The 72089-nt window shown below is 37.3% G+C and overlaps 2 protein-coding genes, 1 long non-coding RNA gene and 1 pseudogene across 3 annotated transcripts in view; 2 read left to right on the forward strand and 2 right to left on the reverse strand.

Annotated features, from left to right (window-relative positions):
• Nucleotides 1–32057: 32057 nt before the first annotated feature.
• Nucleotides 32058–36293, reverse strand: LOC141575105 (uncharacterized). The gene is made up of 3 exons (XR_012502450.1): nt 36164–36293; nt 34699–34745; nt 32058–33216 (listed from the first exon to the last, which is right to left on the reverse strand). It is a non-coding gene; the product is annotated as an uncharacterized LOC141575105 (long non-coding RNA).
• Nucleotides 36294–49547: 13254 nt separating this feature from the next.
• Nucleotides 49548–58592, reverse strand: TRIML2 (tripartite motif family like 2). Its single transcript, XM_010953353.3, has 7 exons — nt 57857–58592; nt 57485–57580; nt 55328–55522; nt 54018–54158; nt 52926–52948; nt 52657–52757; nt 49548–50542 (listed from the first exon to the last, which is right to left on the reverse strand). The coding sequence occupies exons 1-7, from the start codon at nt 58043–58045 to the stop codon at nt 49971–49973; spliced, it is 1317 nt and encodes a 438-aa protein (XP_010951655.1). The 5' UTR covers nt 58046–58592; the 3' UTR covers nt 49548–49970.
• Nucleotides 58593–64428: 5836 nt separating this feature from the next.
• Nucleotides 64429–65724, forward strand: LOC105067734 (protein FAM50A pseudogene; annotated as a pseudogene).
• Nucleotides 65725–69398: 3674 nt separating this feature from the next.
• The window catches only part of TRIML1 (tripartite motif family like 1), a 5317-nt gene continuing 2626 nt past the window's right edge, over nt 69399–72089 (forward strand). Inside the window, exons 1-3 of the mRNA XM_010953270.2 lie at nt 69399–69824; nt 70069–70164; nt 71180–71410. Of these exons, the coding sequence (XP_010951572.2) occupies nt 69399–69824; nt 70069–70164; nt 71180–71410 (753 nt within the window). The remainder of the gene's footprint in view (nt 69825–70068; nt 70165–71179; nt 71411–72089) is intronic.

Consider the following 72089-nt stretch of genomic DNA (forward strand, 5'->3'; position numbering starts at 1 on the left):
AGAGGAAGCACTAGATTTAATTGGACACATGCTTCTCACATTTAAAGATAAGGGAGTAGATAATGACGTCCCTTTTGTGTCCTTCGGAAAGAAATAGGAGGAATTGATCATGTCTCACATAAGTCTCGAGGGAAGAAAGTGTAGAGCATGCATTTTTGTAAATCACTCATTAAGGAAAAAGGCTCCGAAGAAATGTGGTCTCAATAAAATGGTATTCTTTCGTGGTACTTAAGTATGGTCAGATTTAAATATCTTATCTTGGAAACTAGTAAATTTGACATTCTTAACCTGTAGAGAATAGGAGAAAAAAATACATATATGTGTGTGTGTGTATATATATATAATATTTAAAGTTATACTACTGCTACAGAGACTCTTCCTGGTCAAGGAAATAGGTGAAAGAAATAAAAAGGAGTTGGGTCATAGAGCATTCTATCAATGAATTCTGGTCCAGGATTCTATGAAAATGGTGATTAATAATCTTTTATGTTTTGGGGTTTTTTGTTTATTTTGGGGGGGTAGGTAATTACATTTGTTTGTTTGTTTGTTTATTTAATGGAGGTGCTGGGGATTGAACCCAGGGCCTCATGCATGCTAAGCATATGCTCTACCACTGAGCTATACCTCCCCACCACCAACAGTAATATTCTTTTGCTCAAAGCAAATAAACTGCATTGTAAACAGCATGAAGAGAGAGAAACTAAATCTTTTTGTTTACTTCTGTCCTCCCCTGTGCCAGTGCAGCATCTAGTACATAGGAGGTAGGTATGTTGAAAGAATGAACTCTGGAAAGGTCAATTCTAGGCCATGTATTGATAAGAAGTGACAGGCATTCTTAGAGTAAGCATTCATTCATTCATTCATTCATTCATTCACTCATTCATCAAGCTCTTTTTTTTAATGCAAATCCTTTATTAAAGTATTAGATACAAAAAAATTTGCATACATCATAAAGCCACCCACATCCCGTTTCCCCCTTCTGGACACAATCCACCCTCCCCCAAAAAAGTAACCACCCTGCTGACCTCTAACACTGTTTTTATTGTTAATGGCATTTGGAAAGTTTCCAGGCTGGGGCTATTATGAATAGAGTTGCCTGGAATATTCTTATGTCTTTTGGAGAAAAATACGTGCATTTTTAGTAGTACAAAGAAACATGTAAAAAATTGAGAAGCCTAGCCAATTGTTTATTACAGAAGTGACATGTTTTCTCACAAATCTTTAGAGCTATCATCTGCTAGGAGTCAGGTTATACAGCTGAAGGACTAGTTGAAAGTAAGATAGTGCAGGTGGATATGCGGAAATGTGGAGATGGTAGAATTAATAATAAAAATATCACAAGAAAAACTCTTAAGATTTCACTTTAACCATTAAACTTTTTGAAGTCTGAGGCCCTGAACGGAATGTAGTAGATGTTAACAAGGTTTTTTTGACTGGTTTAGTCATCCTAGATTATCATTTCACTTATTGTCCTAAAAAACAATTACACATGGCCTTCCAATTTGCTCCTCTGGTACCCTTATCACCACTACACAGTCCCTATATAGGCAGTGATTCCCAAATTTTTCAGTCTGATTGATAACCCCCAAAGTCCTTTCTCAAAAAACACTTGGGTCCAGAGGGATATATTAAAGGACACCAGGACATTACAAGGGACAGTCAGTCAAATCATGGTGGGGTGGGGTGGGGGGGGTGGGAGAGGATTGGGAGGGAGAGGGGAGAGAATTGAAACAAACTCCAAAAAACTGTATTTCTGAAATTTTCAGAGAAATTTGAACACTGACTAGATACAAGCATAGGGCAAGTCTGTAAGCCTATTGGGGCCATTTTCCCAACAGCGTTTGCTCACTTAGTGTCTCTATCACATTTTGGTAATTCTCACAATATTTCAAATTTTTTCCTTATTATTACATTTGTTACAGTGATCTGTTAACATCTTTGATGTTACTGCTATGACTAGTTGAAGTCTCAGGTGATGGTTAGCATTTTTTAACAATAAAATATTTTTAAATTGAGGTACGTACATTGTATTTCTAGACATAATGCTACTGCACACTTAATAGATTACAGTATAGCGAGACATAACTTTTACATGCACTAGGAAACCAAAAACTTCGTGGGACTTGATTTATTGCAACATTCCCTTTATTGTGGTGATCTGGAGCTGAACCTGTAATATCTCCAAGGTATGCCTGTATTAGGTGATATAAAGAAATTTTTCAAGGTCCTGGGTTCAATCTCCAGTATCTCCGCTAAAAATAAATAAGTAAACGTAATTACCTAACCCCCAAAAAAATTTTAAGAAAAGAAAAGAAATTACTATCAATTGTTCTAGGTACAAAAATAATATTGTAATTATGATGTTTAAAAGCCCTTGCCTCTTAATAATACTTACTGATGTTTTTTATAGGAAAAAAAAAAAACTGATGTCTGGAATTTGCTTCTGAAAAAACCCAACAGGTGTCTGGGTACAAATGGACTGCAGGAGTAGAGATAAAATTTGATTTGTCACATGTTGATAATTGTTGATGCTGAATGACAGGTTCAAAGGAAATGTTATACTATCTTTTTCAGTTTCTGTGTATGTTTTAAGTTTTCCATAATAAACATTAAAACAAAAAAGAAACTAAGACTCTCAGGAGGAAAAAAGAAACGCCAGTCACTTCTTTGGCTTTATGTGCATTCTGTAATATTAATTGTTGAACAGAAAATATAAATGACATAAAACTGCAATCATCTCATTGCATAGAACTTAAAGATCTCTGAAATGTGCTCTCAGCCAACTTGTCTGAGTTGAGAGAGCAGAATGTAAAAAAAATTACAGGTTTCCACAGGTCTTGTGACAGGTGATTAAGATTTAGCAGGATGTTCTTCATCAGTTGCAGCAGTGACTAGGACGGAAGGAATGACAGGCATACATTCTGGATAATTTTGTTTTTTAGATAATTCTAATAGTTTGAGGGAAAATTGAATGAATGAATGAGAACTGAATGAATTCTTCAGTGCAAGTCTATGGGGTCGGGACAATGGGCCAACATCTAAAGCAGAGACCATTCTTCCCATGTGAGCCCAGAGAAACCCTTCTTTTTTCTCCTTCACTCAAAAGTTCATTATACAAATGGTCTCCTAGTGGCTGGCAAGAATCAAACTAGTTTAAATCCTAAGAGAGAGTTCAAGCTGGAACATCCTGACACTTTTATAATAAAAAAAAATAATTTACAATAGGCTGCATCTAATCAGCATTTATAAATGATGGCTCTGGATTCACGCACACACGCAACAAATTATGTTAACTTTCATTCAAAATGAAACGCTTCTTGCATTTATTTTAAATGCTAATATTCTTAAATTAACTGAGAGATAAGTACTCAAAGTTATCTAAGTGAGTTTTTGTTGGCTCTGTGGTAGACAGCCTTTCAGTACGGCTGCCAATAATTCTTCCCATCCCTTTAAAGCATAAGTCACTCAAAACCAGATTCTATTTCCTCTCGCTTAAACATGGGCTGCACTGTGGCTTGCTCCTAACAACAGAAAATTGTGGAAGAGGTGGTCTAGGACTTCTGAGCCCAAGCTTTGAAACTGGCAGATTTTCTTTTCCCCTCTTGGAGCCAGTCTCTTATCAATCAGGAAGCTCAAGCTAAACTACTGAATGAAGAGAAACCCTGGGAAATGAGCCGCCAGCTGAATGCAGCAGAACAAATGCCTTCAGACTGTGCATTGTGCAGCAGAAAACTGCCCAGCTGAACTCTGTCCACCCTCAGGATCATTAAAAAAAAAAAACTAAAAACATAAATTGTTGTTGTTTCAGGTCACGAAGTTGGAATTTTTAAATTACTCAGCAATGGATAAAGACTAACTTTTTCCTGGTAATCAATGAATAATTGGCTTGGACATCTAATACAAAGCTGAATGAAGTCATGACCCTTCTGGTCTCCTTTAATATAGAAAAGTTTCTTAGCCTTTCTTTTTCTGTCTTTTCTTTTTTTTCCCCTTGGCTTTGACATTTTTGAAGAGTATAGGCCAGTTACTCTGTAGAATGTCTTTCAGATTGGGTTTGTTTGGGTTTCCCTATGATTATTTCATATTGTGCATTTTGAGCAGATCTGTAGCCATCATGACATTGTGGCTTCACCAAGCATTGTACCAAAAGGCACATTTTTGTTGTTTTTTCCCCAGGGAGAGGTTGTCTTTGAGCACTTGGTTAAAAGATGATGTCTGCTACATTTCCTAACCAGGAAGTCACTGTTCTTCCTTTGTCATTCATAAGTAATTTGCGGGCAAATACCTTGAGATTATGTATAATCCTATTCATCAAACTTTCACCCAATAGACTTAGCAAACACTCATGAGAAAAGGAATATTTTGTACATACATGTAGTAATAATTAACTATTAAGATACTTCTTGAAGCAGGGTATTAATTGCAATCAAACTGTAAGCAAATCAGAAATGTATGGCTTTAATTTTCTGTAAAATATTTTTACTTAGAATATAGACGAAAATGTGCTTCACAAAATCAGAGCTGCCCAACCGTACTAAAAAAGGCATTTACTTTTTCAGCATATCTTCCAATCCATTTAACAACCAAAAACAAACAAAAAAAAAAAAAAAAAAAAAAAAAAACCTGACTGACCATGTGAAATGCAAAAGGCGAGGAATGTTGGTACACATAATACACATCGTTTGAATTGACTCTACAACAAAATTTAAAAGCTGTTATATGGTGATTCAGAGAAAATGCAGATTTCATAATCAACTAACATTTATTGAATGTCTATTACCTGCTAAGCATTGTAACATATAAGCATATTCATCCACAACATCTTATTTTACCATCATAATCCTATAGGGTAGTTGCATTATGCCTTTTTCATGTAAGAGAACTTTTAAGAGGTTTAATTACTTAAAAATAATTGTTACCATGTGCCAGGTACTGTATTAAGCACTATGAATACAATACGGCATAAGATAGACATGGTTTCCCTTACAATCTAGGCAAGACAGACAAGTAAACAACCAAATATAAGATGCTGTGCCCAATGTTCAATAAATGGTATGATTGAGGTCTGTGCAGTATGTGAACAGAGGGATATAAACTATCTATGAGGTGTTGGGGAGGCTGGGGATGAAACTTATGATTAGGCTGAGAAATGAAAGATGTAGGAGTGGGGGTTGGTGGTGGTGGTGGGTGGACCCAAATATTCCAGAGAACATTTTCAAAGTCCTGAGGTTATGTGGGTATTTTCATTAAACATTAAAATCTGAACGTTGAAAGCCAGAGGAGATGACAAGTAATGGGGCCAGCAGAGGCAAACAGGGTAAATGAAGTAAGAGCACCTTGAAGACCACACTCTTTCTACCCACAGCATGGTTAACTTCACTCAAAAGTTGTTCCTATCACTTGGAGAAGGTTTGGGCATAGCTTACATTGATTTTTAGTTTGTTCATTTTGGGATCAAAGGATGCAAAGTTTCTTCTGCTTCCAGGATGGTATGAATCATTAAAACGCTGAAACCACTTTTATCAGTTTTTTTCTGGCCCTGGCCAGAAGTCACTAATCTAGCTGAAACATCGAATAAGATGGTGATTTGGTCCGAGAATAAATAATAACTTATGTTAATACAGATAGGGATTAGGTAATGAGAAGCCGCCTTCCTAGTCCTGCAGCATGTTAAGGGGTTCATTTGTGAATCAAAATGAAGCAAGAAAAACAGGGGAAAAAGGAAAGGAAGGAAGGAAGGAAGGAAGGAAGGAAGAAAAACAGATCCTAAAGTCACTCTCTTAGCTGTTCTTAATATTCCATAAATTATAAATTAAGATAAACAAGACAAGAGCTCTATATTACAAAGAGTTAAATTATTTTGCAATTCTGACAGAGAATTATACTATAACTTTAAGAAAAGGAAAGGGGCTGGGGGTTGGGGAGGAATAGAGTGAGTGGGCAGAGAGGGGAGGGTGGCAGAGGGTCACAGAAGACCATGTCAGTTATTACAGCGCTCAGACAGTCTCTCTGAATTTCATGGGCTTTGTGCTTCCAATTAAAACATTCTGGCCCAGGGGTCAGCAAACTTTTTCTGTAAAGAGCCAGATTATAAATATTTAAACTTTATTTTAAATTTTATGATCTCTGTTGCAACTACTCAACTCAGGCCCTGCAGCATGAAAGCCACAGGCTATATGTAAATGAAGGAGCTTGACTGTTTTCCAATAAACTTTATTTACCAAAAAAAAAAAAAAAAAAAAAAAGGGCAGTGGGCCACATTTTGCCTACTGGCCTAGTTTGTCAGCCCCCTGCTTTGGCCTAACTTATGAACACAAAGGTTTTTTTTTTCCCTTGTGTTTTCTTCTGGAAGTTTAATATTTTTATTTTTATATTTGGATCAGAAACCTATTTTGAGGTCACTTCTGTGTGATTAGCTATTTTTTCAACCTAAGGATATATAATTGTTCAGCACTATTTGTTGAAAAGACTATCTTTTCCCTTTACTTCGGCACTTCCGTCAAAAATCAATTGAATGTATGTGTGCATGTGTGTAAGTGTCTGTTTCTGGAGTCTACTCTGTTCCATTGATTTCTGTGTCTGTTCTTACACAAATACAACACTGTCTTGATTACTCTAGCTTTATAGTAAATCTTGATTTCCGGTAATTTAAGACCTTTAATTTTGCTCTTACTCAGAGTTTTGTAAGAGCAAAATTTTGGCTATTCTATATAGTCTGTATTTTCATATACATTTCAGCACCTCAGTTTCTATCAAAGAGCTTATTAGGATATTGATTCAGATCTCATTGAATCTATGGATCAATTTGGGGAGTATTTCCCTCTTAACAAACCACTAAAAAACAGACCATTAAAAAAAAAACTGAAAATTGCACTTCACCAAAGTCAAAAGTCATAAAATCCAAAGAGACAAGCCATAGTCTGGGAGAAAATATACGCAAAACATATTTTTGATAAAAGAATTTATCCAGAATACATGAAGAACTTTGACAACAATAATGAAGTAAGAATCAACCTAATTAAAAGCTGGTCAAAATATCTCAATAGATAATTTATCAATGCATATATATGAAAGGCAAAGAAATACATGAAGACATATGCAACATCTTTAGTTAGGGAAAATGCAAATTAAAATTAAGAGATAATGCTACACATCCATTACAATGACTGAATTTAAGTGGAAAGAGCAAGCATTTTTCAAAGGTGTGAAGCAACTAGAACTCTCAAAAATTGCTAATGGAAATGCAAAATGATGCAACCACTTTGAAAATTAGGCAGTTTCTTAGAAATTTTACCATACCCTTATATAAGACCTAGCAAACTTACTCCTAGGTATTTAACCAACTGAAATAAAAACACATATGTTCACACAAAGACTTGCACTGGAATCTTCATAGCAGTTTTATTCAAAACTGCCAAAAACTGGAAGCAACCCAAATGTCCATCAACTGGCAAATGGATAAACAAACTTTGGTATATTTACACAATGGAATATTTCTGAGCCACCAAAAGGAATGAGTTACTGATACATATAACAACAGAAACAAATCTCAAAAGCATTTGCTGGGTGAAAGAAGCTGTACACAAAAGCCATACATATATATATGATGGAAGATTCCATTTAAATATAATGGATTCTAGAAAAGGTAAATCTACAGTGATGGAAAGCAGATCAGTGGTTGACAGACATGTATCAGTAGGTAGCAATGGTAGTAATAGGAAAGTTAACTGAAAGGGATATAAGGAAATTCAGGGGGATTGATGAAACTGTTTTATTTTGTGATTCTTTACACGACTGTTACATTTGTCAAAATTCACTGAATCATAGTAGTCAGGCAAGCTTTGATGGAGGCTAGACCAGCATGATAGTGGAGTCGGTGGTGAGAAGCAATCAGATTCTTTATTTACTTTGAAGATAGAGCAACAGAGTTAATAGCTTGGATATAAAATACAAAAATGAAGAAGAGGAAATGAACCTCCAATGACGTAAGACACTCTCAACTCAAGTTGAAGATGACATTCTCTCTAGGAAAACCTACTTGGCAACAATACAGTATAGGAGCCGAAAGGCCAGACCTGGTAACAGTTACTGCTCTGTCTTGTACAGGGCCCTACAAATCACTAACCTCTCTCAGCCTTCTTTTTCTCATTTGTAAAATGGGGTTAATCCAAAGTCTACCTCATGGGTCTACTGGGAGTATGAAATAAGTTAACACGTATGAAATGTTTAGAACAGGGCTTGGTACACAGACCTCAACCAATGTCAGTGCTGCTTTCTCAGTCCTGTTCAAGAAACACTGACTTAAGCTCTCATTTTGCACCCCCTAAAAGGAACAATCCATCTATATAAAGCTCTTTGTCTCAGGGAGAGAGCGCTCTGTGCTTGACCAATGACTGGATCTTCCCATCTTGAACATTAGTCTCCAAGCACTGATTGCTCCTGATGCAGGTCTAGCCTACCTTCAACAACTGCACAGCCATGGCACAAAGTGGTGCCAAGTGAACCTTACTCTTTATCTACCATTTACTGTAATTGTCCTCAATTACCATTAGCAGACCAGAGCATTCTTTAAAAATAGATAATTTTTTAGAACAGTTTTAGATTTGCAGAAAAATTGAAAGATAATAAAGCACTTTCATATACTTCACACTGTTACCCCCATTATTAACATCGTACATTCATATGGTACATTTGCTACAATTAATGAACCAATATAGCGACATTAATATATTCAGTTTTCCTTAGATTTTAACCTAATGCCCTTTCTCTGTTCTAAGAACCCATCCAAGACACCACATTACATTTAGTTCCTGGGTTCTTCTTAGGTGTCTCCTTAGGTTCCTCTTGGTTGTGACAGGTTTCTCAGACTTCATTTTTGATGACTTTGGACTTTGACATTTTTTCAGAGTACTGATCTTATATTTTGTAGGATGCCCCTCTGTTGGAATTTGGCTGCTGTTTTTCTCATAATTAGGTTGAGACAATATATTTTGGGGAGGAAGACCACTGAGCAGATTGCCATTCTCATCACTTCAGATCAAGAGTACATACTATGACTTCCCACAGTTGATGTTGGCCTGGGTCACTTGGCTGAAGTGGTGCTTGTCATGTTTATTCATTATAAAGTTATAACTCTTTCTTCACTCCATACTTTTTGGAGGGAAGCCACTATGTGCTACCCATATTTCAGAAATGGGGAGTTGTGCTCTGTCTCCATCCAGAGTATTTTTAAACCTGGAAATTTTTGGTATTTGAAAACAACTAAATATTCTGCTGTCTCACCTACTTTTATTCATTGGTTCCCCTTGAAGTTAGGGTGTGTCATAAATTCATAGTCCCAGCCCAGAGATTCTGATTCAGTAGATTGTGGGTAGAGCCCGGAGGTTTAAAAAATGCCCCTAGATGATTCAGATGCAAATAATCCAGCAGGCCCACTTCAAAAAGCTCTGCCCTAATCATTTACTAATGATAATTACTCTGAACTAAAGACCGCTTTACTAACTCTGGAGCTATTTTTCCCTTGGTTAAAGGTTTTTGCCATTAGTTTCCTGTCAGAGTTGGGGGTACACCTCTCTGCCCTTGTCTACTTAACATTCAAATTGGCTGGACTAATTTGGCAACCGCATAATTATTATTCATCGCCCATGAGGAAATTCAAATGCAGCACACAGCTCTCTTACTCTTCCCCACCTGAAAAAAACCCCTATACATACAAATAAATATATAAACTATAAAGAACACGGTTTAAATTAGTTCCACAACTTTAAAAACCAGCCACATCAAGGCCTCTGTCAAGGATTCCTCTAAAAATGTTAGGATTTGTTAAGGATTCCTTAAAAAAAAAAAAAAGAAAAAGGAAACATCAGAAGATGTTCAGTAGATGCACAGTAGTTTCTTAGGAGAAGAATAAAGACCCTAAGGCGGGGAGTCCAGAGAACTGAGTTCCTGACCGACCTTCCCTTCTAACTGGCTGTGTGATCCTGGACAATACACCTAATTTTTGTACTTCAGTTTCCGCATGTGTAAAATACAAACAGTAACATCTGTCTTATTTTATTGTGTTTGGGTTTAGGATAAAATGGGATGCTGTGTGAGGATCTGAGAATTAAAAGTTGCTACGCAAATGTGAAGTTTTTTCCTAAAACAGACAATTTATTTACAAACATACTTAGCAAATCAAAGAATTCAACCTCTAATTTTGAATGTCATCATTATTGTATGCCCATGCCTAGGTTAAGAAACAAGATTGAAGAAACAAAGTGTATTTGATCTCTCAGCACATAATGAAACAGGCTAAGATACAGAATTTGCAATATGCAAAGCTATATACACATAAAATCTAAAGTAATTTGCACAGATTCTAGAGTATTCATATTAAATTACATTTAAGTTGCTTAAAATAATCATTTGCATTTAAAAAAAATCCCTAAAGAATATGGCATTTTCTTAACATTTTGGGTTTTTTTCAAAATGGGTACCCAATAGCTATTTCATCAAGAAGCTGTAAGGCTATAAATAAGCTTTGGTCCTAGACTATGGCTTTAAATCCTGGCTTTGCCACTTACTGGCTGTGTTATCTTGGGCACCTTTCTCAATTGTTTGGTCTTCTTATCAGCAAAATTAGGATAATAATAGTACATACATTGCAAATTATTTGTGAGTGATTACAGTCAGCATGTGTAAAATTATTTAAAACAGATCTACATCTATTCTTATTATTATCAGTTATAGAGGATTAAGAATCTATGGAAACCAAAGAGATTACTCTTTAAACCAGATCAGGAAAAAAAAAAAAAAACCCCGTGAAAATGTTTGCAAATAGTTTGTCTCTACTTTATGTAACAGCTGAAAAGAATTCAAATTTAATCAAAATGGCAAATTTAAAGTAAAAACACCAGTATCTATTTCTTCAAGCCTCTTAGGTTCAGTACGAGATAGAAAATGGATATTTGATAGAAAGAGAATTGGATTACCAAAGGACAGCAGATGACTCCAATTACCTTTGTTTATTAATTATAGTAAAGTCTGAACCATGAAATTAGAAAGACTTTCCTTTAATGAAAAATTTCGAAAACTAGCGACACCATTCTACATTTTCATCTCAACTGACACAAAAGGCTTTGCTCTCAAATAATCACAATATACTATCTTATTGATGAACATTTAAAACTGAAAATCAAATTCCACATTTTTAAAGATTAAGTTCAAATTCTGACCCCTTCATAAAGATTCCTTGTCTACCCTGTGGAGGAGTGAATTCTTCCTTTTCATGTTCAGATGTATCTGGGGCTTTGGAATTCCAGTGATGGTAAGCTCTATTACAATCATTAGCACAGTGTCATATGGCACCTACAACAAAGGATCTTGTCTGTCTGTTTTTACACATCCTCACTGAGACAGGATGGAAGAGGGCAGGGCACAGCCATTCAAGGAATGCTACAGCAATTAACATCAAAATGGTGAAACATTAAAAAAAAAAATGGTGAAAGATTCAACCCCCAGTAGGCCTTGAGGCTCAAGATGATGAGAGATTTAACTTCTAGTAGATCTCGAGCTTCATTATACGCTCATTGTAATATATTAACATGGTGAATAACACGCCCACAGGCACCATTGCAGTCCTAAGGCTAGCCACAAAAGGTCAAAGAGTAGAAAATGGCCAACTTCCTGGGAATCCCAGCCCCTTCCCCAGGCTACTTAGACTGGTCCTTCCACTTATTAGCATATGAAGCCACCAAGCCCATAAAAACTGGCAACACAGCGCCTCACAAGCAGTCCCCATATTCTGTCTATGGAATGTGTACCTACTTACGTTTAATCTGAGCACCCAACCCCCACACCTCATGGCCTTTCTCTTGCCTTTCAATGTATCTCTCTGAATAAATCTACCTTCACTCAACTGTGGCTCGCTCTTGAATTCTTTCCTGTGCCAATACAAGGACACACACTTGGCAGGGCACGTCCCAGGGGCTCAGCTGAAGCCTGGGACATGGCCGTCCTCATGCCCCACATCTGTTTTCCTGCATCAACTCCACCAAGCAGAGAAGGATAAAATAATCTGTCTATGGACATACAGATGGATGTTGACATGCAACGAAAACCCAGATCTTCTGACGTTATTTCAGATATGCTTTTCTCCACCTGGTTTGGTTGGAAATGCAATGAGAAACAAATTATTTTCATAATAATAATAAAGAGCAAAAGACATTTTTCCATTTGATCAGATTTTTTTGTACATGACTACATAGTTAGTCTTGATACAAATGAGGCACTAATATCCTCCAACTTCAATAATGGAATACATTTCACAATATGGGTAAGTTTTAACCTTGGAGTCATTAAAAAAAATTTAAGTATTTTGTTCTAATATGGTTAATATTTCACTTTTATATGTTAATACAAGTTTGTCATTAAATATATGCAGGTAAATATGTAATTATAGCGAGGTTACAGGATATTAATATGTAAGGGTCAATCATTTTATATTCCAGCTAGGAAGAAGTAAACTGAAATTAAAAACACATTGTCTTTTACATTAGCACTCAAAAAATAAAATGCTTTGGTATAAATCTAACAAAATGTGTGCAAGATTTATATGAAAATAACATAAAACTCTGATGAATGAAATCAGAGAAGAACAAAATAATGTACAAATATTCCATGTTCATGGATAGGAAGATTCAATATTATCAAACTGTCAGTTCTTTCCAACTTAACCAACAGATTCAGTGGAATCCCAATCAAAATCCTAGCAAGTTGTTTTGTGGATAGTGACAAATATATTCTAAAGTTCGTATGTAGAAGCAAAAGACCCAAAATTGCCAACACATTGTTGAAGAAGAACAAAGCTGGAGAGCTGACATTACCCAAGTTCAGTATTTAGTATAAAGCTACAGTAATCAAGACAGCATGGTCTTTGGGAAAGAATAGACAATGGAACAGAATAGAGAGCCCAGAAATAGACCCTCATCAGTACAGTCAACTGATATTGGACAAAGGAGCAAAGGTAATGCAATGGAGCAATGATACTCTTTTCAACAAATAGTATGGGAACAACCAAACATTCACATGTAAAAAAAATGAATCTAGACACAGACCATACACTCCTCACAAAATTAACTCAAAATGGATCACAGACCTAAATGTACACCCCAAACTATAAAACACCTAGAAGATAACACAGAAGAAAGCCTAGATGACCTTGAATATAGCAATGAGTTTACAGATACAACACCAAACTCATGATCCATGAAAGAAATCACTGCTAATCTAGATTTCATTAAAATTTAAAAATCTCTGCTTTGAGAAAAACAATGTGAAACGAATGAAAAGGACAAGCCACAGACTGGGAGAAAATATTTGCAAAAGACACATCTGATAAAGGAGTGTTATCCAAAATATACAAAGATCTCCTAAAACTCAACCACAATTTAAAAATGGGTCAAAGAGCTATTAACAGACACTTTACCAAAGAAGATTTACAGATGGCAAATAAGCATATGAAAAGATGTTCCACATGATACACGATAAGGGAAATGAAAATTAAAACAACAATGAGATGCCACTACACATTTATTAGAATGACCAAAATCTGGAACAACTGACAACACCACATTTTGACAAAGATGTCGAGCAAAAAGAACTGTTGCTTATTGCTGGTGCCATACAAAATGGTACAGTCACTCTGAAATATAATTTGGTGACTTCTTACAAAATTAAACATTCTCTTTCCACACAATCCAGAAATCGTTCTCCTTGATATTTATCCAAAGGAGATGAAAACTTATGTCCACACAAAAACCTGCACAGAGATGTTTATAATAGCTTTGTGTGTCAGTAGGTGAATTAATAAATAAAATGTGGTGCATCCAGACAATGAAATATCATTCAGTGGTAAAAAGAAACGAGCTGCCAAGCCATGAAAAGACATGGAGGAACCTTAAATGCATATTGTTAAGTGAAAGAAGGCAATCTGTAAAGGCTACATACTGTATGATTACAACCATTCTGGAAAAGATAAAACTCCATGGAGACAGGCAAAAAGACCAGTGGTTGCCAGAGATTTGGGGTCAGGGGAGGAATGAACAGGCACAGCAGAGGTTTTTCATCATCAGCTGAAACGATGTCTTTAAACATTTATCCAGACCTACAGAATACACAACACCAAGAGTGAACCCTATTGTAAATAATGTACTTTGGGTAATTAAGATGTGTTAATGTAGGTTTTCAGCTGTAACAAATGTACCACTCCAATGGCAGATGTTAATAATAGGGGAGGCTATGCATGTGTGGAGCCAGGGAGTATATGGGAAATTTCTTACGATCCCTTCAACTTTGCTGTGATCCTAAAACTGCTCTAAAAAATAAAATCATAATTTTTTTTAAAAGGCTAGGGAAAGAATAACAATTTTAGCCCTTCTTAAAAATATGTATACGTCTGTGTGTGTTTGATTTTTATGAGAATATTTTTGAATGCAGAGATTCTGCTGAGCTCCTGATTTTGAGATCCATTCAGGGTAAGTCAGTTTTCAGGACTTGAAGGATATCCTTTCTTTTATCTTTCATATCTCATTTATGCACGGAGTTATCCATGCTCTAACATTCAAATCTACCTAATATTTGGTGCATGCTGCTAACTCCCATGGCTGTCTTTATTTAATTGAAAAATATGCATTAGATTTGTTTTTGGTATACTTATTTTTAAGTGTTTATTATTTCAATGCTTTATTTTAATTTTAAATGTCTTGTGATATAACAAAATGCTTTGGTGAGTCTTTTTGTTAAAGGAGGTAGTATTTCTGAAAAGTAACATAATTCTTTTATATAGTATAAATTATTTTTTTGAGTAAATCTTTTTTGATTTTCCATTCATTTTGCTTTTATTTACCAAACTTTTACAAATTAGAAGAAATGAATGGATCATTTAGATTTTCATTTTATGCATTATATTTTCAAGTCATATACATACTTTAGGTTAAGCTCATTGGTGTATACCAACATGGAATGAACAAAAAAAGATTAAAAATATTAGAGTAAGATTGGTAGGGTAGATTTTTGTAAAACCTGATTAACATCTTATAGAGCAATAAACCATAATCTTTGGGTTATCTTTCTTGGTAGACAGAAATCATTTGCATCTCTACCAAAATAAAATATGTATGTTAATATTAAACTCTGTAGAGATTAAACCCTTAATAATAACTAGAAAAGGTAAAATATGACATATCCTCCTAAAAAACTAGCATCATGACATGATACTAATTTTATGAATGCATATATTGGCCAACTGAGCTCCAAAAAGGCTGTCAGTCTGTGCTTCTACTAGCAATGGAGATGCCTGTCTTTAAAACGTCTAATACTATGTATTTTTTTTCCTTTGGCAAGTTTATCAACCAACAAACAGAAAATTGAAAGTTATGAAGCTTTCCAAAGATATATTTCAAAGCCAAGATTAGAATTTGCTCTAGTGTTGTGTTCCATTCTATGAGTCTGGATGCCAAATTGGTTGTTGGTCTTTGATATCTTCCATTCATCAGCTTTTTTCCAACTCCTGTCATCCCTAAAGTCCCAAGAATAATCCTGCTGCCCTTTAACTACCCAATGTCATTCCTTGCCAAGGTTTACCCTCTCCTGGTGATATTTTGCTCTTTAATTAAATTTTAACTTAGCTCATTACCCGTTAAACGTCAACTCATTTTGTGGAAATTTTGTAGCTCCTCCCTGACTTAAAACATTGAAACTTTTAAGTCTATAATCATAAATCAAACTAAAAATAAAACATCAATAAAAGTAGGAGGTTTTACAGAAGTTGGAGTGTGTTAGAGGGAGTGTGAAATTGAAGACTGAAAGATATTCTCCAAACCTTTTAAATCGCATTATATAAGCCAGAAGATTATTCATTCTACATTCATGTGTACTAACTGGAACTCATTTCTCATTCAAGAAACTCAGGACAATAAGGTACTAAAAAGATAACTGCCCTAATTTATGTATAACATAACTTATAGTTTTGGTACTTTTATCGTTTGTCTCACAGTTGCTCGACAAATCCCTGTATTGCTACACTGAAACTGAGAACTGCTGATAAAATTGTTGGCTCCTAAAATGGCTTTGCTACTTGTTCTTACACTGTCTAGAATTTTCACCTTTGTTCCAGCTCCATTTGTTAGTTATAATTTTGAATAGCACCATTTCAACATCTCTGGCAGCCTTTGTGAATGAACAATACACAGAGGTACTGACACTAGAGCTTACCAGCCTGTGGGTAATATGAGGGTCGTTAGCATGTACAGCCCATTTTATGAGCTCATTTTACTTAGCCTCCTCACCTTGCTCACCAGGATCTAAGCCTAAGCAGATTCTCCTCTAAGTGTTTTTGAAAGTTCCCAATCAAGTAATAAGAAGGTTTCAAAAATTTTTGTAAAATTCTGACATATTTGAATACTACAGTTTTTAAAGACAATATGAAATATGTATCAATAACATTGTGCTATAATACACAGTAGGTTGAACAGTATATATAATGTTTCATCATAACATAATGAGGATTACTTAATTGGGGAGGAAAAAGTATACGCCTACTCTTTTTTAACTGAACAGGAAGTCCCCATGAATTTCCTTGGTGTTCAAGAATAACTCACACATCCATGTTCTCTGGGCATTGTCAGATTTCCTCGCCGCCTCTCTGGGCATCCACCATTTCCCCAGTAGCAGTTCCTCGGGGAGAATACTTTTCTACTCAGGCTGGAGCTCCCTAAAAGGGTAAAACCTTTGTGATACCAAAACTGTTCTCGAGCCTCTTTGATTCTCAGTGTTAGAACCACACTGATGTCTTAAAGAAATGGGAGAATGTATTACTTTGTCCAGGGATCTCTAATCCATTCCATTCTTCACTTCTCTTGGGAGATCAAAACACTTCCCTGTATCTTAAGGGGAAGGGGAAACATTCACACTAAGAAACTCAAGCAAACATGGTGGGTGCCATGTCATAAGACACATATAAACAAGTTTGAAACTTTTTAATACACAGCAAAGTCTCTGTTTCTCTGTCCCCAATAAATTTGAATACTGACGCCATTACTTGCTATCTGCAAGTCTCTGAGTTATTAAACTCCTAGCTAACACTACACTTCAGTTCCATTATCTGGAGAATGAGAATGGAAATAGCATTTACCGTAAAAGTAAAGAGAGAGAGAGAGAGAGAGAGAGAGAGAGAGAGAGAGAGAGAGAGAGATAGATAGAAAGAAAAAAAAAGTATTTACCTTATAAGGTTTTTAGGATAATTAAATGAATTAATACTTGTAAAGCACTTAGCATGCTACCTAGCACCCAGCACCCAGTAAGCACTTTATACGTGCTTGATAAATACTATATAAGTAATGCGTCCCATTGTAAGTTTAAAATCTTTCTTTTGAAGAAATGGCTATGGAAAAACGAAATCATATTTTATTCTTCTAGGGAGATCATTCCAATTCCTCTTCTTTCTTTTTTAAAAAGCGAAAATAAACATAAAAATATTTTTGTCTTTTATGCATGTGCATTAGTGTTTAATCAGAAAATATCAGTGAACATTTTAAAATGGTACTCCAAAGGTAAAATAGGTGTAGTAAATTAGGACTAAATGCAAAAATTAACAAAACGTATTATTGGTAGTGGTTTAAGGAATGGGAGCCTTGTTGTAAGTGGGTTGAAAATACATGATAAAATGTAAAATGCATGTAGGTTTTGCTCCGTAAGCCTTGTTGTGGTGGTTTTCTCTAAATTAGTGGTTTCTCAAGTGTGCTCTTTTGTCCAACACAAACTAAAACATTTTTGAACTAGCTTAATTTTAAACTAGCTTAAAATTCTTCAGTGCAGATCATTCAGCATAACTGAGTCAGGTGTAGATTGCCAAAGAAAAATTTGACTTTTATTTACTGCCACTGGCTAGAAATAAGGTGTTTTTTTTTTAATTTTGGAAAATTAGAAAAATGCTGATTAGCTAGAAACAAAGCCCAAGTAACAATATTTGACAAATATCAAGTGAGTACTCATCTGGATAATCAAATTCCTTTGTAAAAAAAAATTATGAAAACTTCTTGGCAGAAAATCTACGGCCACACTATTAAAATATTACATTAGTCTTAAAATATGTGCTATTTCCTTGCACAAGCTGGGGTGAGTGAAATGGATAGGATATATTTAAAGATAAAAGTGACTCTCTTCTCACATGTCTTTGATTCTAAATTGAATATGGCCACGTCTAATAATCTAAGAAGGTGGGAGGACACTCCAAGTGAAAAATACATTTCTCTAGGAAGAGCTGACAAAATGACTGGAAGATTGTGCAGTTTAAATGTCCTGCTTAGTCTCTTCAGGAAGGACAGGAAAGAGAATTGCTTTGACTTGAAAAACAAATATCCTAGTATTGTGCCATGGTGTCATAAAGAAATCTGAAACTTCACTTTTAAACCCTGCTGGATAATAAGCAAATAGAGAAGAAGGTAAAAACTGAACCTGGGAAAGGTTAATGAAGTGATGAAAGGCAAATTCATCTGTGATAAACAACAGTGCAAAAACCTATAAGTGGACACATGTGACATTGATACAATAGCATCAAAAGTGAGCGCTCTAAAAATTAGGCAGTTTCTGAAGATTCATTTTAAAATTATTTACTAGGATACTCTGCAATTAGGTTTCTTTTTGTCTCCCTTCATCATTCAGTCCTTTAAAGGTTCAGTAATAAGTGTTTTTTATTTAAAAGATCACCTGCTGATAAACTGAATTTGAGTAATTATTTCTGAAATGTGTCCTATTTTTTAATAGTTCTCCTTACAGATGTTTTAGCACAATTTCTTGTTTTTTAATTTGTTCACAAAACTGTATAATAGCTTATTCATGTAGTTTAAAAACTAGAAAAATTATCCTCCTTATTTTTTATGCAAATGCTGCTTATTATATACTCTGTTCTGCATCTTGCTTTTCTCACTTAATGATGTGTCTTAGAGTCTTTCTCTTTTAGTACCTTGAGAGCATCTTCATTTTTTTGTGCATCTATCTTCTGTATATTTTTATGGACTCATCATAATTTCTGAACACATCCCTAACAATGGACATTTGGATTTAGGCATTATTTCTCCTAATAACCACAAAATATTTACTTCTGACTTCTCATATTATTTTATTCATAGATCACAAGGAAAATAAAATCAAGCTTTCAAATATTTTTAGACAAATAAACCAAAAAGTTTGCTCAGTAAAACTATCTTCTCAATTTAAAATTTTATCATCCATTCATGACAGATTTATCACTTAAACCCAGTGTGGTACAATTAACTTTTTCATACTGAGATCAAGATAGAAATCAAATAAAAATACCCTTCTGTATTTGGACATTTAAAAGGGTTTTCAAAATTATTGTTGAAAGCCTAATTAGTTAGTATCTCTAATTGAAATTCTGTATTTTAATTGAAGTTCTTTTTTTCCTTCCTTCTAAAATCAATCATTGTATTTATGTGACTACTCATCTAGCAAAAAACATGTCAAACATTTGTCAGTTAAGTTTGATTACCTGCTAAGAATAAACTTTGTATATATTTCTCTAGGTTTCACAAAATTAATGTTTTTACTCAAAAAGCTACATCTTTCTTTAGAACTTCAAATGAGATTTATTAACACATAAAGTGTGTGTAACTGGATTCCTAAGCTCAGTTGGCTGAAAGATTGAAAGTTCATTATACTCAATGAACATCAAAATAATATCACAAAATACTATAGAGAAAAAAAGTTTAATTGCTATACATTAAAATGTATGGAAGCACGTATGAAAATGGAGGCATACATATTACCTATAAAATTTATAGACTTTAAATATTAATATTTAATTTCTCTATGTGACTATTCAAATATGTAGATATTTATACATAAAAATAAGTTTAGCTTCCTGTGCATTAAGGATTGTAGTAATTTTTTTTGTAGAAATGTGTTTGTATACACATGTTCTTATATAAGGATAGATAATTTTTTAAATGCCTCTCATTAGTTTACATAAAATGTTGTTAAAACTGCATTTCTTTTTTCTATGGTCTCAGTGTGAGCAGTCCAGATTACTGTTGCAGCTCTGCTCCCTGTGGTCATTCAGGGATGCAAGATTCTTCCGTTCTTTAGTTCTTCCATCTCCTCCCTTATCATTTACAGGACTAAGACTGGGTGGTCACCACCTCTCTGTTATAGCCCATGGGCAGGGGGGAAATGGGCTTGAAAACTCAGTCCCACAAAGGCCACAGATTAGTTTCTCTCATTCCATTGATAAGTACTTAATCACATGGCCATACCTAACAACAACGGAGTATCTCTGGCTATAGAAGAAAGGAAAAATAGATTCTGGTTGTCAGAGACCACCCTCCACAATCCCACAGTTTTTATATTTTATGTTGTTACTATAGTCATATGTATACACAGACAGTATGTAGGAAAATAGAGAATTGGCACAGGTCCCTGGTTTCCTTCCACAGCTAAACTCAAGAGATGACAAAGAAGTAAGAACAGAGGACATTCTATTTTTGTTGCTAACTTTAATCCTGCATTTCAGCATAACATTTGCTTTAAGTTTTGTATTTATTTTCATTTTTGTTTTCTACTATGGAGAGTATAAAACAGATAGAAAAGTGGAAAGAACAGTAATCTTTCTGAACCTATTACTCAATTTCATTAATGATCAGCATTCTGCTCTTTTATTTCATTTATTGCACCAAAAATCTATTTTTTAAGTATTTTAAAATAAATTTTAGACCTACATCATCTGATAAACATTTTAATATGCATCTCTAACAGATAAGGAAACTTTAAAAATGCAATCATAATACCATCATAACATTCAATAAAATTATAATTGATCCCAAGTGATCTTTCCTATACAATTTTTTTTATCATTAAAGATTTGTTTTTTCATTGCAGCACTCTCCTGTATTCTTGGTGAGAGAACTTAGTAATTTTCCTAGAGAGATAAACCTATGAATTAGGCAAGTGGGGAGAGGAAGTCATGAAAGACACTTCATCAGGAAGCATTTTTTTCTGCTCCAGCCCTCAATGTTTTGAACTGGTAGCATTCTTAGTCCCTGCAACACAACTTAGTTCGTAATTATGAACTGTCTTTTAATACTTCTTGTGCGTGTATGTGTCTTCCAGCTGTGCAGTAAACTCGCTGAAGCTAGGGTTATTTATAATGCCTTATTTTACATTGTGCTAGTCTGAAGCTCTCAACCGTTGTTACCTCTTTTCAAAAATTCTTTGAAAGCTTTCATCTTCTTTATTCATAACTGTGTTTTTAGTAGCATTTCAGGACACATAAAATTTTAAAAGATAAAATCAAGTCTCCATTTTTAACAGCAAGATTTCTGTTTATTTTTATCAGCAGCAAAAAATATCAAGCTTTTTCATTTGAAGGAAAAGTTCAATGTTTGTGATTCAGACTGAGCCAAAATGAGTATAAAAACCGCAACATCAAAGCCCCTACATCAAAATGTCAAGTACCCACTGCAGGATATTAGAGTAGGGAATTACTGAGAGACTTGGTTGAATTTCTCTTACTCTTGTTGAAGAGCAAAGGCAACAAGAAAATCTAGAGTTCTTTTTCCTAAAAACAACAAAACAATTTGCAAATAAATATACCAGAGGTCCTTTGTAAGCATCTTTTTATTTAGAAACCACTATTCATGTGTGTCTAATTAGGGTAATTAGCAGAATGCATAATTTGCATTTTTTAATACAAAGTCCAAGAATAATTCTGCATAATGGATCAAAATAGAAGACATATAATTAAGGATGACTGTGGCAAGACTGCACTGGAGAGAAGTGGCTTACAAATATTTTTCATAATTACAGATAGTGTTTTAGCTAATGCTAATAAATAAAAACATGATTCCAGGTATGGTAGTGCACCAGGGAAATTGGATGTGGTGAACAGATGTTTCTGAAGAATTATTCAAATGCTGAGTACATTATTTGGTAATGCCTGGGTTCTTTTAATTACAGCTTTCCTGATTGCCTGTCATCTTATTGCCTATCATCCCTAGAACTGGCTACTGATGCTCTCAGCTCCAGCATCATGACCCTTTCTCTGATTTCCAAACTTGACTTCCCCATCCAGTGTTGATCCAAATAGGAGGTATGGCTAAAATTAGCTTGTATCAAAAATGTCCTTAGAAACAATATAGTCCATGATGAATGTGCAGATACGGATACTTCATTGGGAACAGAGATTGATATGCAGAATGCACTAGTGGGAGAAAATCTGTCATGGAATTAAGGAGTAGAAGCCTCTTTTGTGAGATGTTAGACTGGTATCTTCTCCCTCTCTTGCTTAGTTCCTTTCCCTTTCCTTTAGGACTCAAATGTTCTCCCATGAGGCTTCATTTGTAGTGAATTGGTTTGCCTCCTGTATAACTCTTCTCTACCCCAGTATTTTTATAGAAAGGCCTGTTCTGGGAATATCTGTAAGTGACAATTGTGCACTTAAAAATAGGTATTATATACATTCCTCACAAGGCTACCTGGGAAGAAACTTGAATTTTAGTTCTGTTCACAAAGTATTTGCTGAGTGACCGTAAACTGATTATCTAACTTTTATGACCCCTGAATTTTTCATCTGTGAAATAAAGGGATTTGATGAAATTGATCCCTAAAATATAGTCCCATGCTAAGATCCTCTGAATCCTTGGAAACTTTTAACTTTTGGGGGGTGGGGGTGGCGGGTCAGATTCTTAGTTTTCTCAAAGGCCAACAATCATGAGAGATTAAAAGTTTTTTCTAATCATCATCTAAAGAACTTGATAAACAGTGGAGATCCAGACCACATCATTAGCAACGGCTCAAAAATAGAACTGAAACTCTGTACACTTAGATTTTCTTCAATCTCTTAGAACACCTTTGTGTAAATAAGATCACACCTAGAGTAACTGGCAAAATCTTTCAATTCATAACTTTCCTTGTTAACTTAAAAGCTAATGAAAATTGCCAAACTCTATGATTATAAAAAACACGAAGCTTGAATATATATTAATCTTCTGTTCAAAGACCACCACCATTAGGGTGATATTTTTGGAAAGGTTCTGTTCTGCCAATATAAAACTACATTTTAAGAGTTTTACTTAATTAAAGGACTACGCTAATACCATCAAACTGCCTTTTTATTCTGCTAATATTTCATTTTATTTTGTTTGTTTGTTTTTTGTTTATGCAAACCCTGGCTATATTATTTGGCATGAGTCAAATGTTTAGGTAGTGTCAGTTCTAAAATTTTGCCAGGCACAAAAAGGCAGTTTAAAAAGCAAGTAACAGTTTAAAAAAAAAAAAAAAGTTTCCAGTACAGAACCAGCAGTACATAAAAATACTATATGGGAACCTGGATTTCACTCATTTTTGTAATAGTGCAACTTGTAAGCCCCTATTGTTGACTGTCCATAGTCCACACAGAGCCACAACTCCAAACTTCAATAACAAATTTTTTTTTTTAAGGCAGAGGCTAGACTGCAGGATCTACTTACATTTAAAATGAAAACAGTATTCCCAAACAGCCACTAACCTGTCCCTGAAAGCCTCTTCTCTGGCCACCCTGTCTCCTACAGAACTCAGACTAGTGATTTTCACAATTCGATGATTACCCCATGTTAACTATTTTCTTATCACTGAACAATTGTTTACATAGTATGATCTGAGTAGAGATTCTTTCATACTGTTAAAAAATCTCTTTTCAGTGGACAAATGTATCCAGTTGTTTTTCCCTGAAGATAAAATACGTTCTTGCTGACCCAATCAACAGGACAAATGATTCTGATCTTGAAAGCACCATAGTCGGTCACTGTCATTAGAAGAAGAAAATGCTCTGATTTTTCTCTGAACAGTAAAGCTACCTTGTCCTGCAAAACAAAGATCTTTTCAATGAAAGGAAAGGGTGCAGTAGGTAATTGCTAGCCTGAAGAATAACATGGATCCAGAAGGTAAACATATCATTCAGTGACTCAGCAAACCTCCCTGGGCCCCCATTGGGAATACAGCAAAGGGTCCAAAACTGGCTCCTCTACAGTTAAATTGAAGGGTCAGGATACAAGCCCCATTAAAAATAGCAGCTTAGTGTGTAATGGCATGATGATAAGTCTATGAACAGAATGGATGGGAACCCATGTATCAAATGAGACTTCAATGGCTCCCCAATATGTGCCTCACGCTTCCAACATGGCTGCCATTGCTTAGAATGTTGAGCTGTTCATGCAAACACCATGAGGAAGCTGGCTTAACAAGTTACAGGCAGACTTCATAATAGGAAATGCATTCACATTTCAATTTGAAAGTTCTGTAAAGATCAGTAGCAGGGTTAAGAAATGGGTATTTTGTCCCCTTCCCCATAAAAGGAAGGAAATAACCACACTCTGGTAAACTTGGAATTACCAGAGATTATAGTCTTCCTGTCAAAAAACTATTCATTGGTACACAGTTACTCAAAGTATGGTCCAAGTCTTGCTAATAGGTGCTACTTGAACAAACCTTAAAGGAAATAGTTCTGTCACGCACAAAGTCCATTATCAATTTCCAGGAAATAAAAATAGAATCTGAGTAATAAGAGAAAGCCACACCTTTTCTTTTCCTTTGTGCTTAGTCTAGCTTCACTTGCTCATAGAGGTGCCACGCAGAGAACTTGCACCTGGCGGGTGCTTCAGACCAGCGCCCCTGAGCTGCAATAGCTGCGCCAGAGCCCCGGCTCGATGGCCGTGTGCAGACGCTACACTCTACACCTGGAATCAAGATGGCGGCGGCACGTCGGGAGGCTGCACCCCGCACTGAGCTCCAGAGCTGTGAGTAGTGCGGCTGCGCGGGTCCCGCGAGAACCACGCCCCTTCCCCGCTGACGGGAAGCCTAGAAAGCAGCACCGCCCACGGCCCGCGGGGAAAGCGTGTGCTCTAGAGCCCCGACTCACACCTCAAAGATAAAGCTTTCCTTTGCTTCTGAACTGAGCTGTCTCATTCTATTGGCTTGAACAGCACTGGGCAGAAGATCCCTTGTTAGAGACTAACTTGGGAGGATCAGTAACAAAATTTTGGTGGCCATGAAGGGGCAGACGGTGGCCTTTTCGCCTGCACCCATCCGCTAGGCTCCAGTGTGGGAGAGCAGCAGAGGCTTTGGGAAGTTCGCCTGTACATGACTGACTGGGAGGACATACTGACGGGTTAGAAGGAGGCAGCCTTCAGCTGAATTCAGAGCAGCTCTGCCCAGCAACTGGATACCCGGGTGTGGGCTACACACACGCACACACAGAGTGCAGCCCCCAGAGTCATCTGGACTCTGCTCCCTTGAGAGGAATCACACTGTGGCATCCATCCAGTTATTCCCCAATCTATACAAAGAGTTAGACAAAGCCCCAAAATGGGGCTTCAGTTGACATCTAGGAGGCCATGGGTGGCTTATTAATAAGCACAGACAATAATTCTTCCCCCAAACTGCAGCTTGTCAAGCTATCACGGAGGCTCGTCAAGCAAGTCACTGAGGGAGAGAAGCCGTATACAACTGGTTAGTTGAGGTCATGGCAACTCCTGGCATAAGAAGCATAATCAGTGGAATAGCTGGGACATGCCTCACCTACACAATGAGCACCCGCAACACCAGTTCCCCTGGAGGCCCCTAGATAAGGCCCATTCAGACCACAGCAACACATCCTGGAGAAGACTGGCAGGTCGATTTCACTGTCATGCCAAGAGTGCCAGGCAATGCCACGTATCTCGGTGCTAGTGGACATGTTTTCTGGGTGGACTGGCACACTCTGCGATAGAACTGAAGTGACAGCTGAAGTGGCTGAGGCATTACTTAGAGAAATAGTCCCCAAGTTTGGAATTCCAGGATCCCCGCAAAGTGGTAAGTGTCTAGTATTTGTGCCTCAATGACAAAGGGGATAACAAGTTCCCTCTGGGCATAAAATGGACAGCGCACTCAGCCTGGAGACCCCAGTCGTCAGGGAAGGTAGAGATCCAATCTGATCTTGAAATGGGCCTGAGCCAAGTAGTTAGGAATCTAAAGAAAACTGGATTATGTTGCTTCTGACTGCCCCAAGGATTGAGTTAAAGGAGAATGCATTTGAACTCATGTATGGTTAACCCATTTCCCAAGCCTGAGAGAAGGGACACTTTAGTCCCCTTGAAATGGAACAACTCAAATGTGCCCTCCAGGTAGGAGAAACCAGGAACACCCTCATGAAATATGGAGACCAGGTGCTACCTGCACCCCCCTCCTGGCCCTCTACCCCTTCTGGCCAGGAGCCTGGGTGCACCTAAAAACCTGGAAAACCGGCCGACTGCAAGACCAGCTCGCTCCTAAATGGAATAGCCCCCACTCGGTGATCCTAATCCCCCAATCTGCCCTGAAGTTGCAGGGAGCATTCTGTGGGTACAATTACACTCTAGTCACAAGGCCCCCAAGCCAACCTGTCCAACCTGGAACAAAGGACTCCCTTGACTACAGGCGTGAACCTCTCTCTGACCTAAAGCGTCTCTTCCAAAAAACAGCAAAGTGTGACCAGGGATATTCAGGCCACAGCAGTGAGCCTCGACATCAGGGCACACTTGCCTACAAGCCAAAGACCTAGAGGCCTTTATTTTTAGGAAAAATTTGACATGTGACCGTTATGCTCCTGCTAGTATTTGAGCCATGTATCTTAAACTGTCTGGTGTCCTTTGTCACCAACTGGTGGTCACTCAGGGATATGGCCTGATGACAACCAAACACACCCAAAGGCAGCTGAGGAGAAGTCCTGCTCCTCGACCCGTGGTTATGACGCCCAGCATCAGTGGCAGCGTTACAGAAGACGCACCTTAGCGTCTCAGCGCCCCCTCAAGGACGAGGAGCTGGACAAAAGGCAGCGGAGAGGTTCGTCACAGGCAAGTCCCATTAACAATTCCCGGGAAATAGAATCTGGGTAATAAAATAAACTCTAACCTTTTTTTTATCCTTTGTGCTTAGTCTAGTTTCACTTGCTCATGGAGTGCAGAGGCCTCGCGCCCTTCACTTCAGACCAGAATTCCTGGTGCGAAAAGGCTGCCCCCGACGCATTACCCAAAATGGAGGCAGCAGGCCACTCGCGTGCATGCGCAGAGAGGCTGCGCCGCAATGCGATCGGGAGCCTTGAACAGCGGCTGCGCAGCCCCGCGGGAACTCCGCCCCCTCGCCGCCCGCTCGGCTGAGGAGAGCCCGTGAAGCAGCCCCACGCACTGCCTTCCCGGAGAGTGGGTTCTCTAGGCCTTGTGACTCTACGTTCTTTGATCAGAGAATAAAGCTTTTCTTTGCTTCTGAACCGAGCTCGGTCTCCTCCTGTCGGCTCAAGCACCAATGGGCAGAAGGATCCTTGCTGGAGACTGACTGACTGACTTGGGAGGCCAGGTAGGTAACAGTTCTGCCTCTCAGAAGAATGGCTTATACCCCTCCTCTCCCACCTCTGTCCCCACCACGGCAAGTACAGAATCCCCCAATTAATCACAAATAGTCATTATTGAGTTATTAGTTCATAAGACTAAGTATATCAATAGGGTGATAGGATTTAAAACTTCACTTTGCTCCAGAGACTAGTTATTCAATGATTTCCATTCTGTTGTGGATCTGTATTTTTTGTGTTTATTAGCTAAAATAAAATTCATTTGAACTGAGAGAGGGCTCCCCCCTTCCCCAACCTCACTTAAAACTGATTAGAATTCATGATGTGTCTCTAGAGATTTAGGGAAAGTGATAAATGGAGATCAGACCAGCTCTGGAAGCTAATGAGCTAGAATAGAGTTGCGGGGGGAACCCAAGAGGTATATTAAGTATAGTTATGAATGTTGACCCTCTTCTACGGTGGTGACTGTATCAATAAATTATACACTAAAGGCTGATCGTTTTTTCCTAAACTTTTCTGAATCTACTTTTATTAAAATATATAACCAAAATACTTGTTAGGTTTTGGGGATAAACAGGTATGATTTTCAAGATGAACCTAAATTTAGAAAGAAACCTTTAAAAATAATGTTTGAGGGAGATGGGTGCATAACTCAGTGGTAGAGCTCATGCTTAGCATGCTCTGGGTCCTGAGTTCAATCCCCAGTACCTCCATTTAAAAAAAAAAGTTTGAAATATTAGGTATAGAAAGGATTCTATGCTCACCACACAGAAAAAAAAAACACATTAATTTTCAAGCATACATGGAATATTAAAACAAAATCTGTACACGTAGTAGGACACAAAGAAAGCCTCAAAACATTCTAAAGATTCATATTACCTAGATTATGGTCTGCTGATAATGCAATAAATTTAAAATCATTAGCAGGTGATAAACGTTGTCTAGAAAATTAACAACATGCTATTAAAAAACTCCTGACAGAATGGAGGGAAAAAAGGATTCTCTGACAAACGAAAATCGTTTTGAAGAATTTAGAATTAAATAAAAATAAAAACATCCCACGTTAATATTTGTGGAACACAAAGCATATCTGGAGGGAAATAAGAAACTTTAAGTGTATTAATCAAGTGATAAGAATGATTGACAAATATATCAGAAAGTAATAGTTATCCTGAGGTATAGTTTATACCAAAAAAAGGCAGACTGTTTCTTTTTCCTTTTTTAAAAAAATTTACTAGACTTCATAATAATCATTGGTTAAATACCAGCAATTCTGGTCTCTGGATGATGGGATTATATATAAATTTTCACTTCATATATACTTTAATTTCTGGAATTTTTATGTAAAAAATATCAACATTATACTCAAAAAAATTTAAAAAGCAATCAGGTATTAAAGATATCTTTGGAGCTCAGTAAAATTCCTCTCTTCTGAAGTATTAAAAGTTTTGTATATACTTTAAAAAATATCTTAAGACTGCTCATGAAATCTGAAACTGAGGTCGTTTCTGGATGTTTTTTATGAAAGAGCCTCATATGAAAGCTAAGATGTCTGTTTTATGTCATTTTCAAGAAGATAGCACCTCTTGTGCTGGGGCCTTGGTTCAATACTTCCTCAGAGGAATGAACAGCACTTCCTGAATCACCAAGGCCTTTTTCTACAGAACCTGGATGTTCCCCAGAGGCTTCTCATCCAAATGTAGGCAACACTGACCATACTCGGAGATTATAAAACCTGACAAATCACAACTTGAGGTGAAGAAAGCTTTAAGACTGAAAAATATCAAGAAAAATTAGAAATGAAAGGTGAATGCAGTTTATTTTTATAGCTAAATTATAATTGGAGAAAACCCCAAACAGAAATACTTTAAAAATCTGAAGTCTATGGTGGTAACAATATTGACCTATGTCACCTGAAGAACATTCTTCGTCAGTGAGACATTTAATAAGTTAATGAGGAAACAACTTTTTGGAAAATGTAATGCTGGAGTCTTTCATTTTGAATTTCAAATCTGTGCTTCTGTTTCCAGGGTATTTTTATTTTGGGAACAGGGGTGTAGGGGGCCTGTGGGAATGAATAGTTTTCCTTTACCAGACTGGGCTGACACATAGGAATTGACAGACACAGTTCAGCTTCTGTTGATCCTCCCTATAGTATTTTATAAAGCTTGTCTGAGTAATTTAGCCACAAGCACATCCCAAAAATATTTCTGATTCTCAAAATAATTTGATTTTAGAGAAGTATATGGGGACCAGCCAGAGCCTTAATTTTTTATCCCAACTTTTTTATTTTGAAAATGTTCAAACCAACAGAAAAGTTGCAAGGACAGTTTAAGAATACCTGTTTCCACGGGCTGAATTGTGTCCCTCCAAAATTCATGTGTGGAAGCCTTTCCCCCTGTACCTCAGAGTATGACTGTTTGGGGGGACAGAACGTTAAATCAGTGATTAAGTTAAAAGGAAGCTGTTAGGATGGGCTCTAATCCAATCCAGTTGAGGACATCTGGACACAGAAGAGATGCTAGGGATGTGTGAGCAAAGGACGACTGTGTGAAGCGGCAGCAAGAGCACAGCTGTCTGCAAGTCACGAAAAGAGCCCTCAGAGGGAACCAACCCTGCTGACGCCTTGATCCTGGACTTCCAGACTCCAGGACTGTGAGAAAATGAATCTCTGTTTTTTAAGCCACTCAGTCCATCTGCTATTTTATTATGGCAGCCGCAGCAAATGAATACACTAACACACCTCTCATAGAGATTCACTAATTGGTAACATTTTGCTACATAAACATACTGTCTACACACTTACACACACAGCCACACTTCTGGCAGGGGCAAGGGGAAGAGGTGAACCCTTTGAGTATTGGTTGCAGACATTATCACACTTTTCTTTAATGATCACAGTGGGCATCGCCCAAAGACCAGCACACTTTCTCATAAACCACACTGACTACACTACTAATTCTGCATTCACAAAATGTAAACAGTGACGCACTTATCAAACACACGGTCATATCTGAATTTTCCCATTTGTCCTAATATAGCTAGGTTGTTTTGTTGTTGTTTTCTCCAACTCAAAATTTAATCAAGGCACACAGGTTAGATTTGGCTACCAAGTCTCTTCAACCTAGAATAGTAACCTAGCTTCTTTTCTTTTTTGCAGTTCTTCTATGATATTAATCTTTTAAAAGAGCAGCTGTTTTGCAGACTATCTCTCAATTTGCATTTGCACAATGGTTTCTTTATAAATAGATTCAGGTTAAACATTTCTGGCAGGAATACATAGGTGATGTGCATGTCACGTCAGGAAGCTCTTGTTAGTTTTTCCCGTTATTAAGGATGTTAAATTTGACTATTGAGGATATTAAAATGGTATCTTCCGGATCTCACCATTAAAAAGAACTCTTATCTTTGTAAGTAGTAAACTATATCGTTTGGCTGATAATCTGATGCTGTTTGACTATCGCGCTCCCCAATAATCTTAATAATCTTTCACTTAATGGTTTTAGCTCATTAACGATCCTTGTCAAAATTAGGTTTTGTGATGGTTGTTATAATATGGTAATTTTAAGAATATATTAGTCAGAATTTTTTTCAAAAAAATAACTTTTCTTTCCTTCTTCCTCCTTTAATTCTTTTTTTTTTCTGCCAGTGTGGACTCATGAATGTATTTTATCCACTTTTTCTAATACTTTTCTGTCACTGTTCATTTGGATGCTCAAATTGTCCCAAATTTCACAAGCAGGAGTGCTCTCAAGCTGACTCCAATGTCCTTGTGACATGTCGCTGTTGGTTTTTGACCGCATCTTTGTATTCTGGCACAAAACGATGCTTATTTAAATCACAGATATGATAAATGACAAGCTTTCTCATTTTGTTGTTTTGTCTTTTAGGTGTATTTTAATCTAGAAGAATAGCCCCTCTTTGATTGAAAATCATATCGACATGTTGAAGAGACTGGACGAGTTGCTATATAATGTTCCACCTTCCAGACTTGTCTTTGGTCCTCATGATACCAGTTAACTTTCTTTACCATCTGTATATCCTCTAATGTGAAAGTAACATACAAGGATTCCATTAGCCACAGGGTAAGTATACTTGGCAAGTACATTTTATAAGTTGTACTATGCTTTATATTGTATCACATTAGGAGGCATATAATATTTAGATGCCCTACTATTAAATTTAATAGTTACCCTGCTATTAAATTCAGATGTAATTTCATCATCTGTGTATGCAGTAGTGTTTTTTACCACATTCATAAAACTCATGTTTATTTTTTATTCAAATGAGATATTATTAGCTAATGATTATCAACGAGATTTTACTGATTTCAGTAAATATACTTAATAGTTTCTTGAGAATACATCTTTAAATACCAGAAAATTGCAAGATAAGAACGAAATACCAACACATCTTAGAATTAGATTCTAAAACTTTGCCATTGTCCTTTTGCCCCACCAAGTCTACATCTGGAAATATTCTAGATGATTATCAAGTTCATGAATGTAATCTGGAAAAATCTTCAAGACAGAAATATTTATAATCACAAAAGTGTAGAAACCACCAAGTTCATCAAGAGGGGACTTGCTGAATTTAATGTGGAACACTCATAAAAAAAATACTATGCATCCACTAAAGATAATTAAGTAGATCTCTGCACACAGAATGATGGGCAAGATAGATTTATTAAGGAAGGCAAGTTTCAGAAGCCTCTATACAGTGCAATTCCATTTATGTTTGAAAAGAAAATAGTAACTGATTAAATGATAAGAGAATATCTGGAAACATACACAAGAAACTTTTACAAGAAAACATTAGAGAATAACTGATGAAGTTAGATAAAGATTTCTTTTTTTAAAGCAACCATTGTGAATAAAGATTTATTCAGATTAGGACCTACTTCTGACCCCACATTTATCTGGATTACTATTCAAGTATATATTACTTGAAGTCTCTATGTCCAACACTCCTCAAATTTTTAAGAATAAGGGACTGTCTTTTGCAGAGTTCAGTTTCATTTATTTACTACAAGAAAAGCAAACAAAATGGCCTAAATTTACATCTGAGCAGGCCAACCGTAATGCATTCCCTGGCTAATCTATCTAACCATAAATAAGACTTCAGGACTGAAATTTGACCAAAGGTACCTGAACTTGTTACAGAAAAACTACAGCCCAGAAATCAGAAAACTTTATAGATCAGAAAACTTGGACTCCACAAAGGTAACTGTCACAACAGTAACAACCAAACCAATACTGGGAACAATTCTCGTGATGAATAAAGGGAGAATAAACAAGCTGACCACTACAACAAGACAAACTGCGTTCCCTTGGAGGAATGGTTTATGTTGAATAACCACCATCATTGACAGCAACAATATCTATTAAATTAGTAGCATACCTCAGTTAAATGTGCCAATTTTCCAAAAAACATGGTCTCGGTTGCATACTTTTTAAAAACTGGTTTCTTCTATTTTGGAGATTCCCTAATTTAAGATCGTGTGTGTGTGTGTGTGTGTGAGATACTAACTGACAGCTTTTCCATTTTGTTCATTCTCGTAAACGACATGTTGTGTTAGCCTGCAGGAATGGCCTTATATTTCTCAGTAATGGTGTGTCCCGTTCTCTTTGGGAAGCACTTAATGAGCCATGTACTCCTGGAAGTGACAAGAGAACACACAAGGGCCTCTGGTCTTGCCAACAGAGTAGTTTCCACTGCTCTGGAAGGCTTTTGGTTTCCATGTTGAATTCACTTCACCATTAATTACAGAAAATGACATTTTGTTTGTTTGCTTTTGGTTTCGTCATCTTCTTCAAATTAAGGCTCTGTGTCACAGACAGAAAGTTAACATTTATTTAAGTCAGGAACATGGGAGTAAATTTCACGTTTGCAGATACTCTTGAAATATGTGGCAAAACTTAACATCCATGTTATTCAAAGATTGCCATTTTGTTGATACAGCTTTGAAAAGCTGAACTAAGTAATCTCTGTCCATCTCCAGATCTGACTAACACAACCATCTTCCTTGCTCAGAGATAGGATGCTTAGAGTTAGCAGAGAACAAAATTGTACCCTCCTCATCTGCTATATTAGCTCAACCACACAGGGGCCCAGTGTCCCCAGGCGTTCTGAGGACTATAAAGTTCAAGGCCACTGATGATTCAGGCCACCTCAGGGCACTTCCGCCAAGCTTTGCTATGCCTCCCTCAGAGTTCAGCATACAACTGGAAAGTCTCCTCACAAACATTTCCTCCATTCATATTCATGAAACTTCTCTGTGGTTTAACTTAACAGAATTCACCTCCCTAGCCAATCTAAGTTATAACTCAAAAACAAATACATTTCTACTTCAGCTAAAAGGAGGCTGATACGCTGATACTTCGCTTGACTCTGTGGACTACTTCCTTGTATTCTATCAGAAAGAAACTAGTCTTTGGGGGGAATACATAGAAATGATAATGGAGCAATTAGACAGCTCAATGAAATTAAAAGGAATTTAATCCCATCAATCAAACAAGAACAATCTTGGTAAATATAGTACTAGTGTATAGTGTATGGAATATTATCTCAGCAATTGCAAGCTTCCTGATACACCACAGAGCATATGCACGTTAAGATATTTTAATATCTTAATTAACTGATCTGAAAGAAATGTGTGGGATGAACATCCTAGGTCATTTCTACTTTGACCTCATAATAATTTATAGTTCTACTTTCTTTCTGTCGTCAATGTAGCTTACTATTTAACTTCCCAAAAAATGCCTTCTAGCCTCAGGACACTTCCAAAATTTGCCTTTCTCAAGGGAATAACTGAGATGTCACAGCTAGTGAATGACTTTCCCTTTATCTGCTCTCCATCCTGCATGATGACCTCATTAAGTTATTCTTACAAAACTGGATTCCCTGGTTGCTTTGTCTCAAGTCCTTTTCTCTCCTTAATCCACTTACTGCCCTTTCTCTCCTCATGGCTCCTCTTACAGATTTGATCCCAAAAGGTACATCTTCTTTCTTCAGGCTTAATCTTGGTCATCACATAGTTACCTTATGTGTGAGTATAATTCTAAAAACTAAATTTCAAACTCTGAACCGTCTGCTCCTCTCTAGTCCTTTATCCCCATCCTCTGCTGTTTCTAAGGCTTGAAATCGTCTGGAACTGAACTTGTCCAAACTGAGCTCAACACTGTATTCTCCCTCCTGTTCTGGAACAACCTACCTCAAAATCATGAAGACTTAAATCCTTAGGACCATGACTGAGACCTTGCCCTTTAAACCTCCAAACCCATTCTAGTTGGGCTTTCTTTTCTCACCTTGATTCACCTACGCTGTCACCTATGTTTATTCAGCTTCATAAAACCTGTTGGGAAAAAAAAAAAAACAACATGGTAATAATTTTTGACTCAGTCCACCAAATTTGAGACTTTCATTCTTAAAGTTGTAAATCTAGCATCCAAACTCTAGGATACTTTTATCTGATCTCTTTTAACTTTTTAATTTAACTTTACTTTCTGATTGTTAAATGTTTAAAGGATAACTTTAGAGTTTTACTTGCACTTAGAATTAGTGTAAAAAGAACAATATATTTTAATGCTTGTGTTTTATTGTAAAAACTAAAACAGTCTTAGATTTGAAAGAGAGCAAGGGCTAAAATAATTACTTTAGCATTCATGTACAGAGATGAAATTTTTAAAATTATGTTTATTTTAGCTGTATTACATTAATCATATTACGTCTTACGAGCTTTAAAGCTTTTTATAACATGTACATGTACAATGTAAACTCCATGAGAGTAGGTGCTTTATCTCTAACAATTATGAAAATCATTTGGAACTTAGTAGGTACTCAATAAATATTTTCTGGCTCAAGGATTGTAAAATGTAACAGCTATAAAAAAGGTATAAAGGGAAACTAAATTTTCCCTTCTATCTCTCCAGAAACCCAGTTTCTATCCAGAGAGGCAATTACCACTTTACCAATTTGTTTTGTATTTTTCTAGCGATATTATAAGCCCACCTACACAAGTGTGCATATATGTATATAGGCAGGTGTGTGTGTGTGTGTGTGTGTATGTGTGTGTATGTACACACCATCGTTATGCTTTTTTCTCCCCTCAAATGGGAACAACTTAGCACATTTCCTGTACCTTACCTTTTGTATCTACTATATCTTGGAGTTCATTTCAGATTAATTTTTGGAAAACTCTCTTTTTTATGAAGATGGCATAGTATTCCTTCAATAAATGTGTCCTCAGTTTATTTGATCAGTCTGTTATGGGAGTATTGAGGCTACCAGGATTTTGTGATTTTAAACAATGTTACACTAAGTGTTTTGTATAGATGTCATTGTTCTTATGTGCAAGTATCTGGAGGATAATATCCTAGGAGTGGAATTGCTGGATCAAAGAGTGAATGCATTTAAAATTTTAATGAATATTGGCAAATTTCCTTCCAAAGACATTATATCAATTTATACTTCCATCCACAATGGAGAAGGGCACCATTTGCCCTCATGGTAGCAACACAATGTTACCAGATTTTGAGATCATTACAATTTAGAGTTGAAAAATGATATCACATTGTAGCTTTTATGTTCTTTCCTTTAAATAAAAATGAAATAAAACATTTTTTTAACCATTCTCACATTTTAGAGATACTTGTATTTTCATTTCTATGAATTGTCAGGACCTCTATATATTATTTTTTTCATTTTTACTATTTTTTTATTGTACTGTAATGTCATTACATTTCCCTCACTTTCCCACCTCACTGGCCTTACCAGTTCTCTTGCAGTTCTCTCTCCTTGACATGCCTTTTTCTAGTATTTTCTTAAATCTTAAATCAAAGTCTTAATTCCACATGCACAGAATATTTCCAAGTGGTGGAGAAGTGGAGAAACTGCTAACGGATCATTTCTGAGTAGAAGAATTCAGTAAATGGAAACAGAGATTAGACTGTCACTGCAACACTTACTGTATTTTTGAATTCTCTAAGAAGCTTATATATAACCTACACAAGCACACACATTGATACATGCAAATTAATAATTCACATCCTTGACTTTTAAGATAATAACTTTAGTGTAATTTTGAGTTGAAAGTAATTTATCTTTACTATTATTAACACATAATTATATATGCCTAATATACATACAAAATGTATATCATATGCATTTTTATAGAAAAAAGTATTTCTACTGTAATTTGTCCTCTTCTTAATTGGGAATCTGTGTTTGATTATTTGAATTTTGCCAACATGTTGAGCACATTCCTTAATCAATGTAGGTACTCAAAAGCTGTTTAATTCATTTAGCAAACATTTATTGAGCTGCTGTTCTGGGAAAGTATCTTGGTAATCACTGGCAATAGAATTTACAGTCACAATCCTTGCCCTCAGAGATCCCAGTTAATGATGAAGATAAACACGGAGATAAATAACTTTAATAGGTGCAATTGAGACATGCAAAGAAGAGAAATGATAAGCATCAAGTGATTACCTCAGCATTTTCCAAAGGTTGAGTCAAGAAGCACCTTCTCATGATGATTTTCGTTGATCACCAGCAACATTTTTTATTAGATAATGATTTATTGCAGAAAATATATTACAAAAACTATTAATTTTGTGGATATTAATTTAGCATGAGGTTACAGCAGACATTTAATTTTCAGAAGTCAGTCATTGTAAAAAAATATTAAGTAAATAAGCATTTATGTGGAACATAGCTACTGTGATAATTGTGAAGCAGAGATAAGGATCACTGAAGTCTGGCAATTGTTAATCTATCACATGCCAACCAGGCACATACCGCACTGGTAATGATCATTGTAATTAAATGTTAGAAAGCTTCCCTTTTTTTTTGAGGGTTTTCTCTGTATCAAGCATTATGTACTTTTAACGGTACCCATCTAATAGTCGAAATATCCCAGAGATGTGTATTTTCTTGAGAAAAGAGAGGTTGAGAGAGGTTAAGTTTACTCTTTAATTGTTTTACAGTTGTTCCTAGTAGGTGCCAAGTATCAGAGGAAATGACAGCCAGGATTACTGACCTTGTAAATTGTGAATTTGAGTGAGGAAAACATATGCTAGATGAACAAACACCATTTATGAGAGGTGCTGTGAAGGGGTATTATGAATGTTCATGGCAGAAGGACAATTAAGGGTGGGAGGTAAGGTCAGAGAAGACTTCCTTTAGGAAGTGAGGTTAAATCTTGCTCTGATGAATGAAAGAGTTACTGGGCTCTGCACAAAGGAAACTCAAGTGCAAGTTCCTGAGGAAAGATATAAAAGAAGGCCAGCGTGGTTGGGTATAAAGAACCTCATAGTCTCACAAATGATAAGACAGTGCTTGTTTCCACAGCCCTGAAGGAGTAGGTAGTCAAAAAAATTTTGGATTTTTGTCAATCCATGGGTAAGAAGTGGTATCTCAAGATAGATTTAGTTTGCATTTCCCTTACTATGAACATCTTTTCATAAGTTTAAAAACTATTTACATTCCTTTTTCTACAAAACTACCTATTAATATATTCTTGGCATCTTTTCCTATTTTTTTCCATTCATTTGAAGAAGATTCTTATAGATTTAAGTAAATTTGTCTTCTGTCTATGATGTGAGATATGTTCTGTCTTTCACCTTTATTATTTTAAACTTTTGGTCCTGAAGAGATTTTCAATTATTTTTTAAATCAAAATCAATCTTTAGTTTTTGTGGTTTTGAGTTTAAGGTCATACTGAGGAGTCTTACGCAGTCCAATCTTACAAACATATTCTTCTGTGTTTTCTTTTAGTATTTTTAAAATCAGTGTTCAAGTGAAAGTATGTGTTCATTGGGATCTATTTTGGTATAAAGTGTGAGGTAGGGATACAGATTTTTTTTTTCCTTGAAATATTTCCACTTGTTGCAACACCATTTGTTGAATAATCTCTTTTCCCAATTGATTTGAAGTATCATCTTTACCCACTAGTAGATTCCTATGTGCATTTGAATCCTTTTACTAGATTCTCTATTCTGTTCTATTGATGAGTCTGTATGTTTATTCACTAATACACCATGTTTTGATTATTACTGTTCATATCATTATATTATCTTATAGGGCAGTCACTTGCATAGAGGATTCTTCTGTTTGGATTTTTCTAGTTATTCTTATTTGTTTATTATTTTCATATACATTTTAGAATCAGCATTCTACTTTCAATTTTTCTATTAAAATTTGTACTGAGAGATTACACAGAAAGAAAAAGGAAGGAAGGAAAGAAAAGAAAAGAAAGAATTATCTGGAGGGCAAAGTGGCATAATGAGGGGGGAACTGGCTTGTCTGTTAGAGATCCTTACCTAGATGTTTGTGGATGAGGTGATGTGACATCTGGCACCTGGGTCAGAGGACTCCAAGTAGGGCAGGAGTAGGCGGGGGTAGAGCTGACACAAGATTGGCAATGAGCTAATCTTACTAAGGTTGAATTGCCAGCATATGAGGACTAATTTCATCTACTTGTGATATGTTTGAAAAATTCCATAAAAGTGAAAAATTAAAAAGAACATCAACTTATTAAGGATTGAAATGTCACTGAAGGATAGAAGTCAGGAAATTATTTCACAAAAGCCTTGGCTGTTACTTTACTATACATTTAAGGCAGCTCTTATTAAGAAGGCATATTTGTAATAAGTGCTTTGATACATTAGACAATCAGAATTCTGAAGATTAAATGAGGATCCATGTAAATTGTTTAGCCCAGAATTCTCACTACATATAAACCTAAAAGTCTTTCTGGAAGTTGCTTTCATCACTCAACATAAATTTCAGGAATCTTTTCCATAATCCCATCCATCTGTCTGTCTGTCCATCTATCTATCCATCCATCCTTCCATCTTCTGTTTAACAATTATGTAATGTTTCATAATTTATTTAGACATTCCTCTATTAACATTTTCCCTTCTTATAACAATATTACAATGAATGTCTTATAATCCATATTTGTACACCTGTCCAATTATTTCCAGGGGTAAGTCCTAGAAGTGGACTTGCTGGATCAAAACCAATGCATTTAAATAGATTTCTTTCCAGGGTGCCCTATTAACAGACTGCACTCACATGCACCATCTCCAAGCAATTATGAGAGGGCCTATTTCCCTATAACCTTGGCAAAAAAGGTGCTATAAATATTTGCACATATATTAAAAAATCATTCTCTTAAATGCCTGAATTTGTATTTTATGCATTATTAATGAAGGTAAAAGCATGTTTATTGTCTACTTTTCTCTCTGCCACTGTGAAATACCTTTTCATATTCTTTACTTATTTTTCTATTGGACTCTGTCTTTTTTGTTGGAGCTCTTTATATTAAGACTATTAATACCTTGTCATATGTGTTGCAGAACACTTCTCCTAGTTTGCCATTTGTCTTTTACTTCATGTAGCTTTAAATATTTCAACCTTTATTTTATGGTATCTAGGGTTTACTGCATGTGTAGGAAAGCCTTTCCTATTCCAAAATTATATAGCTATTTTTTTGTAGTCTCTTTCACAAGGTTGGATTAATTTGTTTGTACTTGTCCTTAATCCATCTGGAATTTATTATTGAGTTTGAGGTAAGGATATATATCTTATTCCTAAATGCAGAGCCAACTATCCCAAACTGTTTATTGAATAATTTACTGTCTATATCTGGTTGAGAGTTCCCATCTCATTATTTTTCTTCTGGATACTTTTTATTGGCTCTTTTCACACATTTATTATTCCATATACACCTTAGAACCATTTGTTGTGTTCCAAGAAAATCCTAAAGGGACTACATTTGAAATCACTTTATAAATTAGGTGAGAAATGGCAATTGTATGATATGAAGTGTTCCACTGAGAAGCACAATGTGTCTTCCTACTTTTAAGGTCTTTAAATAAACTTTATTATTAATTTTTCTATGAATCTCTCACATTTCTTGTTAATGCCTAGGTATTTTATAATTTTGAGGGTTTTTTCTTTCAATGAATGAGATTATTTTTGCCATTTCATTATTTTGTTTATTCCATTAGTTATTGCTAATGTTACATCTACAAAATGCTATGCATCTTTGCATGTGTGCTCATGTACAAACCACGTCATGCAACAAACAGTAACATTCAAAGATGTGAGATGTGTATAAAATTTGGATGCATTATTTTTTTGCACATTTCAGAACTCTCTGGCCCAGCAATTACACTTCTAAACATGTACCCAAGTGAAATCAATGCATGCATCAATGACAAAATGTGTGCAAGAACATTTATAGCAGTTTTGTTCACAATAGCTAAAAACTGGAAATAATCTGAATGCCTGCCAACATGAGAACAGATAAAATAAGCTTCCCAACAGGCTTGTGCATATCCAGTCGCTAAAATAAAAGTCAAAATGAGAAACAAATCCTCCAAATAAATAACCAAATAAACAAAAGCAAACAAAAGAGAGGAAGTAATTGTCTGCTCTGTATCAAAAATCCACTCAGAAGACTCACTCCAAGCACAGATCCTTTGACCTGCTCTGTCTGGAGAGAACCAGAATCCAATGCAGCACATTCCCAAAGGATCCTGCCTCCGACACCTGCTGTTCCTTACGTGTCCTCTATTTCTCTTCATGACATTTCTGTCTCTCAGTCTCCCAAGTTAAAAGCTACAGCATCATGTTTTACACCCTCTAATAACCTAACATCATCTTGTATCAATCTCCTTCCACTTTTCTAGGACTAGGTCCTATAACTGGGTTGAATGGTGGCCCTCAAAAAGATATGTCTACACTTTAATTCCCAGAACCTGTGACTGTGACCTTACTTGGAAAAAGGGTCTTTGCAGAGGTAATTAGGTTAAGGATTTTGAGGTGAAATCAATCTAGGCTATTCTGCGGGCGATAAACCCAATGGCAAGTGTCCTTACGTGAGACACAGAGGGGGAAGAGAAGGCCATGTGAAGATGGTGATGCACAAGGCAGGAACGCCTGGATCCACCAGAAGCTGGACCAGGTGACGATAGATTTTTCCCCGGAGTCTTCAGAGGGAATACATCCCTATCAAAACGCTGATGTCAGACTTCTGGACACCAGAGTTGCAAGAGAATAAAATTGTTTTTAGTCAGTCTGTTTGTAATAACCTATCATAGCAGGCAGTGCTGGGAAACTAAGAAAGTGCTTAATATACGATTTGGCAATTATCTAATTGCACAACAAGAGCTGCCAATACTCAGTACCTACGTACGAGCTACCAGGCATTTTTTTCAGGTGCTTGTCAGATGTTTTGAAAGTTAAACTGGAGGATGGGTGGAAAGGTGGTTTGGGAAAAGCATATGCAAATGTCCAACACTGAATGAGCTCAGAGGATGAGAATGTTTGTTATCACCTGAATTCTCATTTAAATGACTTGACTACAAAGGACGCTTTTAACAATCAGACGGACAAGATGATCCAATGGTGGGAATTCGTTGGCTTTTTTAACCAGCCAGCCAGCTTGCTCAAAGGCTCATAAAATCTTGACACAATAATATAACTAATGACAAAGAGGAACATGTAGCAGGTAGATGGATCAGAGTAAGAGTCAAAGAATTCAAAAACCTAATTAAGCAGTTTTTAAACATGTGGAAACTTAAAAGCCTTTATGTTTTTCATCACTTTTTTTGGTCTTATAACCTTAGAGGGTTTACAGAAAATTAATTTCTAATAGCAAATGAATATTTAAATAACTTCAACAATGGATTTTTCTGAAAAATGAGAATAATTATAAAGTCGAATAAGGAGGAGCACCTATGTGCAGTGGTATGCTGGTTAACATTCAACAACCAGCTGGGGGCGCGGAGCCCTGATTTGAGCATTCACTGATTTCCATGGTGTAAAAATACATCCACCATTGTTAGAGCAGGCAGATAGCTAGATATGAGCCGAGAAAGGGGGACACAGACCAAATGGCAGGAATTGGGCAGAAAGGAGGGGCACAAGCCAAATGCAGGAAACCACACATCATGTAAGCAGCAAGGGTCCCTGGGTAGAGAAAGAAAAGCAGGAACCTTTGGGCTGATAAGTGATCATGCTTTCTGGGGTGGCAAGTGGCCTGGAGAAGAACAAAGAAGTTGGTGTCAACTGGCTGTCCCAATTCCTGAAAATGTAATTACTGGCTCACAGGCTCTAGTAGAGCAATGAATAGGGGGAACTAACACAAAAGAATCATCACAGGTTCAGATTAAAGGAGAAGTCCACTGACTTGAAGTGGGGAGAAACCAGACTGAAGAAGCTGAATAACGGCTTTCAGACAAATTAAGCTAACTCCCTGAGTAAAACAAGGAGAGAAAAAACAGTAGCATCTCTAAAGTGATCCTATTTTTTTAATGACATTGTATGTATCCAACTACCTGCAGATAAACACTCACACTAAGTTGCTTTATTTATTTCTGTACATGAAATTTACTGAAATGTATCCATTAAAGTGAGGGAAAGCCTCCTAGGAAATTTTCTTGCCTAAAAGATGGGAACTGAAACCCATGCAAGGGCCTATACCTTTGTTAAACAATACAAAGATGAAACAAAGACAAGTTGGCAACTGGTTTTTAGGCAATTCACTCCTGGGAGATAAGACTAGGAGTCTCCTAAAACAGCTTAATAAGCAAGAACAACACATGCCCACCAATACTTTTAGGCATCTTGCCTGCCAGGATGATGTTATGATGTCATAAATCTCTATCGGTTCTCTGCCTTGCAAAAAACATACCTTGGAAATTACCTGACACAGGCCCTAAAACTCTGTAAGATTCTTTACTTAACTTCCCCATTGAGACCCTATTTACAGCCCTTTGATTTCCATTTTCTAGTACCAATATTTACAAGTGCAAAGCCATTCTGAGATTGGACTTTACATCTGTGACCCAGTCTCTCTCCTCCTAGAAGTTGCTAGGGTCGTCTCTTTATCCCTGATACTCGGAGACATCCCTGACAATATTCTGCCTTGGTGTGGATGTTTTCATGCATCACCTTGGCATGGGAGGGACCCTTGTAATGTAAAATCCATGAATTTAAAATTTGAAATGTTCCTCCCCTCACTTCCTGTTTTCTTTCTTTGGAACTCATTGGTCAGACCAAATTTCTGGACTGGATCGACAGACATAAAGGATTGACCTACCTTGGCTTTTTCGGCTATTTTCATCTCCTTGCTCTCCTCTCTGGGTTTGTTTTTTTTTTTTTTTTTCCCAACTTTTTAACTGAGTTTTCATTACTGTTATCTTTCATGTTGCTAAGTTCTAAATAATTTTTTGTTTGTACATACACAGTATTTCTAGATTCATCATCTCTAAGGATATTTAATGATAGTTTTGAGGTTTACCTCCAAATTCTACTTCTTACTGTTGATCTCTGCCTTTCATAGTCCAGATATTTTTTTAAATAAGCATCTGTTGTCCATTTTAAAGGTGATTAGGAAACTATGTGGGACACCAAATACCAGTTCTTTTCCCTCAGGCAACTTTGGTTTCTCTAGGTTCAGTGTTTTATCTTGGGGCCATAGATAAAGCTGACTGCCAGCATTCTAGAAGCCAAGTTGGGGTAGTGGCCTGGGTCTCATTATTCATTATGCGAGTTTTATTTTCTCTTCCAGTATGGCATTTTACCATCAACCAAACATTAAGAAAAAGGCCATTTATTTTTAACAGGAAGTCCATTTACCAAATATTTAATGAGTGGCTGCTGTGGGACATTGACAGTATTTAAGGAGAGAGACACTGTAAATAAGACATCTTTTCCAAAGAAAAAATGCATTATCTAAGTATACCCTATGAAAGTTTGGCTGCATTGTCAAACAAAAAGAATAAGCCATTAACCTTCCACTGGGGGAAAAAAAACCCCTCACATTCTCAACAAGCCAGTGGAAATATATATATATACCAACACTGAATGGTATTAGGTAGTACGTCTTCTCTTGGACCTAGTTTTTAAAATGACAGAAAAGTTTTGATATAAGAACTCTCACTTAGAGAAATGTACCCAAAGAGAGGAACTGTGAAAGTTTCAAGGCTGAGAAACCATTAACCAAAACAGGGCTCTCAAGAACTTCTTAAATTTTTATATGCATGTGAAAGGCACAGGGGAACCTCCAGAGCAACCCGTCACAGGCTAACTGGGAAACGGATCTTGGGATTTCTAATCAGCACACAGTCTTAACCTGTATTGGTCTTTTTTTATCTATGAGTAGCCATAGCCTCTGTTTAGCAGACACTTTGTGACTTTTGCCCCAAAGGCCAGAATTTTTATATTCCATCCATGCAAGAATACACCACTGCACATGTGTAAACAAAGATCATCTGTCTTTGATGGCTGAAAAGGCTGACTCCTCACAGTGGATTATCTTTTTTATTTGAAGCAAGTAAATCAGGCTACACCTTCATCTCCTGTGGACACATCTCAGGCTTTATATCTGAGCTGGAAAACTACTCTGCTCTTGGATCCGAAAAATACTGAGTTTTGATTTTTCAAATCATATATTCAGAGACATACTTGTAAAACCTGATGGTCACTGGATCATGATGAAATGATGCTAGAGAAGTCTACTTCACTAGGAGTTATCATCGTAAAAAATAAAAACAAGCAAATAAAAAACAATTCTTAAGAGTCCCTTAGACAAAAAAAATTGTACACCAAAGCTCCAGAGTCAGACTCTTATCCACTCATTGTCTATCAGGGACCTGTGGTTCATTTTCTCATGCGGAACCCCTGGCATACAGGGATCACTCAGTACACTTTTGCTGGTTATCTTGTTCACCATTCATTCAAAGCCCTAGCCATTATGTAGTTTACATTCCAGAGGCAGAAGACAGATAAGTTAAATAATATTCATTCAGATAATGATCGATGCTGTTAAGGAAATAATGTAGAGTTAGAGGTAAAAGAATGAGAGAGGATTAGATAGAAAGTTTAGGGAAGGTCTTTGTAGGGGGTAGGTGGAGGAACGTGAGTGAAAGCCACAATAAGAAAGCTACCACAGTAGTCTTGGAAAAAAAAAAAGTCTGGACTAGTATGGCAAGAGGAAAGAGAGTAAAGAGTCTGAATTGGGATATATCTTGAAGATAGAGCTAATGGTACTTACTGATAGACTGAACATAGAATGGGAGCTAAATAAAGGTGTGAATGATTTCCAAAGTAAACTGAAACAAAGTTAACCTCTGAAGCTCACATAAATCATGGGCTGCCCTAGAGGCTGGCACATTTGGGAATGTAGTTGCCTCTAACCGGGTGGGGAAGACATTCGGGATGGATATTCACATGTCTTTTTCAGAAGTTCTGAAAAGAGGCTTTGGTCTTAAAGAGGAGAAGTATGTCATGCACCTCCCCCCCCGTTCCCCAAAGTACTCCAGACCCAGGAAACCAGGATCTCTGCCTTTCCCTCCACAACAAGCCATCTAACTCCACGATGAAGATTAGGATGGATATTCTCAGAGGAAATTCACATTTATAGTGCCTGGACTAAAACTCACTCATCTTTGAAGTTCTGGATCTCAACATCAAACACAGGAATAGTTTTTAGCTTCAGAAATGTCACAAGCCAAACAAAGAGTTAAGGAGATTGCAACCAGTACCCTTAGACCGACCACCCCCTTTTTCAAATAGAAAACCCACAAGCATCTGGAATCACCACATAGTTCTCCTATCTGAAATGAGAAACACAACACAGGGTAATCTTTAGCTGATTAGAATGTTCATTAGGATGAGCACAAAGCTCATTAAAGTACTCCTTTAGGAAAACAAAGCTTATTCACACAAGGTTTTAAAATAGTATACAAATACATACATTTTATGAACATAATTTTACACTAAATCTCCATCGGCTGCTTGAGAAATGTGAATTTCACTTTCATATCTTTACTAGACCTCAACTTCTCCCACCTTCCCCTCCAAGTCAACCTCAGATAGCTGACTGAATACCTTTAGGGAGATACAGTTTGTGTGGGTAGAAAGAAATAATAAATAGCTTGGTTTTTCAGGAGTTTGTATCACTATCTGGTGATTTTTTAGCATATTTCTAACTCAGTAAAATAAAAAGCATCATCTCTTAGAGTTAGAAGGATCAGATGAAGTAGTGCAGCAAGAACTTGACCTTGCAGATAGTGTATGTACAAACTTAAATTTTAACATGTAATATTTAAATTCAACAACCTTTTTGTCACCCTGACACATTCATCTATTGCTGCAGAGAATTCCTCTCGCACGTGGGTAAATTTCCAGTCTCGCACTTGGTTCTCTTAAGGGCAAATGTCCCATTCCCTTCTATATTTACCATTTTGTCAGAACAGCTAAGATTCAACCTTCTCCATCTCTTCCCATTCCTCATTCATGTGCATTTATAACTTCAGCATACCACTGATGGCATTTACCACATTCTACTCAGGAAATCCAAGAAATCAAAGCTTCAAGTCACTTGCCCATTCTTCAAAAATTCATTATCTCCCCTTTGTCCTATTCCTTTTCTTTATACAAGATCAAGAAAATTAACTCCAGGGAGGCCACCCCCCTTTTCTTCTTTTAGCCCCAGATTATTTCAGGCAGACTGTCCCGATTCTCAAGGGAAGGTAGTAGGTCTAGATTGGTGGGCTATGAGCCTTCCTGAGCTCCTCCCCTTAATTCTTAACCCAGCAATGTGTTAGCAGTTCCCCTATAAAGAATCTCACAGCTTGACCTCTCTGCACATTTGTAGAACACTATTTCAACTACAGAATGGAACCAGATTTTTTACTCAAGTTTTTTGCCTCAGGTACATTTATCGAAGTGCAAAGTGTTTTAAGGGCAGAGCTATGTTCCCAGTGTGGTGGGATAATCCTAGGTGTTCTAAACCACTGGCGGCTCCTCCAACGGCCCAAGAGTTCCTAGGTCTTAGCCCAGTTATCCAAGACAAACACTGAAAGCAACTTCCAATCACACCTTACCCAATCAACAATCTTCCTAAGGGAGCAGTCTGACTGGCAGCCCCAGTCACATGAAGTGCACACGCTTGCTCATTACTGGAGAAGGCATGCAAGTCTCACCCCAATCTTTGACCTAAGAGCCTACCTCCCACACGTTCACCTTTCCCTACTATCACCACACGTTTACCTTTCAAGGTTACAAGCCATACAGAAGGGTACAGTCACCGACCAAACCAGCTATTATCTGCTTGCCTCTACTCAATTTCTTCTCAATCTTGGCTGCATGCTTTAAATTGCCCAGGGAGATTTGGAAAAGTGATGCGTGGGTTCTAATCCTAGAGATTTTAATGTTACTGCTGTGTGTCTGGCGGGATGGGGTGGTGGCTACCAGGATTAAAAAAGCAAAACAAACCTCAGCTTCTTTTAGTTTTTATGTTATTTCTTTAACTTTTTTTTGGGGGGGGTAATTAGGTTTACTTATTTTTGAAGGAGATACTGGGGATTGAACCCAAGACCTTGTGTATGCTAAGCATGCACTCTACCACTTGAGCTATGTCCTCCTCCCTTACTTTTAAGATAGAATTTGCAAGCCTGCTGCTGTGCATGAAAAACTATTTTCACACTAACCTGTTTGCTGTGGGTTGAACTATCATCATCTCCCACTACTTCTAATTCCCTGTACCTCAGAATGTGTCCTTATTTGGAAACAGGGTCAATATTAAGGTAAAATGTGGTCACATTGTATGGTGGGCCCTTAATCCAACATGACTCATGCCCTTATTTAAAAAAAAAAAAAAGAGCCATGTGAAGAGACAGAGGCACAAAGAGCATGCCAAGGGAAGACAGAGGCAGAGAAGGGAGTGACACATCAGTAAGACAAGGGACACCAAAGATTTCCAACAAACCACCAGAAGCTAGGAGAGGCAAGGGACAGTCTTCAGAACTCTTGAGACAATACATTTCTGTTGCTTATGCCACCCAGTTTGTGGTATTTCGTTATGGCTGCCCTAAAAAATGAAACCACCATTTCACATAAATTTATTCACTGATCTTTTAGTTTTGACACAGGTGTACCTTCCCTCCCTTCCAAGACTTCAACATCTAACCAACACCCATCCAGGCCCATAGTTTACCACAATACTTAGTGCTTTCTTCCTCACTTTCAGTTTGTATTTGAGACTTTATGTGCTAAGGACTGTTCAACACAAGATAAAAGAATGAACAGAAACAGGCACTGTGCTTATTCTCATGGAATTTAGTCAGTGGGAAAGAATCAAAAGAATGATCCAAATAAATACAAAGTTGCAACTGTGTTTTGCATATAAGGAAGCTGTAACTGGTACAGTGATGTCCCATGACTCGCCCTTGTTAAGTATGTCAAGGAAAGCTGCCTTAAACTAGGTTCTGAAGAATGAGTTAGAATTAGCGAAAAAAAAAAAAAAAAAAGAATTATCTACATGATGTTCTAAAAGCAAATTTTGAGAATGCTAAATACTCAATTAAAAATCTGTCCTTAAAAAAAAAAAAAACAGCAGGTAAATACTTTCCCAGACCCTCATGAGTCAACAGAGCAATTTTCTTATATTTGCCGTCTGCTATCTTTTACTTGGCCCATCCTGAAGTACACAGCGTCCACGATGCACAGAGTATACCTGCAGAAAAGCGTATATGTAATATTCTTCCTCCACTTCCTGTAATGAGCTTGTTTTTTAGGAAATTTGAATTGAATTGAGCTGCTGTCCTATGTAGTCATGCTGACACAGTAGATTCCTATGCAACAAGATTCGAAACAGAGCTTGCTTTTTTTTTAATATGATGATCCAGATTCAGTTCCTTACCCTTTTTACTTATTAGATCCTTCACAGTTATGTGACCTTAGGAAAATTAAGTCACCTCTGAGCCTCAGTTTCTACATTTGAGTAATAAAAATTAGTACATATTTACAGGTTGTTAGAAATATGAAGAGAGATACAGTATGATAAACCTTTCACTAAAAGTCCCTCTGATAAGTATTTTGCTGCCTTTTCAGCATTGTATGACCAAGCAAGGCTGTAGAAAAAAATTTTCAGTGGATTATCAAACAGAGAAAGACGAAGGCAAATACAAGACACCATTATAATATTACTTAATATTGTTTTTCAAAGCACTATTCAGTGCTTTTAAGAAATCTAATTTTCCTCATAAGAAGTGGAATACTTGAAATAATTTATTACAAGAAATACTCACATTTTCTGCAACACCTCCTCCCCACCCAGATAAAATATCCAGGGAAATTAAGCTGTTCTCTGCTTAGAATGATGTTAGAAGTCTTGAAAGTGTCAGTAACAGTCACTATAATAATATTCTCAAATCTAAAGTCATGATTATACCTAATTCTGTTTTCGGAAATCTCTAGAGTCCTTAACCTCGTCCTAAGGACCCCAGATTACATTTCTTTTTCTAATTCCCCAATCTGAAGCTGCACAGGCACCTGCTGTCCTAGTTGGTGTGGGTTCCTTCAGTTATTATCATTTGTGATTCAGCTTAAATGTAACCTCTTCCATGAGATGGCTGCTGACAAAGCCAAATGAATGCAAAAGCTCTGGGGTGTTGAGCTGGGTTCCAACTCCCAAGTGCTAAAAATATTTTATTAGAATATTTTGTAAAATAATATATAGACATGCTTGTAACATTTTTGCCTCCTGTGATCTTAGATTTCACACCAAAGAAGACTGAGGGCTAACAGTCCCATTACAAAAGGAAACATGTGGGAGGCAGATGCTCAGAGAGTCTGAATTCATGCGTCCATTTGGGACACAAAGAGAAAATATAGGCCTGAGAGCTCCTTGGAAAGTGAGGCCAGAGAAATTATAGATGAGGGATCTATTTGTCACATCATAGAAGGATACCTGCCCGTACTCATAGTTCAGGAAAACTCCAACACTGTGCACTCGCTCTCTCAAGGAGACCCTTCTTAAAGGGGGAAAGGTCCAGAAGATATAATCGGTTCCCATCATGGTCCCTGTGAGTAGGACTTTATCCCTGGAATCGTTTCTGTAGGCAAAGCCTCCGTATATACCCAGCTGCCACTGCGTTGCCTTTTCCACATCCACCTCCCAGTAGTGCCTCCCTGAGGTGAAGCTCTCCACACCCAACACAGCGGCGCTGAAGTCAAATCTCTCTGGGTGACCAGACATGTCCTGCTGGACATTCCTGAGTCTTACGCTTCTCAGATCCTCGGATAAGACCAGACAGGGATGAGCTGTTCTATGGTCCAAAGTGATAGGTCCTGCAGGGAGAAGGAAATTGAGTAAACCTGGGGGTTTGTCAGTGCTAGAGACTGATGATTTCCAACTTTCAGGGGCTGCCCAATGAGTGGGCATGAGTCTCAGGCACCGATATGGGAGAGGCAATCTAGGAGAGTCTAGGTAAAGGAAACTCTAAGCTGTTTCAATAAATGGACGTCATAGAGGAACAAAGTCAGTAAGATAATGGAAGGAGATGAAATTCATCTGAGGAAGAACAAAACAAAAAATAATGGACTATGGAGAGCTTTAGAAGTACCTCTGAAACCAGAAAGGAATCTTGCCAGGCTGTAAAAGTAGCCTGATACCCAGACCTAGCCCACTATCACCTGGTACCCAACTCCAGTCCCCAAAGATCTCCAAGCCTGGAACAGCCAGAAGTACTGACTCTCCTAATAGGGCAACTGATTCACGGCTCTTCCCTGTGGCTGAATTGCTCTCCTCATCTTAAATATCACCAGGGTGTGATATAAATACCTAGAAATTGCTGCCAGCGGGCCCCTGATATTGAGTAAATCAAAAGAGAACATATTAGAGGTCAGAAAACCTGTGAGAATCTTCCAGAAAAATCAAGCTGAGAACAAGAAAACTCACTGTGATTTCTTACACTTCAAAGTAGTACTTGCTTTCATTCAAGTGTAAGAATAGAAGGAGAATTTCAGCTTGATGAAAAGCAACTATGGAAAACCTACAGCTAACATCAAACTTAACGGGGAAGGACAGTGCTTTCTTTTTCCCTAAGACCAAGAAGGAAGCAGATGATTCTCACCAGTCTTATTCACCATCATACTGGAGGCCCTAGTCAGTGCAATAAGGTAAACAAACAAACAAACAAACAAACAACCAAAAATACACAGAAAAGGCTTACAGATTGGAAAAGAAATAAAACTGTCTACATTTATAGATTACTTGACTATCTTCGTAGAGAATCTCCCCAAAATCTCTAAGAAAGTCACTAGATTTAATAAATCAGTTTAGCATAGTTGTAAGATGCAATGTCAATATACACAAATGAATAGTTCTATATACTAACAAAAACTAGAAATGAATAAAATTTCAATTATATATTTAATTCCATTAATAGCACTAAAAAATAAAATACTTAGCAATCTGTCTAATTAAATACGTATATTTGCTGAAAACTACAAAATACTGTTGAGAGAAATCAAAGACCTAAATAAATGGAGATAAATTACCTTATCCCCAAACTGTTCTATAGATTCCATGTAATCTATAAAATCCAATTAAAAACCCTAGCAGTTTTTTGTAGAAGCCAACAAGCTCATTTAAACATTTATGCGAAGAAGAATCCAGAGTAGCCAAAATAATGTTGAAAAGAACAAATCTAGAAAACTCACAGTGCCCAATTTTAAGACTTTCTATAACCAATCAAGCCAGTGTGGCATTAGCAAAAGAACAGAAGACAATGATCAATGGAATTATTAGACAATTGGATCAATGGATCTATTAGACATAAATCTGCTCATATGTGCCAACTGATTTTCAACAAATGATGTTGGAACAACTGGATATATACATGTACAAAAAAGGAGGGAGTTGTACCATATCTTGAATTATATGTAAATATTAACTCTAAATGGCTAATAGACCTGAATGCAAACACTAAAAGTGGGGGGAGGGTGTAGCTCAGCAGTAGAGTGCATGCCTAGCGTGCACAAGGTCCTTGGTTCAAAACCCAGTACCCCTATCAAAAAAAAAAAAAAAAAAAAAAAAAAAAAAAAAAAAAAAAAACCAAACAAACAGGTAAACTTAATTACCTCCCCTGGCAAGAAACAAACAAAAAGCCCCAAAAAACAAAACTAAAACTGTGAAACTTCTAGAAAGAAATCTTTGTTGGGGTAAAAAAAAATATTTCTTAGGACACAAAAAGCTAAAATAATAGAAGAAAACAAAATATTAAGCTGATCTTCAAAATCTAAAACTTCTGGCACTATTAGGTAAATGAAACTATAAACCACATGAGAAATATTTGCAAATATAGTCTTTTTAAATCCTTTAGCTAAGTGGAATTTACTTTCATTTATTTCTCAAATATAAAAATAAAGTGCCTTGTGATCATGGATGCGTGTCAACTTACTTTGCAGCACTTTTAGCATTTTGCTCATTCCTGTTATTTGGCATAAATTCAGGTCTGTGATTTGGGCAGGCTCTAAACACTGAAGCAGTAGTGACTCACTCCTATTAAAGACAAAACAATCTCCGTTATCTGTGCAGACCCCAGGCCCCTTTATCCAGAGGGTGGATCTCATTGCATGGCCTCGCTATCCCTACCCCGACATCTCTACCCATGTGCTCACATATCAGACTGTAAATCTGACCCAAATGTTTTCAAAATGAGTAACTTACCTTTCCAAAGCGTATCTTGCATTCTATGGGGTGAAAAAAGAGAGATATAAAATATTACTGGGTATTTGAGCCAAGGCTTTTGTGAACTGTGCCCATGAAAATATCTTCTCTTATAATAATAAAACTCTATTTCCATGTAATTTCTTCAGCCTCATGGTGATAAATCTCAGATACCAAATTTCAACACTGAATAGGAAAAGTCAAAACAATGCTTGAAATCATTGTTATATTCCCAAGGGAAATATCTTCTATTCTTCACATTCAGAATGCTCATCATTCAAATTCTGCCCATCTATTTGCTTTCTATATCAAGGGTGGCAAGAACCGAGCCTGCTAATCTGGGGATGGTGACTGGAACCAGGTCAGGAACTGAAAATAACTAGGTCACACCTACCTGTACTTTCTGGAACTAGGCTTGGCTCTAGAAAAGAACCTAAGGGCTCTCTGCTCAGGGGCTTTTCAAATAAGAATACTCACACTGCAAATATGGGCCTGGCAGAAGGATACTGGCAGAGTCTTTAAAAGATGAAAATTTTCTTATTGAAATGGTAATACATGTTACTGCCCAAAATTTAAAATACATAACACTATACAAATAAGTCGCATCCATGTTTCCCAAGGTTACCGCTGATTACACTGTTTGTGTTTATTTTGCCCGAATTTTTGTCTGAATGTTAATGAGCATATATGTCTATACGTATTTTATAAATAGCAAAAAGTGTTTTTGCATGTTTTCTCCATTAAGGAGATATCTTAAAGATAATCTTTCAGTGTGTATAGAGCTGCTTAATTCTTTTTTTATGGCTGCAGAATATTCTACTGTATGGATACATTGTAATTTGACTAACCAGTTACTTGTCCTATTAATAAGGAACATCTCAATTCAAACTTACTATGACAGTTTTAAGGTGAGAATTCACATCATGAGGCAGCTCTACACATACTATGATTTTATGATGAGTCAGTGCTTTTGGTAGCCTTCGTGTATGAGTGAAGATCACTGGATCCTGTGTTCTAGAATTGACCTTGCATGAGTACTGCCCACTTCTCAATTCTCAAGAACTGTGGTGAAGGTTGTTTCCACAATCTTACCTGCAGCAACACTGAGGTGGATTGCCCACACTTCTTCTCTAACTCTGCGATGGTCTTTTGGAGGCTGCAGGTATGTTCAGACAGCCTGACTTCACTCTCCTTCAGTTTACTCATGTTCTCTCTCCCCAGATTGTTCAGTCTCTGCAGAAGCATCTCCTGATTACCATTCAGCAATTTCTCTTATTTGCTAATTCAACTATCTCTTTAAAAACCTGCTGTACTGCCTGTCACCTCAGTAACAGACACAATTAGATAAGGCCAGGATATCCCTCTGTGTCACTCAAGACACCGTAATAGAAACCTGATTCTCTGACACAATATATTCATGTCAACAATGATAGTATCCATGTAGTCTACTTAATCAGTTCATAACCTGGACTCAAAACCAGTCACCTTCTCTTTTTCTTTTTTTGCTATGCAGTTTTGTTCTGGCACTTTCCTATTTCCTTCATTCAATTAAAACTAAGACTTACCATAATCTAATTGAAGTTAAATTTAATCAATAAGAATTAATCAAGCCACTGATACCAGTTTCCTTTTTGTTTGGCAAAGATGCTCCACTTAGGCACACAAGCACCTGTTCATTTTTTTTCCCTTAAAGAACACAAACAATGTCATATTATACTGCTGATCTGACAACTTGCTTTTTTCTTAATAAATACGCTCTTGGAGAGCATTCCTTATCCATACATATAAAGCCATCTTATCTTCCCTAAATGAAGAGCATTCCACTGTATGTCCATAATACAATGTATTTCATGAATCCCATATTAATAACCTGGATATAGGCTGTATCTAATCTCTTTTGTTATCAACAAATGTTATAGTAATAATAATGCCTAATACTTATCAAGTGCATAATATGTTCCATTGTTACTTAAAGAGCTTTGTGTAGATAATCACATCCAATCCTCAAAACAATATTAAGAACTAAGGGCCATTATTATCCCCATTTTACAGGTAAGGAAACCAAGTCAGAGGTTAAGGAACATGTCTAAGGGACACTTAGAGGCTAGTAAATTGCAGAACCCAGAAAGGAATCTCAATCTGGCTTCAAAGACTACCTCTAACCCCTGGCTCTATACTGAAAAAAACTTTATAACATTCCCTCATCCATGTGTCTTTTTTTATGCATGTTAAGTATATCTGCAAGATAAATTATCAGAAAGAGAATTGCTGGGTGAATATATACATTCTCTCAATATACCCATGATTGTTCCTGGATGTCTTCTTCTGAAATTGATATAATGTTCAGTTCTTCTTTCTCTGATTTCCCAAAGATTGTGAGGATGTCATTTTCCACATCTCACCTGTAGTATTTCCTGGAACTTCTCCCTTAGCTCTGTGGCAAACTGCATCGGTTGGTTCTGATTTGCTTCTCTCAAGTTCAGGTTGAATACATACCTTTGCAGGCCCTGGAGGTTCACCATGTTTTCTTCAATCATCAACTGGAAACTTATCCTATATTCAGACTCAATCATTTCTTTAAAATTCTGCTCCTCTTCCTTCATCATAGATATAGACATGACAGATTTCAGGTTAAACACAACAGATAAATATCTATAGCCACTATCCATCTATAATTCTAATACAAAGACAAGGAATTATAAAGTACAGGGGAAGAAATAAAAGGCATCAAGACAAAGGACAAAGGGCATTTCAGAGTCAAAATCAGCCAAGATATCAACACAATCTTAGAACATGAAACGCAGATGAAGAAATGTTAATTGTTAGAAAACAGGAATGTACAACCTCAGTGACCAAAGAGGAGATAAGGAAAATGAGAAGATATGTAAATGGCTTTTGCTGATGCTTTGGATGGGGGTGTGAGAAACGAGGAATCAACGGGTGACTCCAAGGTTTTCAGACAAAGTAATTGAAAAAAGTTGCCAAAACATAGAAAGGAAAACTATGGAAGGGACATATTCCAGAAGTGGGAGTGTATTAGCAGCTCAGTTTGGGACATGCTGATTTTGACCGGTCATTTAGACACCCAAGGAGAGATGCTAAGTAGGAAGCCAGACACGGAAGCCCACCACTCAGAAATCTGAGCTAGAGACATATGCTGGGAACAGTCAGCTTAACGGACGATATTTCACCTCATGAGTCTATGGAGTCAAGATTTACCAAGAACATGACTATTCTCACCACTTCTACCACTACCCCTCAGTTCACCATCACCTGTCCTGATTATCACAACAGTCCCCTTTGGGTCCCCCGACCTGTGCTCTCACCCGCTTACAGTCTATTCTCATTTCAGCAGCTAGAGTGCTCCTTTGAAAAGAATGGAAGTTAGATCAAATTACTCCGCTGTTCAAAAGTTTCTGCTGGCTTCCTTATTTCATTAAAAAAAAGAAAAAGAAAATCAACCACCTCGTATGATTTGGCCTTCAGATCTCATCATCTGTTAGCCTCCATTTCCTTCACAACCCCAACAAGGATACACCAGGCTGGAGATTTTTGTACTTGCCCTTTCCTCTACCTAGAATATTCTTCCCAAGGCTGCACAGCTCACTTCTTCACCTCGAGTATTCTCAAATGCCACTTTCTGAATGACAAGGTCCTGATGACTTTATTTAAAAGTATATCCAATCACTCTTTTCTGCTTTAAAAAAAAATGTATAGCACTTACAATGTGACATACTATACATTTTACTAGGTTTGTTTACTTCCACTAGAATGTCAACTGCACAAGGGCAGAATTGTTTCTCTTCACGGCTGAATCCCCAGCTCCTAGCATAGCTCCCAGCAAACACTGGGACCCCAATATTTGTTATATGGTGCTTGGAGCTGAAAAAAATGAAGATCAACTGTTGAATAATTCTTGTACAGCCAGGGAATTCTCCCACCTACCATTCTCAACTAGATGCTTACTTTCTTTAAAAATGGAAAGAGAAGATCTCAAATCTGGGATACCTGGCAGAATAGTTAAATATAAAGAGAGAGTGTGAAATCAGAAGTGAAACATGTGCTTAATGGATAGCAATCCCCCGACGTGGATAGTGATTCTCAAACTGCCCTTCAAAAGGCTTCAGGATTTATATGGCCACCAACAGTGGCCACATAAGATGCTCATTCTCCTATGGCATTGTTATAAACTGTGCTATCAATCTTTTTGATCTTTGCCAAAAAGGGATGCAAATGTCATCTCAGAAATTTAATAAAAATGTAAGTTAATTTGTATTTCTCTCACCATGAACAAAGTTCAGGATCTTCTTGTATGTTCAAAAGATAGTTGAATTTTCTTCTCTGTGAAAAGACTCTCATGTCTTTGATCATTTCTCTATTGAGTTTCTAGTCTTTTGCTTACTGACTTTTAAGAGCTCTTTATTGGTTAAGAATTAACATTTTTCCCACTTATGGATTTCAAATATTTTTCCCTGCTTTGTCATTTGTCTTTTGATTGTATTTATGTTATGTGCTATGCAACATTATAGGTAATTTCCCCCTAAGAATCAAGCACTGACCTGCATCATCACCATTCTTTCTTGCTCATCAGCCAACATGCTTTTAGCTACTTCAAGTTTCTCCTTCAGTGTGGTCAATATCTCCTGGAATAACTTCTGCAGAGAAATGTATCACAATTCCAGGTAAAGTAATTGCTTTGCAACAGTTAGATCCCTAACCTTAGACGACTGAAAGGCCAAAAGCCCTGACTATGTTTTCATCACCTCGAAGTTGAAGGTCCACATTTGGTAACTGTCTAGTATTCTTTGATAAATATCAACTAGGGAAATGGTCTTGGAGGATCAGAATATCTATCCCGCAAATAAATAAGGTAATAAATAAGAGAAGGCAGCCAGAGTGACACAGGGCTCTGGGATCTGCATGAAGCTTACCCTGTAATTCTCAGCAGTCTCTTGTAATCCATACACCGTGTGATTCTTGTGCTCCTGGGACTGGAAGTACTTGTCACAAAGCATCATTTGGTCATCACCGCAGAACAGCTGTGGTGGCTCCAGGTGTTTTTCACAGCAGGCATCTTCTGGGATTTTTTGCTCTAACTGAGAAGGGAGCCTTTTAGACATCCCGGCAGGTGGCCCTAGTTGAAGACTGGCTGTTTCTGATGTGGAATACCTCCCGGCACTCTGAACAGGAAAAGAGAGGCGGTGTTCCGCGGCAGGCACACTTGTCAATCTCAGTCCACGTCGTCGGAGCTGGTCAGCGTATTCCTGTCTCTCACCCAGCAAAGCTTCAGCAGCCACGTGATTGAGTAAGGAGACACGAGTTACACCAGCATTCTAAGATTAGAGGAGCTGTCCCAAGTTTTCTGAGAATTTCAAGAAACTGGTTGAAAATTATTTACAAGTGACAACATAGCATACTACTTCCTTCTAAGTCATTAAAAAAAAAAAATGGCGCTCAGTGGAAGGTACAATGTGGAAAAGAGCAGCGGAGGAACTTCCCCGACTGAGGGGAGGCAGAGCCTGGCCATAGGCAGTCAGGTCGCAAATTTAAGGAACCACTCACTCTCCCAGTGCTTGCAGGAGCCAGAAAGTGAGGTCTTTTTTGAGAGCTTCCTTAAATGAGAGGGGGGGGGGGAGCACTTCTGGGCTCCTTTGGTGCGCATGCCTGAGAAGCACTCACCTCTGGGCTCCTTAGGCGCATGCCCAAGAGGCGCTCACTTTCGGGCTCCTTAGGCGCATGCCTGAGAGGCACCCACCTCCGGGCTCCTTAGGCGCATGCCCGAGAGGCGCTCACTTTCGGGCTCCTTAGGCGCATGCCTGAGAGGCACCCACCTCCGGGCTCCTTAGGCGCATGCCCGAGAAGCACTCACCTCCGGGCTTCTTAGGCGCATGCCCGAGAGGCGCTCACTTTCGTGCTCTCTAAGTGCGCAGGAGCTTGTGAGGCAACGCAAGTTTTGCGCCTAAAGCCTAAGGCAAGTCTCATTGGAGACCTGGCCATTAAAGGATGTTTGTTAAGCAAATAGATAAAAATGCCCCCAAAATAAATAAAACCTTTCCAAAAATACTAAAGGGAAACTGAATATATTTATATGTACATATATACATGTAAATCTATACATATAGATATATATTTTAAGGTAACAGAACAAAGGGGTCTATAATCTACGTCTCCATTTCCAGACAATTCTGATTATCTTTGAGCAACAATTCTACCTGTTCTCTAGAAATATTTAAATTATATTCTTAAAATGTATTACCTACTGAATTTGGGAAACTCTTTCCCAATAAAGAATTGCTTTAGTCTAACCCTATCTCTAGCCATTGGTGGGTGGCAGCATAACACCAAGTATTAATTTCTCAAAATTTACATCTAATTTACATCTGTCCCCAATTCCTCTCATCAACCAGCTCTTTTGACAACATCTCTTGAAAGGAATTGATCTGACAGATTGCAGAATCCCCAAACTTCCATTTCTGGATTTACTAGCTTCTCCTGCTTCTCATGCTCTCACTTTCACCCAGATTCTGAAATCAACTAGATCTCTTGTCCTTTCACTCGTTTTTAAGAGATGCGAAAAACTTTTTAAATTCTGAAGTTAATTATTCTTATATATATGGTAACACTGTTACCTTGTTAAGAGTACATACTAAAGCAGCAGTTTTAAAGTATGATTCCCAAGACTTGATCTTCCTTTTCACTGTGTTTACATTAGCACTGATAGAAGATAAAACTGCTGGTGTCTTACCATTAATCAAGGAAGTGGCACCAAACAGTACAATAGTCATTTCTTGTATTTTTACAATCCCTACCTACTTGGATGATCCCAGTTTAAAAACAAAAGCCTGTTTTACTTAAGAACGTTCTTATTTCTTGATGCTATAATAAAATATTAAATCTCAACTACTGAGTACAGGATTTAGTGTTCTGGGTGACAAGATGGAAAGCACGTGTAAAGCATTATGCTGCAAATAGAAAAACAATGGTTGTCTCAAGAAAGCATTTTCAATGATTGTTTGGGTTGCAAGCCATACTAGCCACTTTTCTTCCCCCCTATAGGACACTTTGAGTAAAAAGAGCAAATGAGAAAAACTGTGCTTGTTCAGATGTAGTGACTTGGAAAGACATTTTCCCAACCACGGACAGAATGACCCTGTCATTTCAACGAAACCAACTGAGAGTATTAGTTCCCAATGATAAAATTTGAGCTTTGAAGCAAAAATGAGAGTTTTGGAAAACATGAATCTACTATTCTAAGCTTAACAGCTTCCCAATACTTAAGTCTTTTCTGATGAAATTGGTGGTGATAGTAAATGTTAGTTTTTGCTATTGCATAGTGAATTATGTCAACATTTGGAAAATCTGCAAACTGAGTGAACCAATATTTTCCAAGGACCAATCAATGCATAATGTTGTAAGATTATGCAATGGTAAAGTGGATTCAAAGTATAAGGCAGACAAATGGATTTTAATGTTACAGAGGACAAAATGTTCATTAATATGATTAAAAAACAATTATCTGAAAAAAGTATTAGAATGATCTCCCCTTTTCCAACTAAGTATTTGTGTGAGGACAGATTTTCTTCATCTACTTCAACTAAAATAACATTACAATAGGTAGAATGCTGGAGCAGACATAATAGTCATCTTCTGATAAACCAGAAATTAAAGAGATTTGCAAGACTGTAAAACCATGTCATTATTCTCAATAATTGTTCAGAAAAAGTTCTTCATAAAAATGTTAGTTTTAAAAAATATTAAAAATAAACATCAGTTTTAACAAGGTCCTACAGTATAGCATAGGGAACTTAATTCACTATCCTATAATAAACCACAATGGAAAAGGATATGTAAAAGAATATATATTCCCAATTTACTTTTAGCTTGCATTTATCTTATTACAAATAAAGCTATTATTTTCATATTCTTAAGAGCCACTTTTGTTTCTTTTCCTGTGAATCATATGTTTAGCCTTTCAGCTGTTTTTTTCCACCAGGTTTTGGTCTTTTTTCTTAATTTTAAGAGATACTTAAACACTGAAAAGATTATGCCCTTGTTATTATACAAATTGCAACTCTTTCCCTCTACTTGTCATTTGGATTTGAATTTACCTCAATTCTTTCTTACTGAATCCTTCAAACTCTTGTAGTATCTCTTGTCTTGCCTCCCTAAACATGTCCTAGACTGAAAATAAAACTGATCAGTCACAAAAATGAGCAAGTTTAGAAATTCAGTGGTCACTCCTGGCTTTATCTTACTTAAGCTCTCAGCAATCAACATAGTTGGCCAGGACTCTCCTAAAATGGCTTCTTCTCTTTGCAACCAAGATCGTGTAAATGACATCCATCCTGCTTTACTGGTCTGTTTCTCAGTATTCCTTTTTGGCTTCACATCCTCTTGAACCTCCAAGTTTTGGGGGTACTTCAAGGATCAGTTCCAGTCCCTTCCCTTATTCCAGTTCCACGGTGTCTCCCTAGGTAATCACACTGACTTCCAAAAGTTTGAGTACCACTGTCCAATTTAATCTTTTGTCCAGCCCTGGAACTCCCAACTCATTTGCAATAAATGTCTAGTAAGCACCCCCACATTAATATATTTGTAACACTGTTTGGGATTTCAATCAATAATATCTTCCCTTCCACCAACTCACTTTAAAATTCCATTTAGAAGCATAGTTTAAACCACCATCATTTCATCATCTCAACTAGTGTATAGTCTCCCCTGCCCCAGTTCCATCTCCAACTCCTCTCAGCTCAACAAACAGAATACTATTTTAAAACCTAACTCAGGTTTGTAGTAACTTTCCAGGGCACTTAGGATAAAATCCAAATGTTTAACCGAGTTCTAGATAGTCTGGTCCCCTGCTGGCATCTCACCTATAGCTTACTTCCAACAATTTTAGCTCCTTTCCTCCCTACAGTTAGTTCTCAGCTCAAACATCACTTCCTCAGAGAGGCCTTTCTGCAATTACCCAATTTGAAATACCTTCCCACCATTCACAATCATCTTATTTTTTTTGTGTCTTTTTTTCATATATAATGCTCAATAATTTTTGAAATTTTAAATCAAACCAGCACAAAGGAAATTGATGAAGGACAGAGAATAGAGATGAAATATTTTTACAGAAACCAAGAGAAAGAAAAGTCAGAGAATAATATGTCTCATTAATGTTATCTATGTACTACAGTTCATACCTATCCTTATCTTGTTTTTCCTAATTTTATTTATTTTTCGCCCTAGCTTTCTCACTTACCCTTTTTATACCATTGCATATATTTTTTTTTAAGCTTCCATAAATACTAAAATCAAGTTGAGGTATTTAAAGAAAACCATGATTAAGGAAATGATCTTCAGAGAGAAGCTTACCTTTCCTTGTAATCCTGAGTATTTTCTTTCGGGAAAATAGCCAGAAATGGAGACTGAAGAGCTTTTGTCGTTTTAGCTACTCCCTCACTCTCTCCCTTTCTTCTTCAGGCAGGAAACCTTCTAAGGTTTCAAATCCTATCCATATGATAATCTAGAACAGTGGTTATCGAACTTCAGTAGCAATAGAATCATTTAACAGTTTAGTCAAACAGATTTCTAGGCCCCACCCTGACAGTCAGTTAGGATAGATCTTGCATGGAGTCTTAATTTACATTTTAATGAGCTCCTAGAAAATACTGAATATCCCAGCACCTTGATCAGGAGTTTCAGTCTCTTTGGATGGGTGATTATTTTGTTCTTTGCTGCATCTCCAAGGTCTTACATACTGCCTACCAGGTAGTAGCCCCTTAATTAGTTTTTTTTTCTTTAATGAACCTCATGTATATAGTAACAATTTCACAGGAAGAAATTCTTCTACAAGCCATTACCCTAGAATCTCATCGTGCTCTCTCCTTAGCCATACCATTTTCTCTTAAGCCATTAAATAGTTTCACTAGAGAACAGTGCCTGATTTCATTGCTTCCAGAATGTTTGCTGAAGGGAAGTGATCATTGCATTATTTGTAGATGGAAAGTCAAGAGTAGCAATGACTGCGTGACTGAGGAATGTGTCACGATGGGAGGTCAGGGGACAGTTCCAGAAATCTTAGATATGATTGACCGCAGAGGAAAGAAAATCTGCAGAGCTTCCCTAGTTTTACATTCTGTCTCTGGAAGGTTTTTCATTTTTGCTTTTTACATCAGTCAATTCCTTGCTGATCAAACATCAGTGCTTTGTTTCGTTTTTTTAAATTGTTTGTTTAAAAAAAAATGCTTACAGGACAATGAGAAAATTCTTTGGCTTGCTCTCCGATCTTCCAAAACCCGGTTCCACCCTAAGTATATCCTTTCTCTCTATCTCAAACAGCACTCCCCACCCACGCCCTCTTCTCCTTTGAGTAGATTGCATTCTTTTCTGTGTGTCCCTCCCTCCTCTGCCTCCTTCTCTTTCTACCCAGTTCTCCTTTTTTCTTTTAAGCTTTGATGCAACCAACTTCTGTGAAGATTTTATCAATCACTTTGGTCATTTATTCTTGAGTTTCATAATTCATATGACTTCATTTTGACAGGAAAACATCATAACCTTTCAATCAAGGGGTAAAACATCAAAATTCTCACATCCTGGAGTCTCCTAAAGCCCTTCTTAGAGAAAGTAAATAGTAAATTATTCTGGAAGACAATATGTTTTAACTTAAGATAATGCTATAAATAGCACACTATGCTACACAGTGTGCTACGTTTTTTTGTATCTACGTATTTCCCACAGTCCATGAGATATGTGGTATCAATACATTTTGTAGTTGATAAAGCTGATGATTTCAAGTTTAAGTAGTTGACCCAGAGCATTCAGTACAGACAGTTACAGATCTGGGGATTTGAATCACAGCTAAATTTCAGAATACTTTACTTCTATGACATGTTAACTAAAATTTTGGCCAATTTATAAAAGAAAGCATCTCAAATTTGCATTACAGTTTATCACAAGATACTTTCAAAGGCCTACTCTAACAATATTATAGTATCTTTGAGTACTACAATTGTGTGATTTAAAAACCTACCTTAAGCATTAAATCGTTATGATAAATTGAGCTTATAGACTTAATGGCCTCCTCTGCAGATCCTGAAACTCAGCTGGGTGGTTGTTTATCTATGGATTAATAATTAGGATTAATTATTAGGATTTATGTTAAAATCCTAATCTCCCAACATGATGGCATTAGGAGGTGGGGCCTTTGGGAGGTGATTAGATCCTGAGACTGGAGACTTGATGATGAGGTTAGTGCTCTTATAAAAGAGGATCCCCCAGAGTTTCCTAATCTTTGAGCAAAGGCCCAGTGAGAACCAGGAAGAAGGCCCTCATTAGACTGTGACCAAGCTGGCAGCTTTATCTTAGAGTTCCAGCCCCCAGAACTATGAGCACTAAATGTTTATAGCCACTCAGTCTGTATTTTGTCATAGCAGACCAGACTAAGATACTAGTGTTCTTTACATATTATTAGTAAGTCGACTTCTGTCCACCCGTCGAGGTCGCTGCCACTACCATGGCTCAGTACAAAGGGGCCGAGAGCGAGGCGAGCCGCGCCATACACCTGCTGAAGCGGGAGAAGCAGCGCGAGCAGATGGAGCATATGAAGCAGAGGATAGCCCAGGAGAACCTAGTGAAATCCAACATTGACCGGAAGTTCTCCGCGCACTACGATGCAGTGGAGGCGGAGCTCAAGTCCAGCATGGTGGGTCTGGTGACGCTGAATGACGTGAAGATGAAGCAGCAGGCACTGGTGAAGGAGTGGGAGAAGCAGCTGGCCAAGAAGGAGCAGCAGAAGGAGCTACAGCGGAAGCTGGAGAAGCTGCGAGAGAAGGAGCACAAGGAGGAGGCCAAGCGGAAGATCTCCAGCCTGTCCTTCACCCTGGAGGAAGAAGAGGAGGCAGGCGAGGAGGACGAGGAGCTGGAAAGGAAAGCGTTCACCACAAAGAAGAGGAAGCTGGGGAAGAACCCAGATGTGGACACAAACTTCCTGCCTGACCGAGACCGGGAGGAGGAGGAGAATCGGCTCCGAGAAGAGCTAAGGCAGGAGTGGGAAGCCAAGCAGGAGAAGATCAAGAGTGAGGAGATGGAAATCACGTTCAGTTACTGGGACGGCTCTGGGCACCGGCGGACAGTCAATATGAAAAAGGGCAACACCATGCAGGAGTTCCTGCAGAAGGCGCTCGAGATCCTGCGCAAAGACTTCGGTGAGCTCAGGTCAGCAGGGGTGGAGCAGCTCATGTACATCAAGGAGGACCTGATCATACCCCATCACCACAGCTTCTATGACTTCCTTGTCACCAAGCCACGCGGGAAGAGCGGGCCGCTCTTTAACTTCGACGTTCACGATGATGTGCGGCTGCTCAGTGACGCCACCGTGGAGAAGGACGAGTCGCACGCCGGCAAGGTGGTATGAGGAGCTGGTACCAGAAGAACAAGCACATCTTCCCCTCCAGTCGCTGGGAGCCATACGACCCCGAGAAGAAATGGTACAAGTACACGATCTGGTGAATGTGGAGGTGACATGGCCCCAGGCCTCGGGGCACAGTTGTGAAGTGATATCTCATTGTGCTTTTGATTTGTATTTCCCTGATAATTAGTGACCTTGAGCACCTTTTTTACATACATACCTGTTGGTCTGATGTGTTTTTGGAGAAATGTCTATTCACTTCTTTAGCCCATATTTTAATTGGGTTATTAATTCTTTCACTTTTCTCTTTTTTGGTTTTTCTTTGTTTGTCTGTTATTGAGTTGTAAAATTTACTTATATATTTTGGAAATTAACTCATTATCTAATAAATAGTTTGCAAATATTTTCTCCTATTCTATTGGTTGCCTTTTTCACGCTGTCTCTTTGTAGCACAAAAGCTTTTAAGTTTAATGTAGTCCCACTTGTCTATTTTTTGCCTTTGTTGCCTGTGCTTTCAGTGTCATACCCATGAAATTCCATACTTTTTCTATGCTTCTATGTATACAGATACACTATCAACCTGTATAGCATGCCCTCATTTTTGTAGGCAAAAAATACATATTAACCTAATTTTTCTTGTTTATATTTAAACTATTTGGGAGAGCAAAAATGTATCTCCCCCTTAACATTATATTACAAATGTCATGTCATGTCAGTGTACATAAACAGGTATGTTATTTTTTAATGGCTATGTACCCACAAGAAGAGCTATTATTTTTACATATATATTTATCTATGACCTCTTCATAATTTAAGATTGGGTATTTGATGCATGTGTTCCAAATTCTCTTTCCCAGACTGTCATTTAAAAACATTTATTTGGTTATTTTGTTATTTTGCTGTATAAAGTCTTTAATTTTTAGCTTTTTAACATAATCTTTCCTTAGTGGTGTCTAAGCTCCACAGCACGCTTTAAAAAGCCTTCTCTAAGTCATCCACTTTAAATTTCTACTATGTTACCAATTATCTCCTCTTATAATGTGCTTCATCCTTTAGATGCAATAATTGACCATATATTTAACAAATATGCTTCTCACTTGTTAAGTAGATGTGAGGTAATATAAAATATGACACATGCAAAAATAAAATAATATAAGTAAATAAGGTGAAAAAAGCAATGCAATACAAAGAGAAATACTGAGTAGAAATTCATGACTAGAGAGGGGAAAATACACACACACACATACATCTGGAATACACATTGGTGTAAATTGTTAGGTAGAGATGCAACTTTTTTTGCCAGATGGCTACTCCAACTTGTCCTAAACCATTTATTGGATAATCTATCTTTTCCACACTGATATGAAATGAAAGACATATTTTTAAAACCAGGCTTTCAAGCAAGACCTTTCCCAAATAAGTCCCCATCTACCCCACTACCTCCAACAATGAATAAGCCCTCACCATATCTTTAAGTTTCTTCTTTTCTGTGTGTTTCAAGCCTCATTGTAATGTCAGTGATAGTTGTGATTGTGGACCTCTTGGGGTATCCCTACTGTCACCTCCTCAGGAGGAGACAGGCCAGAGAAGGAGCTATTTGAGTTGTTGATCTCAGAAATCATGTCTGGCAGTGTAGTGTCATGACGGTTGTTAGAATGTATTCTGGGAAGGCTGGCCCACTCTATAAATTTCTTCATCTGTGAATTAAGCCTAATCAGTGTGTTCACAGCGAAGGTAAAGAAGTCTGCACTCCCAACAGTGAATGTAGCCAATAATTTCAGATACTTGTCCCACAATCATGCCATAATGACAACTGTCTAATTTCCTTCTCAAAGCACTTGAGCACCATTCATTTCATTGACATAACTGGAAGTTTTCACCCACTCACAAATGAGATGCAGTGTAGCGTCTGTAGAAGAGAATGACTCAGGGAGGTAGGAGACCCAGTTTCCTAGCCCTGACCTGACTCATGTAGTAAGTATTCAGAGAACCAACTCAGTTTATTTGTCTCAGTTTCTTCATATATGACCTCTGGGTTTCCAATTAGATAAAAGACTGTGATTCTATAACAACTTGGTTCCCCTACTTGTTCACTTAAAACTTATTTACAGACGAGTTGAGCCCTTGCTATGTGCAAAGAATTCTTCTAGTCATCGATGAGTAAGATGTGGTTATTGTATTGAGCTTATGAAAGGAGTTAATTTGGAAGAGGGAAGTGGGATGGAACAGATCAGTGTGGCTTGAACTTAGAACATGCCAGTCTCCCCATTCCAAATTGGAATACAGGCTCTGTGATGCACTATAACTCTATTGTGGGGCTTATTCTAATGATTCTGGCCAATGTTAAAGACTCCTGAGTTTGTATGGGAATAACACACTGAATGTAGGTGGTAGTTCATAAATTATTTTTCCAGTGATGGCAATTCATAATACTGTAGTTTTTGTTTGCTTGTTTGTGTTTTTTTTTGTTTGTTTTTTTTTTTTGCAAGACCTTTATTTGAGACTAACTCCTAAGAATATTTTGAAGCTGTGCCCCCAGTTACTGGCCTAGGAGCAATCTGAACAGTAGAGATTTCATGTCCCCAACCTGATGTTACCACTCTTCCTACTTAAACTAGTATAATTCTTTGCTCTGGTGCTTCCTTTTTCTGGCAAATTCTCACCCCAATAATTCACACATGCTATACAAAAAGGATGCATGATTAACACATTAATAACTTCAGAAAGATGAGTTTTGACTAGGAGGAAGAAAGGTGGAGGAAGAACCATTTCCAGCCAGAAAACTTCTTTTGACAAAAGTTCAAGATAAGGAAACACTTAACATCCTGTAGGAGATGAGTGGGAAAGAAGAATCCGTTGGAACCATGAAAGTCAGAAAGGAATTCATGGATAACACGGGTAATGGAGAACCATGGAAGGTTGCCAAGCTGGAGATTGATAGGAAAAAAAATAGAAAGAAGGTATGATAAAATAGATGGGAGTACAGAACTAGACAGACTCTGAAGAAGAGCTTTTAAGGTTCCACTTCCTGGCGTACGGTGAGTGGAGGACAGGCCATAACAAGAACTGACTTATGAGCATATGACACAGCAACTTTATAGGACTTGGTGCTAATCTCATGGTCATTGTACACAATGACATCTGCATACTGTACATTTATTTTTTCATGGGTCTAAAAATAATGTCTGCACATTGAATTTCTGTCCAGTAAGAAGTGATGAGAGGTTTAATAAGGCCTAGTTTAAACATTTTCAAAGAGTGAAAATAAGTGAGCAAAATTATATTTGCCCTAAAATATAATTTTTTCCATCCACTCTGTAACGTAAAGGCTCCTTGAGGCAACTTCCAGCAACAATGCTGTTTTGCTGCTATGATGGCAGAGAGGTGAGTTTCACGGTCTACAGGGCAGAGCAATAAATATAACCCTAACAATCCATTGTGCATCTAAAGTCAGGGAATACTTCAATGGAATTGTTTTCATTTGGGGGGTGAATCAAATCAAATCAAAGGACACAGAACCTGATAAAGTAGCAAAAAGCTTGTAGGCTTTGGTCAAGCAAAGAAAAGGACCCAATGAGAGAAAGAATATACATTATAGTTCTCTTCCTTCAGTTTCTTAACTAGATTCCATTAGTAGAGTTTTCCAAAAGATTTGGATCAGACTCCAATTCATATACTATAAGAGATCACTGTAATTTAAATCTCTGTACTGGCTTAAACCAAATTACCCAACCCTCCAGCCTAAAACCAGTGTGTTTCAATGGTTTCATAGTGCTAATTATGTACAATAACCAACTGTTCAAGTGAGAACTGTTGGGGCAAATATCGTCAGTATCCAGCTTGTGGCTCGCACAGTGAGATTCCTTAAAAGTTTGGGGTTGATGATGAACCCAGTGTACAGAAGTTCCACATTAAGTCATAATTGGCTTTGTGTCAATTGGTGAAATCAGTCACAGAGGAGAGCAAGAATTTCTTGTAATAACAACATAGCAACTGATTACCTACTTGTTACTCAAAACAATAGACCCTCCAGGAGGATTTTTCTAATCCCAGAATAGAGGCATGATCTTGCTCTGATGTCCTTCTTTGAGAAAATGTCCACAGCAGATTTGATGGAGAACCTCAGGGAAGAACTGACTTGTTTCATCTGCTTGGACTATTTCACCAGCCCAGTGACCACCGAGTGTGGGCATAGCTTTTGTCTGGTGTGTCTCCTGAGAAGCTGGGAGGAACATAACACTCCTTTGTCTTGTCCTGAGTGCTGGAGGACCTTGGAAATCCCACATTTCCAGCCAAATGAGCGTTTGGGGAGGCTGGCTGGCATTGGCAAGCAACTCAGATCCCAGGTGCTGCAGAGTGAGGGCAACCAAGGCGGCTATGAGAGAATGCTGGCAGCCACTAAGGTGTTGTCTGATCATGAGCAGGGCGCAGACGATTTCTCAACCCAAGGTCATGGAATAAACAGAGTGAATCTCTCGAGTGAGGCTGAAGAGCATCACAAAGTAAGACTGGTTGCTCAACATAAATTTCAGAACACAAATCAGGTCCCATAACTTAACCCCTATAATATTCTCTATCGGCGTCAGTCATGGGTGCTCATCTCCAAGCACCAGACTACAGACTTGGTGCGGGTCCCACTACACCCTTTGTTAAAGACTCCCAGTCATCTTGTTGTTTTGGGTCCTCAAGACCCTACCTGATTTGGTGCTCTGCTCATTTGCCACAAAGAATTTGTTTCTATTGCAGGAGAAACTTCAGGAAATCCTAAATATTTTGCGTAAAAAGAAAAAGGAAACTCAGATTACATTAACCCATGAGAAGGAGAGAGTGATACTGTGTAAGGTCAGTATCTGTTTGACTTTTGCATTTTCTATGTGATTCTATTCTATAGACACAGGGATATGTTGAGAAATAGCAGGGGAAAAATGACAAACTTTTCCAGGCCCAGTGCTACAACATGCAGTATCCTTGCTTTGGGCAGCATGCCTCTGCTTGTCCACCTGGGGATCTCAAGACCCAGCTCAATTCCCCCATGCCCAGGCCAGCTTGTTTTTCCCTTTCTTGATGTACCTATTTACCTCTATTTTGGCTCTGATTGTAATTCATGAAAATACCAGTTATACATATAGACATATAACATAGGATGGAAATTGATTTAAAAAGGAGTATCAAAAATTTGGGGGGGGAAAGAGCAAATAAAAAAGAAGTAAAGAGAAAAGGAAATAAATGAGAAATAGTAATTTGGATCAGTATGCCTGAACAAATGCTCAGAGTTGGCCATAGATTTGAATTTGAGCTGTCTAGCAAAGCATAGAACTAAATGTTTAATTAGATAGTTAAAAAATAAGTATGTATCTGATTCTCCCAACAAACCTAGAGTTCTTAAATGGGAATATTTATGATGTATATTTCTATTCCTAGTATATGACCCATTGCCTACTTTCATTGAAAAAATATTTGTTGAATAAATGAATGAATGCTTTTTTCCCTCATTTTTGTCCTTATTTTGCTTTTTTTAAAAAAAAATGGTATTGATCACCATCTATCATATTTTTGTTTGTCTGTTTTCTTCCCAACAGAATGATAGCCTCCTAGGAATAGAAATTTTGGTTTCCTTTATTACTATAGCTATGGCACACACACTTTCTAAAATATCAAACTATCTGCCCAGTTAGTCAATAGAATGTGTGTGTTGTGCGTCAGGTTTCAAGAATTGTCACAATAGAAGTCTAGGACTTTGTAAATATTAAAAGTCTAGTAGGCAGTTCTGTTACTAATTTTATTATATTGTTTGCGTGTGTGTGTGTGTGTGTGTGTGTGTGTGTGTGTGTGTGTGTGTGTGTGTGTGTGATGGCAGGAAGAAACAAAGACTTGTAAACAGGTTGTTGGGTCAGAATATGCAAAAATGCACCAGTTCCTGAAGGAGGAGGAGCAGCTGCAGCTCCAGCTACTGGAAATGGAGGAAAGAGACAACCTGAAGAAACTGCGGGACAATGAAATCACGCTGACTCAGCAAATGAGAAGCCTAAGCAAAATGATCGAACAGATAGAGTCCGCGTGTAAGAATTCAATTATAGAATCTTTTGAGGTAAGGATATTGGGGAAATTAATGGAAAAAAACCATGTAGTCACCTAACATTATTTCAAGTCATATAAAATACATGTGTCTTTATTTACCTGAAAAATTAAGTTCTGTTCCCAAAAAAAGTTTTCCTACAGAATGAACATTCTATATTGTATAAAGTCTTGAAGAAGAGGAGAAAAAAACAGAGGAATACCTATCAGAAACAAGTCTGATGGTGCCTCCAATTTCTTGTGTCTGCCTTGCTGTGATCTCAGCTTTGCCAAATATTTTAAGTTTAATGAGCATTTATTATGTGCATAGCACATTAAATTTCATCTTCAAAAAGACCCGATAAAGTTAAATACTATTATGATACATACTATAGGTGATTGTTATGTATAAAATGGCTTAACAGTAGCAATTATTTAATAATTCAGACCTAGGGCAGTTAGATAATTTGCCTATCAAAAAGCTAACAGGTGAAAGAACACAGGTATTCTGTCTCCTGAGCCCATATTCCTCCCCATCTTTGCGCCACTGCCTTCCTAGGCTACTATCGCATTCCCTGGGACCTTCTTAAACATCAGCCGTGTGAGCCAACTCCAGCTTTGCGTCTCTTCCCTGGACTGACTCCACAGAATGCTGCTACTTAATTTAGTGCCTTCCCAACAGCCCAGTCCAACACAGCCCTCACTGGGCTACT

Source organism: Camelus bactrianus, chromosome 26 (assembly GCF_048773025.1).
Source record: "Camelus bactrianus isolate YW-2024 breed Bactrian camel chromosome 26, ASM4877302v1, whole genome shotgun sequence".
Lineage (NCBI taxonomy): Eukaryota > Metazoa > Chordata > Mammalia > Artiodactyla > Camelidae > Camelus > Camelus bactrianus.

What these genes read in the sequence shown, in the direction of transcription:
- TRIML2 (XM_010953353.3), bottom strand. Translation starts at nt 58,045, where the DNA reads ATGTCTAAAAGGCTCCCTTCTCAGTTAGAGCAAAAAATCCCAGAAGAT. An exon ending in AGACTGCTGAGAATTACAGG is followed by an intron (nt 57,581 to 57,856) that starts GTAAGCTTCATG and finishes ATTTCTCTGCAG; the next exon opens with AAGTTATTCCAGGAGATATT. An exon ending in CCACCTCAGTGTTGCTGCAG is followed by an intron (nt 52,949 to 54,017) that starts GTAAGATTGTGG and finishes TTCACCCCATAG; the next exon opens with AATGCAAGATACGCTTTGGA.